Source organism: Miniopterus natalensis, chromosome 6 (assembly GCF_054644295.1).
Source record: "Miniopterus natalensis isolate mMinNat1 chromosome 6, mMinNat1.hap1, whole genome shotgun sequence".
Lineage (NCBI taxonomy): Eukaryota > Metazoa > Chordata > Mammalia > Chiroptera > Miniopteridae > Miniopterus > Miniopterus natalensis.
The window spans coordinates 71,927,245-71,992,212 of NC_142086.1; the positions used below are offsets into that span (position 1 = coordinate 71,927,245).

The 64,968-nt window shown below is 43.0% G+C and overlaps 2 protein-coding genes across 5 annotated transcripts; one reads left to right on the forward strand and one right to left on the reverse strand.

Annotated features, from left to right (window-relative positions):
• Positions 1-14,847: 14,847 nt before the first annotated feature.
• On the forward strand, positions 14,848-23,646 carry LOC107539276 (P2Y purinoceptor 6-like). The gene is given in 5 exon segments (XM_087817825.1): positions 14,848-14,904; positions 22,085-22,127; positions 22,580-23,220; positions 23,223-23,518; positions 23,520-23,646. Coding segments are annotated over 5 exon segments (1,164 nt in total).
• Positions 23,647-33,921: 10,275 nt separating this feature from the next.
• Positions 33,922-54,155, reverse strand: MFSD1 (major facilitator superfamily domain containing 1). Of its 4 annotated transcripts, XM_087818347.1 has the most exons (16): positions 53,996-54,155; positions 51,893-51,945; positions 50,790-50,902; positions 48,877-48,919; positions 48,524-48,591; positions 46,870-46,978; positions 43,426-43,528; positions 41,287-41,385; positions 40,755-40,866; positions 39,791-39,847; positions 39,290-39,446; positions 37,947-38,044; positions 37,250-37,362; positions 36,611-36,658; positions 35,665-35,722; positions 33,922-34,645 (listed from the first exon to the last, which is right to left on the reverse strand). In XM_087818347.1, exons 1-16 carry the CDS (start codon positions 54,153-54,155, stop codon positions 34,642-34,644), a joined length of 1,395 nt encoding a protein of 464 aa, XP_087674473.1. In that variant the 3' UTR covers positions 33,922-34,641. The 4 variants fall into 4 exon arrangements, with proteins under 4 accessions (XP_087674473.1, XP_087674475.1, XP_087674477.1 ...); XM_087818349.1 differs by lacking the exon at positions 33,922-34,645 and having other exon boundaries at positions 35,661-35,722; XM_087818351.1 differs by lacking the exons at positions 33,922-34,645; positions 50,790-50,902 and having other exon boundaries at positions 35,661-35,722; positions 51,893-51,941.
• Positions 54,156-64,968: the final 10,813 nt, after the last annotated feature.

Sequence of the window (64,968 nt, forward strand, 5' to 3'; positions counted from 1 at the left end):
AATGATGATATATGGTCTCCCCCTGGGGACTGAGATGTCTAAAACCAATCTGAACACTTGCTATGACACTGGTCAGAAGTACAGCAAAAAGAATGTTTGTGTTTCTGTACCAGCCTTTCCTTCCCCAGCATTCCTAGGACTTTATCTCTAGCAAAGAACAGCAGTGTCAACCCTTGGAACCATCCCAACTTCCCCCCCAGGTTTTTTGTGAGGAAATGCAATGACGTACACAAAGACACCCTGTAGCACAGTAAAATGTCATACACATGCTAGACATGTGTAGGATATTATTATTAATACAGTTTAGGAATAACAATAATATGCACTTAAACTCTCCATAAAACTCACCCTCCGCAGTCTATTAATCCAAGCCCTGTCTGCAGCCTGGGATTTATATGTGCAGTATATCCTCTGAGAGCCATTCTGAGCTGAGTGCACATATTTAAAAAATACAATCACTTCCAAATTACAAATTATGAGTGATTTTTCAGAAGACCACAGTGGCTATTATAATGGGTAAACATATTTAAATAACAGCATAAGCTTTTTAAAAACTGTATTAATAAATGTTATATAGCGATTGTTTTATTGGTCTTTCAAAAGCTGAGCTAATATATACAGCAGGTTGAGCTATCAGAGTCCTCTTCTCTCCAAGTAGCCCAGAGGGCACCTCCCAAGGTCTATTTTCCTGGAGCCTATAGGATGGCCTCACCTTCCCCTACTAAGATGAACCAGATGGATAATTCAATAAAGTCAGTGCCTGAAAAGACACCGGGATCCAAGCAATGTGAATTTCTAGCACATAACCATGATAATTCCTGTTGGTTTTAATGTTGTTTTCAGTATTCAGATATTTCCAAATAATTTCACAAAAATTTTCTCACTTTTTCTTCAGTACTTGAAAGCTATTTTTTTAATCACATTCTGTTTAAATTATTAACTAGCTTATGATGTGCATAAATTTGCTTAATTGAGTTCAAAAGGCTCAAAGTCTTAAGTGCATAAAATAAAATAAATGAATTAGTGTTGCAACTCTAATGTACATTTAAACTCAGTATTCAAGACATGAAGACTATTTTCCTACCATCTCTTAAGCCAATCAAGTTAACACCTTGGATGAGAGAATATAAATATTCATATGATGGTTCCTATTGTGACCCTTGAAGATGAAGGTTATCAACCAGGATGAACTTAGATTTCTCCACAAAGCAAGGTGAAGAATACAGGTTCTCAGTTTGGGGACAAGATCACTGTAAGGACATCAGTCATTAAATGTGCCCAGCACATCCCATGTCTGCCAAAGCACCAGCATTGCCCATCGCCACACAGAATCCTAGAGCAACCTGGCATTTTATGACAACTGCACAGATGTTACCAAGTCCCCCAGTGATTTTGTTCCATGCCTGTTGTATTATACATTATACATTTCTAGCACTGAGCCAGGAAAGCTCACTAGTGACACAAATATAAAGAACTACAATTTGCATCATTTTTCATCAGAGGCAGAGTTTCCCAAAGGGTGGCAAAGGTGCCATAATTTTAGGTAATTAGTAGTTATAGGCTTATTTTCACAGACATTCAAAAAAATATAACGAGTACATCAACCTTGTATTTTTATTATTTAAGATGTATTATATTCTTCAAATTTTTTAATTCAACTTAAATCGACACATTATGTCAATGTATCATATTCTTAAAATTGACACATTATGTCAATGTATCACATTCTCAAAATTGACACATTATGTCAATAATAAAAGGCTATTCAACAGCTGCCATTTTGCAAGCTCTGCTGTACCAACCCAGGAGGCGGGTGGAGAAAAAGCACATCACAATGAGGCCACTTTTAAGCCATTTTCTGTCATACAGAAAAAAAAAAAAGAGAAAAGATAGTTGGTCTGGAAACTGGAGCCAACAGCCCCCCTGCAGGGGTGCTGAGAGGCCTGACCCAAACGCGCGTTTCCACAACCCTGAGAGCCGCCTCCAGCGCCCGTCTGCGGATCTGCGCGGTCCCGCCACCTCCCGCCTGCAGGTCCCGGGATTTAGAAGCAGGATGGCAAACTGGCGGCCGCTGCACCCGCGGGGCTCTGCCAGCTGGCCCCTAACAGAGCACCGAGAGCTCCCCTGCCAGCCCGGCCCGCGCCCCGGCTTCGCGCTCCGGGTCCCGCCAAAGGCCAGCGCCGCGCACACGCAGCCACCGCCCGGTGTCCGCGCCGGCGGGCTGGCCGGGCGGCCGCGAGGCCTGCTCCGCACGCTCCTCCGCCACGCGGGGACTTCGGCCGACCGGGGCCGGGCCGCGCCCCCCGCATTCCCTCCGCACGTGACCCCGGCGCCACCTCTGCTCCGAGGGGCCCCACGTTTGTGAACAGAGACTCGACCTGCCTTCCATCCTGCCGCACGACCGCCATCGGAACAAGAGCAGGAGCGCGTCCCGGGCGGCGGACGTCCCGGGAGCCCAGGCCGAGGCGCGGCCCCGCCGGGCGGGCAGAGCGCGGGCCGCGGCCGCCCGCGGCTCCCACAATGCTCTGCGCCCGGAGCCTCCCGGCAGCTGCCGGCCCCCGCCGCGCAGGCGCGGTCCCCCGCGGACGAGCCGACGGGGCCTCCACCTGCCCCGCGTCGGGGGCTAGGCGGCGGGGAGAGGGGCCTCCGCGTGGGTCTGTCCCGAGGCGACGGCAGAGCTGATTGGGAAATCGTGGCATTCCACTGTGCATGTCGACGATCTAACCAATGAGACCCCGAGAGTGTCTTCCCGTCTGCAGAGGTCAGATGGGCCCCCGGAGCTGCAAATCCTGCTTAATCCAGGGTGGTGGTTTTTTGGCTTTTTTTGGAAAAACACATAAGGAGACATCAGATTCCCTTAGTTACATTTCAGCTAGTATTTGGTTCCTTCCTTACCGGTATGCTGAGGATTTCTTTAAGGATATTTTCTAGTTGAACAATTCCAGAAACACTTTCAATTCAACTTTTCGATTGGTATTTTTTACTAAATGCAAATTATCCTGTTTTTCATATTGCAGGCCTGGACTAGCTGTATTTAAAAATGTGCCTTTAACCCTGAATGTGGACTGGAAAGCCAATAGCACTGAAAGAAATATTAGAGCTCAATCTTCTTAACCTCTTTATAAATATTTTAAAAAGAAGAAGAAAAGAAAAAGAACAGATAGCCAACATTCACCTGGGGAACTTCGGAATCACAGGTGGATAGGCTTAAATGAAGGACATGTTAACTATTATCAGGAGAAACTTTTGAATAAAGAAGAATCTGCCCTGCTAGGTAACGTAGGTAAGATTACAAGGGCCTCATGAAGTAGGAATGACAATGAAATGTGGCCCCCGTGTGTGCTGGCCTCAGGAGCCTGACACATGCCGCTGTGGGATGCGCTACAAAAACCCAGCCAGCACAGGTATGTCAGCACCACCAGAGGAAGCTGGACAGCCATCTCCACTCAGTTGTCTAAAGACAAGGCCACGAAAGGGGAAGGGCCTATAGAAATTATCCTCAAGATCAGTCCTCCTTCATCAATGACTAAAAGCTGGTATCTGATAGCAACAGTTTCTTTTTCCAAAGACCACCATCTGGAGTGAAGTCTGACTCATCCCATCAGCGTCCAGGCCTTCATTCTTCTCAACAGGGCATTTTTTTAGTGTGTCTGAACTCCCAGAGACCAAGCAAGAAGTCTCTGTGTAAGCCCAACTGAGACACCAGAACAGTGCCTGCAGACACCCATGGTCAGCGGCACGAACTCCTGTGTGACTGTGCCCCAGCAACAGGATAGCCTGGAGGGAGGCAGGTGCAAGGACCTGAGCAGAGCTGAGAACGGCCAGTCAGAGTGAGCCCCACACACGGCACATGTGGTGCTTACAGCAGTCCCATCTGAGCAGCAACTTGGGAGCAAAGAGCAGCACATCATAAAGTTGGTGTTGCAATGCCCGTCCGGTAGTTACCAAGGAGGAGGTGGAGTGATCTTGCACACACAGCTTGCCTGCCCCCAGCCCTATACTCTGATCCGTTTGCCGCCACTCCACCGACCCCCCCCCCAAACAGCAGGAGAAAGAATTAATGTTGGCAAAGCTCAGGATTCAAGAAGCAAAGCTAAAGCAGGACTGACGCTGCATTGCTGTGGCCTTCCTTCTCAGACGTGGCCATAGAAACAGCAGCCTGGGGCGGGGGGGGGGGGGGGGGGGGGGGAGACACAGTGGCAAAGAAATGGCCAGGAGGCAAAGAAGAAAGAATGTTAAAGGGCCACATTCCTCCTGCCCCTCCCTTCCTCCTGAGCAGGAGCCTCACAAATAACTAGCCAGGCACTTCCCCCCGAACAGTTCAATTCCCTGAATGCTGCCCAGCGCCAGGTGGTAGGATACCAGGGGATAGTTGTTTCTGACCAAAGGGGGAGACTATTCAAGAGAGGTTTCGGAACAGAGGCAAAATTCAAGCTGGTGGTGATAATGATGAGGGTAACAGCTGAGCACAGTGTTCACACAGTTTAATTAACTGTATTAAGTGCTCGTGTGGATTATATAATATGATTATAAAATTAACTAGACAGACAGAAGATATGTAGAGAAAGCATTGCAGAAGGAACAGCATGAGTGAAGAGAAAGTGTTGTCATGTTCAGGAAAAGGTGACATGAAAGAAATAAGAGAAGAGCCAGGCTAGGATAGTATATTCTTCCAGGAAGGCTTTGCTCATGGCAGTCACCCGTCCTGATCACCGCTCTGCATATTGTCCCCTCCACACTTAAAACGCACACACTCTAGGACTCACCAGTGAGGATAATATTTGGCCGGAAGTATCAGACACTGAAAATAACAAACAGATATAGCAGTTTATTGCTCTTTCACATAGAAGCCCAGGGGTAAGGTGCTCGGGGTGGGATGGTGACTCCACAAATGCAGAGCCCCAGGCTCCTTCCAGACTCTACGTGGTCCAACACAGTCACAGGAGCTCCAGCAGTTACATCTGCATCCAGTGAGCAAGAAGATGAAAAGGGCCGAAGGGGGTGTAACTGATGTGTAAGGGAGGTTCTCAGAAGCCGCCGCAGAACAGTGCCTCTGACACAGCATCGTCCAGACGGCACTGGCCACACATAGCTGCAAGGGAGGCTGAGAGATGCATCTTCACCACGGCAGCCATGTGCCCAGCTGAAAACCAGGAATTCTTTTACTGAGGAAGAAGGGAATATAGATGTTGGGAGACAACTACCAGCCTTTGTCCATAATAATTTGTTTAATCTCGTTTCCACAACATTTTCTTTAACTCAATTAGATCACAGTTTCCTTAACAGTAAGGACTGTGTCCTGCTGTCTAATGCATTTCAGGACATCTGGCTCACATCGAGTGTCCGATAAAGGATGTAGGAAAAGAATCGATGAATAATAAAACAAGCAAGCGCGTAAAACCCTGGCTGGGTGTATGTAGTGCATATGTCTATTTCCACGGCTGTGCTACACACAAATAGTGTGACCATAAAATGATTTCTTTTTCCAGGATGTAGCATAAGAAGATAAAGACTTTTTAAAAGCCAGGATCATAACATTAGAAATCGACTTTTTTTTTTAAGCAAACAAATTAGTACCCAAAGGAGAGTCTTCACCCTCAACACAATCTTCACAGCCCGCTGCACATTCTCTGACATTTCTAAGGAACTGCCTGGTAAATGAGGCAATCCAAAAATTATCCTTACTTTACTAATTAAACAATTTGGTCTAAAACAGGCCTGCTTTAGCCCTGGCCTGTGTGGCTCAGTTGGTTGATGGTATTGAATCTTCCATCATTTGAGGATGTGTTTAGAATTTGGAAACATGGAAAAGTGACCCATAACCAAGTCTAATGAATAATATGCTGGATTACCCAGCTGTATTACGCCATTTCAGTTCTTTTTAGCTATAATGATAATGTAACCGGCCTAGATTTGTCATATGCTTTTAAAATGCCTGCAGGGGGGAAAAAAGAGGGGGGAGGAAAGAAGAGAAAAAAAATGCCTACAGGAATTTCAGGAGTGCAATTCCTAAAATGTTTTCAAGAATGGTGAATTAGTTAAATGCCATAATTAGTAGTTACTTACCATGTTTTATTATTTCGGTAGAATAATAATGTAGACATAGAGAAGTGTATTAGAATGTGTATGTGTTTATACATGTATACAACTGTGTGTATATGTACATATATTCACACGTTCATACACACATTTATATATGTATATTTGCATACACACTCATGCATGTGTGTGTCCCACTGTTATTTGATGAATAGTATTATCCAAAATGGATAAGCAAAATTTCTACCCATCCAGACCTTCTTAATGTAAAGCTTTCCTGGGCTCAACATTATCACATGTAGTTACTGGAAAGCAAATGAAAACAAACAAATAAAAAGAAAATATTCTGATAGGCAAATAAACATACAATAACGATATAATCAGTTTCAATCATGTAATAATATCTTAGCAGAGAAACTGAAGGCATTTTACAGACATCAGTTTTCCTGGGGAAACAGGCCACATCTCTTCTGCCAGCAATTCTTGGCTATTTCTGCAGTGCTGAGCCGTTATCTGATATGTGAAGAATTTTTTATTAACCACAAGGGAAAAAACGAATCAATAATGTTGCTTAGAATGGACACAGCACTTCTAATCTTCCTTGCACTTTACCAGCATTGATAAAATAAGCCTCCCACCGTCCCAGTGAGACTAAAACAGAGTCATGCTCTTTCGCTCAGGGAAGAAGGCAGAGATAGGAGGTCAAGTCAATGGCCCTCAGCTCTGTGGGGACCCGGGGGCCAGCACGGAGGTGAGGCGGCCGCGTGCGGAGAAATCAGCGCTAAGCCCCACACTCTCCAGCCCTCCGCCCACCTTCTCGTGCTGATTCAGAGAACAGTGGTCCTGAAGCCTGGGCGCCCCATTGTCTGAGGCAGCGTGGACAATGTGTCTTCAAGTCAAATATCTATCAATCAACACACATCGATTTTCTTTAATTATCTCCACAGAGCAGACTTGATTCTGAAGAGCTTATGTGATTTGAAAAATGTATCACCTATTTGTCAGACATGTATAATTTATGAAGTCCCTTTCACTCAAGGTCTGCAGTCCAAAGGCAGCAATTTGTGAGTTATTAACATGTGATTAGACATCCCCTATTAAGATTCGCAGACTTTCAGCCACTTACACAAAAGCAAGAGAGACACTACGTAAGTTTTCTCTTGCACTATTGAGCTCAGAGGATTCTGCTTCTAACACTACCCTGTGAATCCTTTCCAAGGAAATGCTTGATAAATGAAACAATCCAAAAATTATCCTTACTTTACTAATTAAACCATTTGGTTTAAAACAAGCCTACTTTAGCCCTGGCCGGTGTGGCTCAGTTGGTTGAGGGTCATCCCATGCACTGAGAGGTCACTGGTTCGATTCCCCAGTCAGGGCACATGCCCGAGGTTTCTGGTTCAGTCCCCAGTAGGGGTCATGCAGGAGGCAGCAATCAATGTTTCTCTCATCGATTTTTCTCTCTCTCTCACTGTCCCTTCCTCTCTCTCTAAAATCAATAAAAACACATTTAAAACAAAAAAACAACAAAAAACACAAGCCTACTTTAGATAGACTTCTACTTTCCTGGAATGTGTTTCAGTGACTTCCTTTCCATGCATAGCACTTGCCAATACTGATATTATTAAACTCAACAGACATGCTCAGGAATTTTTATTACCAAAATATGCTCCTGAATTGGAGGATAGATAATCTATTTTATAGGTAACTGACTTAAAAATAACTACTAATACTTAATTCATGATTCCCTTTATGTTAGGTGGCATTTACTAATACTAAGTAATATTAAATTTAGATATGTCCCCAGAACATGGTAGAAATTTCTATTAATCTGGTAAGATAACTGTATGGCTATTATTGTCTTATGTATAATAAAAAAGAAGCAAGATTAAGTAGGCATATCACCATTCAGAAAGAGGGGTAAGTGGGTGTTAGAGTGTGACCTGATTCATTTAATCTCTACAATTCTACTTTCAGGTTAGTGAGAGTTAACAATTATGTATTGATCATATGTCCTAGGAACTATGCCCAGCACTGGGGATCCAGCAGAGACGACACCAGCCCAGACCCCAGGCAAGGGGGTCGGGGAAGGTGTCCTTGAAGAGGCACCTGGAGCACAGAGCTGAAGAAACAGGAGGGTAACGGGAAGCCAGGCAGAACATCCGGCCTGTGAAGACGGGTGGGGGAGAACAGGGAATGTGGTGGGAGAAGAGAAAAGCCCAGCAGGCAGGGGAGAAGCCCGGGCCTGGCCGCAGGGGGCAGGCCGCCCGAGGCTGCTCATTCTGAGGACGACAGGAGGCCACGGAGGGCTCTGCGCATGGGGCTGGCGGAAGCAGGGGAAGGGCCTCGGGGCACCTGAAACAAATGATTATGAATGAAAAAGCCCTGAGAGTCTAGCTCTTTTTCAAAACCTATCTCAAATCCGAGTTTGAGGTAATGTTTTTAAATTAAAAAAAAAAAAAGAAGAGGTCACCTTCTCAAAACCACATGAAGTAATAAAGCCTGTCTGGGAGAGGCTGGTTTTCGCATTCGATGCTGCTACATCTCTCCAAGGTTTATGTGAGGTGAAGGGGGGGATGGAGAAGGGGAAGGACTGTTTTATTATTAAATATTTCCCATCTATCAAAAAGCACAAAGAAACAGTAACAAACACGCTCATGTCATCACCAAGATTTAGCCAAGGTTAACGTCTACAATATTTGGGTTTGGTTTTTGGTGTGTTGGGTTTTTTTACGATATAAAATATTACAGACATAAACTAATCCCCTTGGTATATTTCTTCCCCAGAGATAACCATTATTCCAAAATTCTTGTGTATTCTTCTTCTACATTTTATTTTTATTATAAATGTGTACATCTATATATATTATAGTCTTGTATGTTTTTAAACGTCAAGTAAATGGTTTCATACAATTCTACAACTTGCTTTTATTCAACATGTTTTTGATACATATTTATATTACATTACTGCTGCATAAATACTGTATGATTATAGTACAATGTATCAGTTCTTGTACTGGTAAATGTTTAGACATTCTTTTTCTTGTGATCACAAACAATATACTGCAGTGAACAGTCTTGCATTTATCTATCTCTCTATGCACATGTGTGAAAGCTTCCCTAAGGGACACCGTTTATGGGAAATGTTTTAACAAATTAGAGGAAAGTAGTCCACTGAGTTGAACTAATATTCTAATTGCTAGTAGGGATAATGATGACAGTGATATGTTTGATAGTTCAAAGTCACCACTTACAGGATTCAAAAATATATGAAATCACTTACATTGAGATGAAGAATGGGCATGTGGAAGTCAACCAGACCTTGGGCAAGTTTTTAATTCAGTGGCTGAAGCTCTGCAGGGTCTGATCTAAGCTGAAAATGTGTTTGAAAGAGCTGAGCATTTCTAATTTAAGATATATGCCAAGTAGACCTAAATAGCAAGGGGGGAAAATGGGAATAGATGTACCGAGAGAAAAAAAAACTTGACAGGTTCAGGTTAGCATCTCACTTTCCCAAACCCCTGAGGTTTATTTAACATGAAGAACTGTGCAGAATTAACTACAGACCAATGAGTTGTTCAAAGTCTGATTTTTGCACCTTAAGTTTCTCTTTCCAAAAACTAACAATTTAGGGCCAGGCTGGAGTCATGATTTCCACTCACATCCTGCTGCGGCTTTTCTCATCATCACTCATCGACAATACGCAGACAGCCACCTTGTCAGAACTTGCCCTTTGGCTAAGTGAACTGAGAATGAAAAATCCTGCTAAACTGAACAGCAGTCCCATGTGGGTGAGCGGCAAGGCTTCAGTGGGAAGAAAATTAGTAGAGATCCATCCTCTCTAATGCTGGTTAAGGGAGGAAGTCTTAGATCTCGCCTCCTGCCTACAAAGTACAGAGCAACACTTTCTAACGGCCCAAGAAGGCCCTGCAAATCGAACCCTCAACGCTGCCTGTCACTCAGACATCACCAGCATGTACTTGGAATCAAAGGAACATAGACGTTTTTCATTTATAATTAACTTGGAGGCCATTTAATTTAAACCCCTTGTTTTGCAGAAATGGGAGCCCACTGATTCTAAAGGTTTTGTCCAAGCTCATACAGTAAACTATTGGCATACAAAAACTCCAAATTCTCCATTTCATGCCCTTTGTCCTGCATCATGCAGCTTGTATATAATGCTAATGCATTATGACGATTACAAATATCCATTCATTTTATTTTATTTTATTTTATTTTTTTAAATATATCTTTATTGACTTCAGGGAGAGGAAAAGAGAGGGGGAGAGAGAGATAGAAACATCAATGATGAGAGAGTCATTGATCGGCTGCACCCGCAACCCGGGAATGTGCCCTGACCGGGAATCGAACCCTGACCGCCTGGATCCTAGGTCGATGCTCATCCGCTGAGCCACGCCCGGCTGGGCTCCATTCATTTTAAATTTTTCATTCATCAGAAGCTGTCAAAAATGTTCAGTAGCAGGACTTTTAGATCATCATTAGAAAGCTCCTGTGGACGATTATATTAATACTCACAACCATTTGCTCTGCCTCCCTGGATTAAACTGTCCCACTGGTGGCAGGCTTGACCATGTGACTTGCTTTGGCAGGTCACGTGAGTAGAAGTGAATCAAGCCATTCCTAAGCAGAAGCTTTAAAGGGAATCGCATGTTTTCTCTCTCTCACTTCCCCCCTCTGCTATAAGGCAAGCGCGACCTAAATAGGGGCCATTCCTTCAGCCTGGATCCCAGGATGCAGAAGAGGCACAGAAGAGCTGAACCTCACTCACACTGATACACTGTGAATAGAAACAACGCTTCCCTGTTTTAAATCATTAAGATTTTAGAGGTTTCTTCATTATTGCAGCACAACCTAGTAAAAACTGACTGATGCAGTTACTAACAAAAAGCAAAGACAACGAAAATGCTTGGTCAGTCATCACAAAACAACTCATGAAATTATAAGTAGAGATCAACCTAATATGCTATTTTTATAAGTCATAAGTCACTTCTTTCCCTTCACTTACTCACTTCCACATCGCACAGAACTTCCCTCCCAAGAGCAGTGTGAAGGGTTGGCTGTGGGGCCACTAACAGGTGCTTTTCACTTGTCCTCCTCAAGAACACACGTCTCACATCAGAGGAACTGAGACAGTGAGCACGAAAATGAAATGTCCTACCTCAGCACCAATGGTTCCTAGAAAGGAGGCTGAAGAGTAAGGGGCATAGGGAAGCCCAAGACACCAAGAGCCAAGGCTCAGGGGGCTGAAGGCCCAAGCTACTTGTTTCTATGCCTACCCATGCTCTAGTTCCCAACAACCATTGTGTCAAGAGGCCAGCCTGCTATGGTCTGTATGGATCCATTGATAAAGTCCATCAGAGCAAGACATTTGCCTCCAATCCCTCATTCAGCTGAGATCTGTTAAGTGCCTACTGTGTGCAAAGTACTGTTAGGCCCGGGATATATATATATTAAAAAAAGAATAAGACAAAGTTCCTCACCTCAATTAATTTATATTTGAATGGGAGGTAGACAAGAACCAAACAAAATAATAAATAAACACAGATTTTATGAAAAATATGGAAAGTAAATAAGGTGCTACAGTAAGGAATTACAGCACAAATTGCTTTAGATAGTCAAAACCCCTCTCAGAGCATGACATTTTAGCTAAGATCTGAAGGATGCAATGAACTCGGTGATGCAGAGAAAGAGCTGGGGAAATGCTTCAAGTAATGGTGGTGGGAATCTCAGAGATCCTGGGGCACGAATGGGCGTGAGACATGCTCAGGGAATAAACAGGCATTTAGGGAAATGCCTTTTTCTGAAAACTTTCAGGGCCTTGACTACACCTATCAGGACACCTGTGTGTGTGTGTGTGTGTGTGTGTGCGTGCGTGTGTGTGTGTGTTTTCTCCTGTTTCCAGCCCAGAACCTACCTGACACCACAGGAATGGGTGAGATGAGGTTGAATTACGAGGCAGGAACAAGACCACGCAGGACCCGTAGTCATGGGAAGACATTTGAGGAGTATTCTGAAGAATAGTAGGAAGGCAGTGGAAGGCTTAGAGGCGGTAGCTCCCTACACATCGCCCTGGCTGCTGTGATTAGAGGAGAAGGAGACGTGAAGGCTAGTGAGGGGTGCAGCTGAAGAGGGCGAGGCGAAAGGTTACAGTGGCAGCATTGAGTAGACAGAAGTGGACGTTTGACAGATATTTGATTGGACTTGGCGATGGACTATGTGGGAAAAGAGAAAAGAGAAAAATGGAGACTGGTTTCCAGGATCTTTGCTGGAGAGACTGGATACATAACAGTGCCATTTACTGAAATGATGAAGAATGTTGAACAGAGAGACAGGTTTGGTGGGGGAGACAGGAAATTAGAAGCTCACTCTTATCTGTAAAATATCCAGGTGGTGCTAAGTGGGCCGTCGGATATACGAGTCTGGAGCTCAGGGCCTAGATAGGGTAGGGCCGTGGATGTGCGTTAGGGAGTTATCAAGGCTTGAATGGTGTAAAGAAAACAAGCTTCACGTACTGTTAGAAATTACTCTTTTAGAATCACAGATTTATTTTTCTCAACTAAATCAATAACCACAAAACCAAGACGAAGGACCTTATTGTTTCTCACGAGAAATTGGGTTTATGAATTTATGTAGAAATGGAGTTATGGAATAAAGTTAGCAAGGTCATTAACAGTGCTGGTGTGCACATGGCAGCTTAGGTATATAAATCCAGTCTCCTCCCCAGACATATTCTAAATATAGTTTCTTACATAAGACATAGAGTAAATGCAATTCCCCACAACAAATATGTAAAACAAGTTTTGCAGTAACCATAGCCTCAAGGTTAAAGATTGTATTCCATACATGTTTACAATAAACCTCTGTAATAAAGGGGGAAATACCCCAGGAGATTTCTTTACGTTCCCAGCAACAAACCAGCCAGAAATTCAATTTCACAAGGAGAAAAGCAAGTATATCTAGATCTAACCTTAACGGGACTTTTAACCCACTTGGCTAATGCACTTTCTTCTTTGTGCCTATATGGTAACTATTTGTAAATATTCTTCAACCTTGTCCCTTGTCTTTGGAGCAAAAGATAAGAAAAAGCTCAGCACTTTGCCTTCTCATACACACTGGGCTCAACAATCTTCTTTCCTCTCAAGATTTTCCATTAAATACCATTTCTCATTTAATTCCATGGCCTCCGATGTCAACTACCATGTTAGCAGAGGTTGGCTCAAAGAGGTTTGGGCAATGTTAATCTCCTTTCACTACAGGCTGGAAGAAATCCCTTTGGGAGGAGGGACAGGCCTGGAAGGGAAGCCGGCCTGGAGCTGGAGTGGGCCCCGCCAACGCTGGAGAGCACGGGGAGGGAGAGCGGAAAAAGCGAAGCCGCACGCACTTTAGGAAAGCCTGGTGTCGCGACGTTGTTATGGGCCTTTGTCATTTTTCTGCCCTGTATTCAGTTCTTGTGGAAACAGGACCTTAAATATGCTTTAGGAGAACTGCCCTTTCCTCACTCTAATAGCAAGGAATTTGGGTAAAGTTAACTCTCCCTTAAGACCTAGGGACAGAGAATTTAATGAAGTCCTAGGCTAATCAACGCAGTACATTCCCTTGGTCACAGTGGTTGGTTCAGAGGTGAACACAGAGCTTGGTACAAGACCACAGGACCAATCTGTGCTAATCCCAGAGCTTCCTGGCGGAGGCATAATTTTTCCTACTGGATTTGCGCATAATTAAATGAAAGAGTGGAGTTTATGGGAGCCTCTCCACTATGAGGGAGGGTATGTATGAGAATAGAGCCCATCTGAAGGAAGTGGAGCCAGTAAATATATAAAGAGAAAGCAGTCTTAGTAGCATTATCTGAGCTCCTGCCTCAGACCATACCTATAGCCAGCCTCACCAAGACAATGATATGAGCCAACAAAGTATCGCTTTTCTTGGCCCGCTTTGGCATGCATTTCGCTGACCAGTAATGAAATCCTAACTAATGGAGAAAGCAAGAGAAGTGGCTACTTCAAGGAATGCTGGACATATCATGATTAGAGGTTTAAACTGATTCAAAGTTTCCATAGAATTTAGCAACACAGAGGCCATCAGGAATCTTGACAAGATCAGCTTCAGTGTACAGGTGGCTTGGAAACCCATTCAAGTGGTCATGTGGAATATCCTCCACGCACACGTCCTATCAGTCATGGATCCTAATCGACAAAACGGAGCAGAAAGAGTCAGAGAACCAGGAGATCTGGACTCCAGATCTAACCAGCTGGTAGACCTTGGACAAATTGCTCACTTAACCTCCTGAGGTTTCACAGTTTCCTCACCTATCAATTACCCCTGCCTTTTACCCCAGCAGCCCTGTAGCTCTAAAATTCTTAGTATTTTGTTATTTTCAACAAAGTATTCTGTTCTGGAACTTCGTGGAAGAAGTCATGCATTAGCATTCTCATTAGCATTCTCTCCTATGCTGCTAAATTAAATTCTCCTTGGCTTGATTCCATTTCATAGAATCATTTCACTGAAGGCCATATCACTGCTGTGGGCAGCTTGTGCAGAGCACTGGGGTGTGCCCATACTGACAATGTCCTCACATGTCCTCTCTGTTTGGGGGTCTCTATTCCACTTCTACTCACTGTTGCTCTCATCGTTTACCAAAGACACAAGATACGGGCTCTACAGTATCTGTCCAGGAGAGTTTCACAGCCTTTGGATCCTCTAAAAGACAGAGATGTTTGCTGATTAGCTTTCGTTCTTAGCAGAGTCTTTTCTGGAATGTTGACTAGGCACTGCTTTTTACATCACACCATGGGCCAGTCCAATGGCAAACTGGACTTTGGCCATGAAGCAAAACACGCACAAAAGGTCAGCAGCTGTTAAAATGCATCTCTCTTATTTATCTCAATCAGGAGCAGGAAAGGAGAGGTTAATTTTTCAACAGGGTAACATACCGTATATATCAGCACTAACAATGAGCTTTTATTTCCCTGAGTCAGCTTTAAAAATAATGTTGACTTTTATGGCCAATACATTATGGATCACCATATTTATGTCAGAACGTATTGGCATGAAAATAAATCAATGAAAATATTAATACACGAGCCTTGTGTTTAAGTGAAACCCCTTGCAACTCCACACCTTCCCCCTCGTATTTCACTGTAGCGCTTCCCACACCTCTTCTCTGACATGTTTTACTGAGCGTGGTATCAAGGCCTGTTTCATCCTCTGTAACCACTGTTTTTAATCTGCCTTGCACATAATGAGACTCAAAAATATCCACTTGGTTCTTTTGCCATAAACATACATAACCATTTCATCATTAATAGGACCGTCGATTTGAATTTATGGTTTAAGCATGAACAAAATATCTCCGAGTCAAAGCTCCGAGTGGTATACTATTGACATACCACACAGAGGCAACCGATCGATGTTTCTATCTCACATTGATGTTTCTCTCTCCCTCTCTCTCTCTCTCTCTCCTCTAAGCATGCCCTCTGGTGAGGGGGGAAAAAAAGTTATAATCATCATGTTTATCTGTTTCTTGCACACAAACACACAGACATTAAACCCTTTAGTAGGTCAAAGTCAATTAGATCTAAATGGGGAAGACTTTCATATATTAATACAGAACAATATCTTTATGACCTTGAGGTGCAGAAAGATTCTTAATCCAGACACAAAAGCATAAACCATAATGGAAAATTGATCATTTTGACTATGTTAAAATTAAGAATTTTCGTTCCTTAAAAAAAATGATATATGTGATTAAACCAGGGAAAGCCACAGAGTAGGAAAAAATATTTATAACATGAGTAACTAAAAAGATTTTTATCCAAAATATGTAAAGAACTCCTAAAAATCAATAACAAAAAGACAAAACTCAATAGAAAAATGAGCAAGAAGAAACTAGAAGAACCACTTTACACAAGAGAATTCAGGTCCAGGTGCAGCAGGAGCCCCACATCCCCCATGCCAAAGCAACGCAGAAGCTTGGGGGGGGGGGGGGGCTCACCTCGTAGGTCAAAAGGAAAACGGGGCCGGGTGAGAGAACGCGCTCTCGGTGCGGCTCCTGCCTCCGCCGCTCTCCCGCCTGCACAGGCCGCGCCACGCGCCCCGGGCCTGCCAGTGGGAGGCGCCTCCTCCTTTCCGAGGTGCGCCGGCCGGTCCCGGGGACAGCCGCTGGGACGCGCCGGCTGCCTTCTGCGGGCTCAGTACCGCACCCCCAGGAGTCACGCCGCCCCCCATTCAGCAGGCGGCGCCCGCCCCTCGCTCCTGCTCCCGGGCTGCACTCCCACTGCAGGGCCCACAGCGAGCCTGGGCTCTGCTTGGGGCGACGGGCGAGGGCAGCGCCGTCCCCCTTCCTTGCCCTCCTTGCCCGCCGAGGGTCCAGAGCGTCGCGGATGCCCCCCCACCCCCGCCCAGCAGCGCCCTAGCGACAGGAAAGGCTGGCGCGGCCTCACCGCCTCGGTGTTCCGCCGGAAAGGGCATTTAGGGGCAGGCTGTGCGGGGGACTCGCTGCAGGGGGCACAGAGGGAAGGGGGGTCCTGGGATACAGCCCCCCCGCCGGAACGCCTTGGGCCACTTGCCACTCAGCCTCGAGCCCCGGCTCCGCGCCTGATCTCCCCTCCTCTCCAAAGCCAGCCAGCTTTCCGCGTCTCTTCGCACAGCACACGGGGAGAGTCCTGCTGCCTTTAAAGGCCTTCATCTGATGCTAAGTGAAAGGCAAAGGAAAGTTTAATAACGATTCCCTTTCGGGGCGGCGAGCCCAGAGGCGACGATGGACTTCTACAACCACGAGACCATGCAGCTACGGTTCTTTTACTGCATCATTAATTCATGTTAAAATTCTGCTTTCAGAGTCTGTTTGAGGGATCACACATTCGTACAGATGGAGTAGAAGATTATTTTTTTAGCAACGAGTTTTCCAGACAGAGGAACATCAGCCACCTTCTCTGTTGTGACAATACAATGTCAGAGCAATGTTTCCCAATCACCCCGTGTTTACACCAATTTGAAACTGCCAATTATGTCAGATCCTTGTCAACAGAAAACAAAAATGTGCAAGCTGCTATTTAAATTAATTATTGAAATAAGCACTCACTGTCTCTAGACAGTCTTCTAAATTATTTAAAGGATCCAATTTGCTTTTCCTGTGAAAAAATTAAAGCCCATGGACTCCTGTGTTTGGGGACAATTCAGACATGGAAAATGCAGGTACACAGCAGGCGTAAGCCCGCACTGAAAATTTATAAGATTCATTCAAAAGCTATGTCAGTGCCTTGTGCCTCAAGACTCAAGGTATAGTTAAACCTGGGTAGAGGGTTGCTATGAAGGTCTCACTCCTGACAGTTGTTGTGTTTTTTTTTAATTCTATTTACTCTGTTACTTCTCTCCTTACCATTATCTTCAGATCATGCTTTCGAGCTAGGGTTCTGTCATCTATAACAAAGGCACCGCATCTAGGGACTTTTGGGGTGACATGCTCTTTTAGTTCCATGTCTTCTTTCTTTGTTGTATAATTGGGTAGAGGGGATGGGTGCATAGGTTAAAACAACAACTACAACAAAGTCCCTGGAAATCTGAGAATGTGGTGAGTCTCTACTTTGTAAAAGGAGGCCAGGCTTTCCCCAGATCATAGCAGACAGGACTTCCAGGGCACCTCTCTGAACCTCAGTTTGCTGGGCTGTAAAGTGAGAATGCCTGCCACGCTTACTTCACAAGATCCTTTGGAAAATCAATCGCAGTAACAGATTGCTTTCGCTGACTGTGATGCCATTTCATTGTGGGAACTGAACTGTAACTGTAGACAAAAGACCCACAGGCGGTGGTTTGTTGGTGGAATTTTCTCTATGTTCTCAACGAATTACACCCACAGCTGCTATTCCTGGACTTCAGCCCTACCCCAGTTCCTGCTTCCATCTGCGGGAGAAAATTGCAACCTGTCTTTCGGTCTTCACCGCCATCCAGTGGTCTGTTGGCCAAACGACATCAAGCTGTCCAATGGATTTGAAAGACTTGGGAAAGACAATTCAACATAATTCAGACTACTGAAATCTGCCACCTGATTAAATGTATCTGGGGGCCCCATTTAAACTTGCTGAAAAATCAAATAATTAAGTTGTGATGTGAATAATAAAGCCCTAATTTATCTTGTGAATTAAGAAATGCTTACATGAGCCCGGCTGGCATGGCTCAGTGATTGAGCATCAGCCTAGGATCCAGGAGATCATGGTTTGATTCCCAGTCAGGGCACATGCCCCGGCTGCAGGCTCGATTCTGTGTGGGGCTTTCAGGAGGAAGCCAGTCAATGACTCTCATCACTGATGTTTCTCTCTCTCCCCCTCTCCCTCTCTCTGAAATCAATAAAGATTTTTTTTTAATGCATACATGAATCAACATTTTTTCAGAATAAATTCTAAAAACAAACTTTTACTGTCCAAAGACATTTATGAGACTCCATTAAATAGCTTAATTGTTTAAGGAAGGTCTCCAGATGCAGGTAAAATATTTAATAATAAAGTCAATTCATATATTTAAACATTTTTATGATACAATAGTGGCATTTTAAAATGAAAATGAGCAGTGCCCACTCCTTTGTCCTAAAATTTTTGGCTGAACCACTCCTCTACCGTTGAAAGGCAGTAACATTTTCTTGTTGAATTTTATCCATAACTTTTCCTTTTTCTGAACTCTGGAAATATGTATCACAAATACTTGTTAAAGAGAGAATACTTCTTTCACCTTAGCTATGTCATTTCTCTGAGTAGTGGAAACTATTTCAGAATATTAGAACGACAAAGACCTCCCTGTCTGCTTTGGAAGAGGTCCACCGTGGTACTCAGAGGTCTGCTGCTCCCAGGATGACTTGCTGTTCAGCAGGGGCCAGAAACAGGCCAGGCTCTTGGAGACGCACTGTGGGAAGAACACTGGGGTCAAGGTCAGACGCCATGGTGCCCATTTAAACCACAAAATCAGTCTGGATTCTTGCTACATTCTTTTCTCAAGGCCCCCGCCCCACTGAGCTCACTTAAAAGAAATTCCAACCCTAATATGTGTCAGTCTTTTTTAAAGCTCCTGAAGAAACGGTGACAAAGAGGGGAGACTGCGTTATGCGATACACACTGACTTTCTAGAAGTGGACACACCTCTTCTCCTTAGAAGCCCATCCATCATGGCAACTGTCCCCCAGAGTCTCTTCTCTCTAACCCCCAGCCCGCCTCTTTCACTCCGGGTCTTTTCCTTGGTTCTATGAATAGCTACATAGCCCTTCAATTCTGCATCCCAATGAATGCCTCTGGGGAGGCAAGAGAAAAGTCGGGGAGAAAAGGGGCTTCAAGGAGGAGTTGCTCGACACTGGCACTGCCTTTGGCAAGTGAATTAACCTTCATGGCCTGAGTTTTTCTCCCTTTTCCTTTCTCCATAATAGCCTCAACAATGCACTAGTCTCTTATGCCCTAAGGATGGTCATCCTCTCACTTAAAAAGCTGTCTGTCGCCCAGCCGGGCATGGCTCAGTAGTTGAACATTGATCTAGGATCTAGGAGGTCACGGTTCGATTCCTAGTCAGGGCACATGCCCAGGTTGCAGGCTCGATCCCCAGCAAGGGGCGTGCAGGAGGCAGCCGATCGATGACGACTCTCTCATCATTGATGTTTCTCTCTCTCTCATCATTGATGTTTCTATCTCTCTCTCTCCCTCTCCCTTCCTCTCTCTGAAATCAATAAAGATATATTTAAAAAATAAATAAAAATAAAGGCTGTCTGCCACATTGGGTAGGCCTGGAAGTGTGTGGAAGGTATCTTAGCCTGCAAGCTGCTGTAACAAAATGCCACAGGCTGGGTGGTTTAAACAACAGATATGTACTCTCACAGTCCTGGAGGCGGGGAAATCCAAGATCAAGACAGTAGGGTTTAGCTCCTGATGAGAACGCTTCCTGGCTGGCAGGCCACCTTCTCGCTGTGTCCTCACGTGAGAGAGAGAGCAAGCTCTCTGATGTCCTTTATTATAATGATACTAATTCTATCGGATTAGGGCCCCACTCTTATGACCTCATTTAATCTTAATTACTTCCATACCCCAAATGCACACTGGGGGCTGGGGGTTCAACTTCTGAATTTGTAGGGGACACAATTCAGACCAGAGCAGAAGCTATAGCCAGGAAGAAAAGTGACCTTATCCAGCTTTCCAATATAAAAGCCACACTCGACCTCCCATCCTCCCACATAAACCAAAGAGCGCTGGTTTGCTGGGCACCACAGTCTCTAGGACAAGGAGGAGGAGGGGTGGGGACGGGGCGAGAGCTAAATTGTGAGGGGTTTCTCCCTTGTGTCAGGCCTGTGGCGCCTGAGCCTCCCTGATTCTCACAGCAACCTCACCAGAGACTGCCCATCCTACAGCTGAGGAGCCCTGGCTGAGAGGCAAGGTGATGTCTTCAGACTGTCCTAGCGGCCCTGGCAGAGGCAGATCTAGTGCTTTTGACCACCTCCCAGCACACCCGAGGCGTGGACACACGATGCCGGCAGGAGCGAGCCCGCTGGAGCAGAGGGCGCAGCAAGCCTACGGGAGTGTCTTCTCTGGCCCGCCTCGGTGACACTGGGTAACAGCGCCTCACCCACAGGGCGTTCTGAGGATTCCACAGGATCACAGGTGTGGGCCTGCTGGCGAGCCAGGGCTCCCCCGGGCTGGATCCCCCGCTGGCTTCCCTGAGAGCCCACGCTGCGCTGGGAAGGCAGCTTCACGGGAAATAACTAAGCATCTGCCGGCCTTCCACATGAAAGATTACAGGGGACAAATGAATGGAAACTGCATTCCTTTACTCACCCGGCCAAAAAGCTCTGCTCTTCCAGCCGGGTGGATTTTAGAGCCACTCAGCGAGGTGTCAAGCCCTTGGCAGGCTGCGGCACAGAGAGCCACTGTCCCCAAACCTCAGAGCACCAGTCCCAGCCTCCAAGCGTCCAGCTTCAGCTCAGGCGCTGGCCTCGCCGCCCACCCAGCCTCAGGGGCACCCTCGACACCTCCGGCGGCTCATGCCCCACGTCCGGTCAGCCCTGTCCCTCCTGCCTCAGAGGGTCTCTGGGGTCAGGTCCCTTCTCTCCGTCTCCCCCGCAGGGCCTCGCTTGGGGCCCTGAGCCCACTCCCCTGCGCACGGCCACAGCCCCCATGGTCCGACTGCTCCTGGCCGGCCCCACGCTGCTGCAGGTCATCCTCAAGCACAGCTCGTCCCATCGCCGACCTGCTTAAGGATCCCCACCCTCCTTTACGGTGGCGTCCTCGATCTCCACCCCACGCTGGCTCTCCCGCCACCCCAGGGCACAGGGCGCCTTCCCGCCAGCCTCCCGCACGTGCTGCCCCACCAGGCACGCCCCTCGCCCGTCCGCTCCGCGCTCCTCTGTCCCCCCCTGGCCTAGGCGGCCTTCACCCACCCCTCAGCGGAGCTCAGCGGAGCTCGGCTGGTTCCCACGGCCTGTCGAGCGTTTTCACCTCCTATTACCGCTAGCTGCACCGGCGTCCGTCTGCGCCGCCAGGCTGCGAGGTCCTGGAGCGCAAGGGCTACGGTGTATTCATCTCTGCAGCCCCAGCCTCTGGCCCAATAGATGCTCAATAACCCTTTGTTGACTGAGTGAAGTCTCTGTTCCTTTTGTTGTAAATAAAGTTCTATACAAGTTTACAATCAGCATCCTATGTATCTGAAAACTATCCATCTTAAATTCTTCTCTCTTGCCCAATATTAACTCATCTTTCTGAATGTTAAGCCCTAGAAATAAACATCTTTCCACCCTGTAGGCTCCCTGCGGTCGGCTGGCCGACCCACTGACTTCCCGAGGCCCACGCACAGCTCCCTCGGCTGCGTGGAGCCGCCCGGTGGGCCCGCCTCGTCGGCAGGGATGGGGCCGAGGAAGCAGCTGCACCTGGCCCGCGGCTCAGCTGTGTTTTCTCGGCTGTCCGGGGCGCTGAGATGGTTAACAGGCAAAGCAGCCTCAGTATTCAAACACGCAGTTAATCAATCCTGAAAGATACAAATCCAAATCCTCCCGCTGAGCCTGTAGGCAAAACCCGTGCTTTCCCTAACCCTCCCAGCCCGAGGATCACTTTCTTTGCCACCACGGTAAGTGGGGTTAGGGCCAGATTGCGGGCACTATCGCTGGAGAACGTGGGGCCGGGACACCTCCCCTTGGGAGTTCCTGACTATGCAAAAGGTTCCAGCCAGGGGAGGAGTCGCGGCGCTGGAGGCTGTGCCTGTTTAAATGACAGCAGCACCCACGGGCCACCACGTGCGCCCGAGCTCCCAGCACAGCCCCGCCTGGAGCAGAGCGCACACGTCCGCGAAGGGCCAGCCCTTTGGCCCTGGTAAGTCTGGAAGCCTTGTGCTGAAGACACCAGTTTAATTGTTTTCCTGGAGCTGGCCTTGCTCGCACAAGGACCCTGACCAGACTGTGGGGAGAGCTGAACCCCACACGTCGTACAGAGCTGACTGCCGACCCAGGCAGAGGCTAAGACCCGGCGGAGGGGGGTGCTCTGCTGTCCGGGTCGGTTCCTCCCAGGGGCAGCAGCAGCAGGAGCGGCCGTGCTCCCCGAGGGAGCCTCCCAGGAGACGGCGAAGCTGGATATGAACTCCTCAAAGGCACAGGGGCTCTGCAAGCTCTCGGAGGACTACAAGCAAATCTACCTCCCCCTGACCTACAGCATCATCTTTGTGCTAGGGCTGCCCCTGAACGGCACCGTCTTGTGGCTCTCCTGGCGCCAAACCAAGCGCTGGAGCTGTGCCACCATCTACCTGGTGAACCTGATGGTGGCCGACCTGCTTTACATGCTGACCCTGCCCTTCCTCATCATCACCTACTCCCTGGGCGACAGGTGGCCCTTTGGGGAGCTGCTCTGCAGGCTGGTACGCTTCCTGTTCTACACCAACCTCTACGGCAGCATCCTGCTGCTGACCTGCATCTCCGTGCACCGCTTCCTGGGCGTGTGCCACCCCCTGAGGTCGCTGCCCTACCGGACCCGCCGGCACGCCCTGCTGGGCACCGCTGCCACCTGGGCCCTGGTGGTCCTCCAGCTGCTGCCCACACTGGGCTTCTCCCACACAGACTACATCGACGGCCAGGTGGTCTGCTACGACATGACCAATCCCACGAGTTTCAATCAGTTTTTTGCCTACGGTATGGTCCTGACGCTGTCCGGCTTTGTCTTGCCCTCCTTGGTCATCTTGGTGTGCTACTCACAGATGGTCAGGAGCCTGACCAAGCCAGAGATCCTCGTGAGGCCGGGCAACGCGGCCCGGGCCAAGTCCATCCGGACCATCCTGCTGGTGTGCAGCCTCTTCGCCCTCTGCTTCGTGCCCTTCCACGTCACACGCTCCTTCTACCTCATGCTCCGCTTCCTGACTTCCCAGGACTGCCAGCTCTTGATGGTGGCCAGTGTGGCCTACAAGGTATGGAGGCCTCTGGTGAGCATGAGCAGCTGCCTCAACCCAGTCCTGTACTTCTTGTCGGTTGGGAGCAACAGAGTCAGGCTCTTCGAAAAACTGAGGCATCATAAGGTGGGCGAGCACCCAGCTGCAGCCAAACGAGAGAGACCTGGGGGTGGGCAGATCTGGGTGCTGTCAAGGTGAAGTTTGGGGGAAACGAGCTCCAAGATGTTGACAGTGACTTGCTTGAACACTGTCATGTGCTGGTGGGAGAGGGACTCAAGATCCCTATGGTGTCCTGTGGGAAAGGACTTTATGTTGATGTTAAGAGACTTTAAAATAAGAATATGCAGAGTCACCAACACAAAGGAAAACTTTATTTTAATGAGAGCTGACATCTGTTTCATCATTCAGGTCTCTCAGCTCAAATGTCACCTCATCAGAAGCCACTCCAGTCCAACAGCTAATGTTGAGCTCTCTCCACATACGCAGTCACTAAGTTTCCCTACCTATTATCTTGTTAACACTTATTAGTAACTGGACTTAATTAGTTTACTTATTTTTTTTTTTTAAATATATCTTTATTGATTTCAGAGAGAGGAAGGGAGATGGAGAGACAGAGATAGAAACATCAATGATGAGAGAGTCATTGATCAAGCCCGCTACCAGGCATGTGCCCTGACTGGGAATCGAACCCCGATCGCCTGGATCCTAGGTCAACGTTCAACCGCTGAGCCACGCCCAGCCGGGCCTAGTTTACTTATGATCTATCTCTGGCCCCTAATAGGCTCCTATGACAGGGACTTTGATTGCTGTACCTCTAATGCCAGTCTCCACAGCAGGGCCCAAAACATGGTGAGGGCACTGTAGAATGGGGTTGAGTGAATAAGTGAAGGAATAAATGGATGGGTGAGTGAATTACTGTGAATTACTATGTAAGAGCACTTTACATGGAGTAGTTCACTGAATCCTCACAACAGCCCTTGGAGATGGGAGCTGTTAGCCCCATTTACAAACAAGGGGATCAAAGCACAGAGCTTCAGTTACTTGTCATAGATCACCTGGCTGGAGAAGGCCCAGGTCATGGTGCTGCGTGGAAGCTCTGAACCCAGGTACCGACCTCTGAAGTACACGCTCCTAAAACTGGAGCACGTGGCCCAGTCTTAGGAGCATTCTAAAAGTACAGTTTACTGCTTTCAAGGGCACATAATAATTAGAGCTAGACTAAGTGTTACCAGCAGATTTCCTTCGGATAATGGTGCACTAGGCCCCATCCAGAGGCTGGTCAGAGCCAGTCATGTTCTCCTTCACAGAATAGGCTGGTTTTAGGTCAGCTCACTGTTTTACGTAATTGCTGTTATCTGAAGACCACTAGGTATATGGTATGAGCTCTTCTGCTCCACTCTTAGCCAGTTAAGGTTAAAAGAAGCTCTGCAGGGTAAAGTAGGAGATGTGGGGTAAAGTGACTACATGAAGGATGGTTTTTATTGGAACATGATGTCTCAGTTTATGACAGGAAAGTTTTACCATTGTCTTAAATTGCAATATGATGTTCATTCTCTTAAAAAAAAAAATTATTTAAGAGCAAGGTAACCCAAAAAGATGACCTTAAAAAGACCTCTCATATTTAAACAATAATGATCTCCAAAGAGTTCTCAGATCTAAACATACATTATTTAAGAATTCATTATAATCTATGAAGAGGTGGGTAAAACTTTTTAATAAAAACCGAAGTGTAACCTGTCATTACTACCCCACTCTAATTACAGAAAATGTCTGAGTAAACCATACATATGTCTAGATTATAAAATTTTATTCTAAAAGTGCAGTTTATTGCTTTCAAGGGCACATAATAATTAGAGCTAGACTAAGTGTTGCCAGCAGATTTCCTTAGGATAATTAGCTTAATGAATAGGGAAGGACGTTTTCTAATTAGCAGGTCAGCTGTTCCCTCATAAGTGTGTGCATCTACAGTAGCTGACAGAGCATAAAACTGTTTGCTCTTTTGAATACTCTTTTAGCTCTCTTGCTTATCTTATTAATTTTTGTCCATCTTTGCATAATACAAACCCAGAGTCCCACTTATCTGTCACCCTTATAAATTAATAAAATTTAATATTACTGGACAACTGGTGCACTAGGCTCCCCCCGAAAAGCTTAAGGCCATCCCTTATCTCACTTAGCCATGACCTCTCATGCCCACCAGCCTGCCAACCCTGGAGGTGGGAAGAAAACTAACCTAGAATCCTCAGAATGCATTGCCTTTACCTAAAAAAAAAAAAAAAAAAAAAAAAGTGCTTTATCCCCTGCCAGTTTCCCATCCTTTAGCCTCTGCTACCCTATGCTTTCAAGTACGTCTCTGATCCATATAATGCTAATTTTGTTTCTGCAGCCTTTTGACCTTCTTAACGTTAAAGTATGAGTATCCATTTCTAACTTATTTCTGGATAGTTGGGATCAAAAAGTTTTAACTTAGTTGACATTGTATCCTGGTTTTCAGGGACAGTCACCTCAAGACACAAGAAACAAATTAGACTATTTCCTTTAGGGAAAGGGCCCCTTTGTAGAAGGAGCTGGGAACCCACTGTCCAACATAAGGCAAGAAACTGTATCTTTCTCTCCTGTGGTCACTGGAAACCCATCCATAGAAGGGGACAGGAGACCAGAAGAAACCAAAGTTCTTCCTGAATCTACCCATGCAACACCCACCACCCTGTGAGACCCGGGGTCCCCAAATGTGTTATTCCCCTGGGTCCCAAATATTCTCTGTTCAAAATACCATGAATGGGGAGCAGTACTGGATGCAAATATAATGGCTGTAGCCACCTACAAAAATATCAAACACATTGCCAGCCCTTAAGGAGATTAATATGCAACTAATTAACAACTTCCGAAGCTACAGAAGAAATCATGTCAGTTACTAATCCAGATGAACAACAGAGGGTAAGAATTAGGGAAGTTTCGGGGAGGGTGGTGAGAGCACTTTCAGCTGAGCAAGCCAAGAAAGGTATTATGAGTCTGCTGAAGGCTGCATCAAATTTCAATTATTAGAATTCCCCAAGCAGAGGAGAAAATGGAAACGTTTTGTGAGAGCCAATGGTTGGTTCCTGAAGGGAGACAATGCTGGAAGGGTGGGTGCCCCGAGCCAGGGAAAGAGCCACTCCTCAAGGGCATTTGAGGAGAGTGATATGATCAAAGCTGTGACTTAGAAACTAAATCTGGCAGCAGACTTCTTTGAGGTCTCCTCATTGGTCTTCCTTCCCTTCAAAGGCATCCTACATAATACCTCCAGATTGTCTTTAAAATGGCATTTTTTCATACATCACAGCCTCCCCAATTTTGTCAGTTTCTTCCCTATGCCATTGCTTCGATACCACAAAGTTCCGATTTCTCCTGCTGGCACACTAAGCCCATCACTGTCTACTAGTGAACTTTTTACCTCACAGGTCTCCTCCCATACCATGTAATCATATACCCCTCACATGTTTACCATTGGACCACCATCTGCCACTCAACACCCACCCCCCCCAAAAAAACCAATAACCCCCTCCCTCTGCAGGACCCAAGTACTCATCTTCCCAGACCATGATTTCACTTCCTCCAGCTACCTCCAATCTCACTCCGCTCTGCTGACTTAGCACCTTGACCCACTGCGCTTAACACCTTGGAGCTGGCGATGGGCCCCTTCACCCTTCCATTCTGGTTTATCTCCCCCCACTATCCAACTTCTCGTTCTACAGAACATGGCACCCTCGCAACATTCTGAACAGAGTAGACAGTTAGCAAAGGTGATGCTGATGGAGGAGGAAGGCGGTCACCATCTAAAAGACCACTGCAGTGACCCACGCACACAGGTAGTGGGCAAGAGTAGAACTAAAAAGATTTTCAAACACAGTGGAAAGAATGAAGAGAAATAAAATGATTAGACACGAGGGGTAAAGGAGACAAAAATCACTCAGAGATTCTAAGCCTGAATAACCAAAAGAAAACTAGCACATAGTAGGTACTCAATAGTCACTGGGGGAAGAAAAGGAAAAGGAGGAAGAGGAGGGAGGGAGAGAGGGAGGGAGGGAGGGAGGGAGGGGAGAAGAGAGGGAGGGGAAGGGGAGGGGGGGGAGGCTGTGCATTGTGGAGACAGATGAGACGCGGACAAGTGCATGAGAGCCGCTAGTGAGACGAGTTGGACATGTAGGATGAGGGTCAGAGGCAGCTTGGGCTCAAGTTCTGGATTTAGAGTCACCTGTCCAGGCAAATACAACTGTAGATGGAAATAACATCTCTGAGGAAGAAGGGAAAAGAAAGAACAGAGAACCCAGGAGCTACAGGAACCATAGGCCCTCTGATAGGGAATACAGGGATGGGAGGTGGCGGTAGGCAATGGAGCACTGGGAAATCAAATGAGGGAGCAGGTTCAAGAAAGAGGGTAGTCCAGGGTGTCACATGAAACAGACCAGTCAAAAAAGAATGAACAGCCTGGCCGGGCGTGGCTCAGCGGTTGGGCATTGACCTCGGATCCAGGAGATCAGTTCGATTCCCGATCAGGGCACATGCCAGGGTTGTGGGCTCGATCCCCAGTCAGGGGTGTGCAGGAGGCAGCCGATCAATGACTCTCTCACCATTGGTGTTTCTATCTCTCTCTCCCCCTCTCTGAAATCAATATAGATTTTTTTTAAAAATGAACAGTTGTCTCTAAGCAAACAACTCAAATGCCACCTCTTCTAAGAAGTCTCCCCTGATCGCCCATCAGAAGGCCCTACTCCTTCTCTGACCCATCATCCATCCCTCTGAAGGGACATCTCCCCTTCTACCAGGTCTGAGCAGCAGCACTGAGATCCTCCTCTCCCCCCGCGTACAGGATCTAGCAGAGGCTTGAACACACAGGTACTCACTAAATCTTTGTGGAATAAATGCACACATGGCAACAGTTCTCCTGTGTGTGCTTTTCTGGAATTACTGCCTAAACCCAATTTATAAATGTGTGCCCGTAAAACTAAATCACAAGTTGTTTGGGATTTATTTATTCTGACACCAACTCCAATTCAACACAATTCCAGGACACACAACACCTACAAGCATTCTCACTTTCTAGCCCACATTTCAAAGACAATAAAGAGGGGGACTTTTTCACAGTCATTTTCAATTCAGCATAACCTAAGCTTACAACATTATGTGTTCTCATTATCTTTTACTTTCTTGTAAACGAGCCAAATCTCTTTAGTATTTCCATTTCTTAACTTCTTGTTGAGGGGTGGATTTTTTTAAATGTATCAAACAACTTCAAAGGTAATGGCCTCAAGAAGGATTCCATGGTAAGAGCAGAACTTACGTTCTTGCAGCAAGCTATAACTGGGCATTTTTATGGTGGTTAAATTATGAAGAAAAAGCAAAAAGTGCCACTCCAGGAAAATGAATGAATCACAGAGCCTGAGAATGTTCCACTCCTAAGTAGAAAAACAAAAACACATTAACAACCAGACCTTTATAAAGCATTAACCCAACAATCAAAGAAACAGCCAGTCAAGACTCCTTCTGTTCTCTCTTCTTTTATAGCCTAGTTTCTCGCAAGGGTAGGCTACACTTCCTTTTTGCAATTTCTACCTTCAACTTATATTCCAAGTCATTACAAGCCGGCTGCTGCCCATCCCACTGCAATTGCTCTCAACAACGTACCAAACTTGCCAGTTAAAAACTGAATGGACACCGAGACCCTACCCTGCTTGAGCCTCAGGGCATTTGCCACTGTCCCCACTCCCTTCCTAAACTCCCCTTTGTTTCCACTGAATGCCCTCCCCTGCTTCTCTCTGCACCTCATCCTGCGCCCACCCTGTACGCGTGGGTGGGTGTGCCCCAGGACTCTGTCCTTGACACTCCTCATTCCCACTCTCTCCCTGTACAATCTCACTGACTCCCTGATGGCCTCAGTGATGGCCCGGAAATCCTGTCATATTTCAAACCTACGCTTTCATTCATACAACAGACCCTCAGGCACTGCAAGCTTCACAAAGCCAAACTGAAATCATTTTCCTCCCAAACCTGCTCTTCCTGGTTAAATGGCACACCATCCATCCAAGCCAGAAATCTGGGATTCATCCTTAATTCCGGCCTCTCCCCCACGTGTCACGATCGCATTGTCAGTTCAACCTCCCAAGCACCACGAGAAGTTGATCTCGCCTTTCCTGCCACTGCCTTAGTTCAAATTCCCATCATCTCTCCCGGGCTTCACTGCCCCAACCTACTAACCATTCTCCTGACCTCAGACTTGTTCCCCTCAATCTCCAATTCATTCCCTTCCTTCTTCTCGAGTAATCTTCCTAAAGGTAAATCCTATCTTAATCCCCAACATAAACATTTTCCAAAAGCTCCCATTTGCCTTCAGGATTAAGATCAAATGAATGTGGAATGAAAGGCCTCGGCAATGTGCCTCATGTGAACGTTTTCAACCTACTCTCCATGCGCTCCCTTCGCTCCACTGTCATTAACCAGCAGGCTCTCTCAGGAGCAGCTCTGGAACCTCCTGTCCTCCCGTCTCACCCGGGCCTCCCGCTCCTCCTTTACGATACAGCTCAGAGACCATCTCTGAGCACCATGAGCCACTGCTCTATGCAGTGCTCCTCACACTGTACGGATCACAGCCCCTGTCCTTTGTCCATTCCCCCAGTAACAGACGAGACCCTTAAGGAAGGCGGTCTACGTGTTCCACACCTGTGAATCGCCACCGCTACTGAAGAGGCTGGGCGCAATGACGCCAGCAACAAATGATAACACGGAAATCTGCCTACCTTACACCACCAAGCACTACTATAGCATCATGCCTGGCTTTCCCCACTACTACATTCCTTTGAATTGTGAGATGATGTCAAAGACAAGATATATCCCAATTTCATAGACATTAAAAGGTGAAATACTGTAGTCTAAAAAAGATGGCATATTAAGTAAAATAATTATAAAAACTTACATACTGTCATCAGATTAGAAAAGCATTTTAAAAGTCCAAGTGCTAGAAAACGATGCTTAAATGAAGGCAGCTTATATATATTCTCTCAAAATACTACAATAATTCTCCTTTGAAACGTCCATAAGAAAGTGTTCTATATCCTGGTTGTGGTAACCAAAACACAAATCTATTACTAAAATTCATAGAACTAGAAAATACAGTCATGAGAAATATTTTAAATGTCTATTAAATACGTCCACCCTCTTAGGCCCATTCGAATCCCTGCTCCCCCACCCTCCAGGCCTGGACTCCCTCTTCACAGACCCCACAGGAACCCAAAGAGGACACGTATGTCTCCTCTGACACTCAGTCCATTTCATGAGCAATGACTTAAAACCTGAGATGACCTGTCTCCAGGCCCATCTCCTGACTACTTTCATGTTCCAGCCCAGGCTTCCTGCTGCTAATATAGTGCCCTGTTCTCCTTCCAGCCGTCTTCAGCTCTCCCAGCTCCATTGCTGCCAGCTCAACTCCAGCCTCTCCCCGCTCATCTGCCTCCCACCTCACTCCACTGACAGTGTGTCCATCCCCTGTCCACTGTACCCTCTGAAACCTGAACTCTACTGGGCAGGGGGCAGGGGAAAGAGCTTCACCTGTTATCCTGACACTTATTTACCTCTTCCCCAGGGCACATAGGGTCTGCTTTGAAAGGTTAAAACTACCCAAACATGGTAAACATAGAGCCCATCATCATCAGATTGTCCTTGGAAAACTGAGCAAGCCTTAATATTTGGGGTAAGGGGGACAACAGGATAAGCTTCACCAGAAGCTTCAGAGTGTCACCTGCCCACACTTCTAGCTGTTTTGAAAACAAGCCACCATTATCCCAGAAATATCTGAGCCTGTTTCACTTGCTTGCCAGAGAGCCCAAAGGAATCTGAAAGCAATCATAGGAAGGTCCATACTGTCCGACCCATGAACTAATCCACTAAATGCAAGGAACGGATAGGCATTTCTCTAGACAATGTTTTAGGTCGTGCATCAATGAATATACATCTAACATATGGTAACTAACTGTACCTGTATGTTTTATAAATTAAGAATGTGAATGCTAAAAGTGATATTCTATTTGCTAATCAGGAAATGGAAGCACAGAGAGCTACTACCTAGTAAACTTAGGAGACAAGCATGAGAGGTGATCCATTCCAAAAAGACCAACTCCTACAAAATACATGCTAATCCCAAACAAAATGATTTTCATTACACAACTGATCTGAAGTAAAACCTCTGGGGGGAAAGTGAGTTTAGGGAGTACTGTAAATTAGGCAGAACAGCTGCCAAGATGTGAGACTAATAAAGACCCACCAAGGAGAGGACATGTCACCTGAGTACATGACCACATACAGAAACACCTCAGAGGAATTAGTGGTAATAAGTGTGTCATAAGTTGGCTGTCTGGCCTGCCTGCATGACCTGAACTCTACTGGGCCAGAGGTAGGGGAAAGAGCTTCACCTGTTATCCTGACACTTACTTACCTCTTCCCCAGGGCAAATAGGGTCTGCTTTGAAAGGTTAAAACTACCCAAACATGGTAAACATAGAGCCCCAACATCATCAGATTATCCTTGGAAAACTGAGCAAGCCTTAATATTTGGGGTAAGGAAGACAACAGGATATTTTCAGTATTTCTTACAAAACATCAAGTTCTCCCCACCAACTTCTAAGCAGCAAATTCCTGCTCAGAGCTCACCAACCTCCCCACTCCTCCCCCAGGGAGGCACTCCAAGAACACAAAAAAGGAAGCCACCAAGGGATATGAAGCTAAGGTGGAGACATTGCAGAAATCATGGGCAGCTTGCAGACCACTTAAAGCTATTCTTTGCTATCACTGGGATCAAAACATAAGTGCATTATTTCTTTTAGCACATACCCCATTCTCTATTGCTTTGTCCCTATAGCTCCTATCACATGCAATTTTCTTCCTGTTGATGCAAATTCTATTTCCAACTCAGGGCTCTGTTTAACTCCGGCCTGCAATCTCCAGGTTCTTTGGAAAACACTACCTGTTACCTTCCTCCCTTCTGAACACTAATACCACTTTCTTCAAACTCAAAGACATTTATGTACATATGCTTCAGACACATCTGTGTTTGTTTTTACAAAAAGCAGCACTGAGTCCTCCGCATAATAAAGCCATCATCCCCTATGTCAGGATGCTCTGCAATGAAACCATTTAATGACTGCTTAATTTCACTTTAGGCACATGATATGATGTACTTCACTAATCTTCTATTCTTATAATTACAGTGGTTTCCTATTTTAGGCTATTATAAGCAATCATGCAAAGAAGATACTTTCTTAAAATATATTTATGTATATATCCGTCTGATGGTATCCTTAGGATAAACTATTAGGAAAGGAATTGCTAAGCCAAAAGTCACACAGCCCACCACTACAGCTCTTTTAGGTCTTCTTATTCACATTGCCAATTTATCCTTCAAAAGAGTTACTCCAATTTACTTTTCTTTTTATTTATGCATCATTCAAAAAATATTTATTTTGTATTAGGCATTATCAACACAATCATTATTAACGTAACAGACGTGGTTCTTGCCCTCAAGGAGCTTACACTCTAAGGAAGAGACAGAAACCCACACCATCGCAAATCCTTCATTGCAGGCTGAGGTAAACTAGGAAGCAAAAGTACAGGGTTTTTCCAAGACCACCGGAATTAGTTCCCACAGGAATAATGGCTCTGAGCTGGGGCTAAGATTTCCTCTTGGAAATCAGGTAAAACCAGGTCAGAGAATCCTGGACAAAATATTCTAAGCAAAGGGAGTGTAAACAAAGCCTCTGAGAAGGGACAGAATTTGATTTATTTGAAAAAAATGTAAGCAGCTCACTGCGGCTGGGGCACTGAGGTAGTGGAGAGATTAGGCAACAGACCACAGAGCCTCCAGCAGCAGCAGCTGACTTCCTGCACTGCCCCAGCTGGTGAGGCCAACATTCACCAGCCATGGGCTAGAACAGTCACAGGGCAGTCAAAGCCTCAAGATCTAACAACTGAGTAATGACACAATAACTGTAAATCAGAGGAATGGGGGTAAGTACACTTACCCTGCAAAGGGATGCACTTTCAATCTGTTTCACAAACTTTAGGCAGACAGTGTCATGCCATGTACTTGAAACAAGATAATCAGCTAAATTCCTTAGTTAAATAGTTGTTGTTTAAAATATCTGTGTGCCCATAGATAGCAAAACACACAGAAAATTCCTTGACTTTAATATGCTACGACTAAGTAGATTAAAGTGCTTAAATCTGTCAGAGAAATTTCATATTCACATTTTATTTAATGTGAAAAACATAACTGTCACTTTAAGGTCCCACTCTGGTGGAAAAGCTAAACCCCATAATCTTCCAATAACTGTAATTAGTCAAGTTTTCTTTATTCCAACACAGATTTTCTTATATTTTCCACATAAATAAAGGGTGAAAATCAGTGTTCTGAGATTTTTTAAAAAATCAAGTTAGAAGACATCATGTATTCCTTTTACAGTGTTTTTATTCATGCAGATTTGCAATTATTTTAAAGAGCATTTTTAGTAATTAATTAGACTATAAAAAATGTACAGAAAGTTTGTACCACGAAATTATGTCCCTAAGTAATAAAGGTGCTCAGTAATGGAGAGAGAAAGAAGCTCAAAAGGGTCACCGCTCAGCAACCTCTCATAACTAAAGAGCAGAACACAATCTGTTATCTGTGAAAATGAAGAGACGTCATAAAGTGCCTTTCAAATATTCCCTATTACAAAAGAGAATGCCTATTAAAATGCCATAGTTTATTCTATATAAAACATCCCTTCTATCCACTCAAAAACTTAAAAATTTTTTTTGCTTTAAGATAAAAAAAAGGCCATATCCCCAAGATAATAGTTTGTGCAAATGATCTCAGTACAAGATCCAATGATCTCCATTATTTACTGTTCTTACTGAAATCCACCTGCATGTCCCAGAGCAATTTACTAAACTTCACTGTTGATTAGCCTATTCTGTAGTAAAATTCGTCAGCAACACACAAAAGACAGAGAGCAAAACAGTCCTCACAAATATACTTTGAAATAGGTGTACTTGAAATACAAATATAACTTTCCAGGCCATTATTTTTCCTAATGACTAAACTCTATATATAAAAAAAATTTTTAATGGAGGTTTTCAGATCAGTGATGTGTGCAGCCCATTCTCATGACATGGTCATTTAAACTTCTCATCTGCAAAACATAATGCAATAAATTATCAAAAAGGGGAGGAAAAACCCAGAAAGCCTCATCATGTTTACAAAACAAAAACCATAAGCATTACAAAACAGATGGTGCGAAATAGTAGAAGTCTACATTTTGCTGGATAATCTTTTAACTCCTCTTGATCGTAAAAGTTAACACAGGATGAATTTAGAAAATATAGAAGAGCAAAGGAAAAAATAAACTGCTATAACCCTACCATTCAAATAAACTTAATATTTGGGGACTTTTTTTTCACTTCTTTCTATTTTCATATTTTTTCTACTATATAAAAATAACAGGTATAAGAAATACATGCGCCTGCATACTTTAAAAAAAAAAATTAGGATATTATATTTGCATTTTTATTTTTTGCTTACTTAATATGTAGCATGTTAAATATATCTCTGACTTTAAAAATCCTTCTAAAACATGATTTTAAAAACATACTATTTCACCATTTCCCTACTTTGGGACATTCGGGATATTTCCAATTTTTTGACATCATAAACAAGACTATAATAAAAGTATTAAAAACTCACAACACTTCTGATTATTTTCTTAAAATGTATTTCTAGAAATAGAATTACTATGTTAAAAGGGAATTTGAGATAGCCAAGAATCACCCCCGGAACTAAACAGTCTTGTTCTATTAGATAGTAACCTATTCAAAATTCGCAAAACTTACAATTACATGGTATATATTTAAAAATAAAATTTAAAAGTAAAAATATATTCAATGTCTAAAAAATTAGAAAGAATAGGAAATAGAATCACTATTATGTTGTAGTAAATACTCTTGGAAAAAATTAATTTAACTTTTAAATATCCACCTTTTAAAATTTTCTGATACAAACAAGAATTTTGTTATATTTCCAGAGATAATCATTGGTTCTTGAAATGCAAGAAAAAGGCTAATTTCTTAGAAGTTCAATCCTAATACCTTGAAATAAAAAGGTAATGTTTAAGATTTTCAAAATAAAAACAACTTTTCTCTTTCCAATACTTACTCAGTATGGGAAAGTTTCATTTCTTCCCTTTGTCTTGCAGAATAATTTAGGTTCCCACCTAAAAAAAAAAAAAATAAGCATAGAATCTTTTCAATATAGTTGTTATAAGTAAAATTCAAACATGCACACAAGCACACGCACATACACACACACACTTTCACTGATACACCTTAAAGTAACAGAAAATGCTATGGAAGATAAGAAAAAAAGAGTTTATCTCCTGGAACCTTCCCAAGGGAAAAAAAGTTTTTTAAGGAATTCTTATATGATAAAAATAGTCAGTCCTTAATTTTAGCTTTTTTTTTTTTAAAGTTTGGACTTATATATTACCTCAGGTTTTCTTACTTGGGACATTGTATTAATATTCAGTAATACTGAAAATTTAGAGAAATTAAAGGAAATGACCTAAAATTATTTAAACAGCATGCGTAATAATCCTTCTAAATACATAACAACCTTTAAGGCTAAGGCCAGTTAGAAAAATTGATAAAGGTAACATCAAAATCTTATAACGGAAAAGGAAAAATGCAGGTAGTACACGATTATCCACAAAAGAAAAAAATCTGCAATTTCCCATTCTGTATCAAATACCTTCAACCTGAAAATGAGGTTGAAATAAATTTATTTATTTATTTTTAATATAAAACAACACTGGAAGGGCTTTAGGTTCTAAAGATACTTCTTTGTGCTAATATAAAACCAACATCTAAAATTTCATAAAACTTACATTGAACTGGCCAGAAAGAACATGACAATTTTAATGAATGTGAAGGTCCAGAATCATAATTATGTTATATAATGGAATGTTTCCATAACTTTGGACAGAATGTCATTATTACTTGAGTTAAAGCATTAACTGGCCCCTAAAATGACATGCAGACAATCTAGTGAACCCACACGACTATCCATCATGGTGTAAGAATACAATACCTGAACTTCTACTTACCTTGGGCACGATTCACCAAATAGAGTAAAACCACAGCTAAAAGTGACACTGGAAGTGAAAAAACATAGGGCCCTTAAAAACACGTACTTCTTCCCAATGACTCCGACATAACCACAATCACAAGGTAAATCTTAGACACATCAAATACATCTTTAGTAACTGGCATTTCAAAATAAAAACACTACTTACATTATTTTTAAGTGAAAAATCTTCAGAGAACTACAAAGTCACCAGCTGGGAAGCTCTGATACACAGGCCAAGAATTAGGCAAATCTGAGACATACATCTCAGAGATTTGTTTTGAAAGAAGGGAAAACAGCCTGGCGAGTGTGGTTCTGCAGCTGAGTGTCGACCTAGGATCCAGGAGATCGCGGTTCAATTCTAGGTCAGGGCACATGCTCAGGTTGCGGGCCCGATCCCCAGTAGGGGATATGCAGGAGGAGGCTGATCAATGACTCTCTCATCACTGATGTTTCTCTCTCTCTCTCCCTTCTCTCCCTTCCTCTCTCTGAAATAAAAATATATTTAAAAAAAAATAAAAGGGAAAACTGAATAGCAATAAAACCTAAAACCATAAATATGAACATTCTGCTACATATTAAAAGAAATTAAATAAATGTTGCCACATGGCACACTTACAAGACACACAGGCAATGAAGAAAACTTCTAAAAACAAATATCCCCGAGCATCCAGTATCATGCCAGCAAGGATGGAAATGATCGCCAAGCCAAGGTTCTGAATGGACTGCATGCTATAATTTAAGAAATAAAAACACATTTCTATTTCAAAAGTCTCCATACAGAGTAATAATTCACTATAAATATTAGTATCTATAAACCACACAGTATTCATGTTCAGAGACATTTTCAACCAGGGATGACCTGATTAGGTTTTTCTTATCCCATGACTGTTTCCTCTACCAGAGTGATGCTCAAAGGTAAGGAAGCTTTCCTTATTAAGTACACTATGAACTCAAAACCTTCCTGCTGAACGAAGAAAGGGCTAAGTGAATACCAACCCCCTTTGCCTTTCGGGTCAGAGACCAGAGCTCAGCTTCTCACTGAGAAGCCCTCAGGTAAACAGGCAGTGGGGTGATAATGGCAGCAATCACGTCTGATGGGTTAGCTTAACTCCAGCTCTCTTGCTGGAGGCTGGCAGCATTTTCCTTGCCACCACAGTATCATAAACAGATCAGCTGACACTTCTAGTTAGTTCTAGTTTCAGAGCTATCCCAGAGCCTAAAGATGACTAGACTGAGGAGACCTGGAGTTTCATGTGGTAATTAAGTCGTACAATGAAGAGAGACATTATATGATCCACGGTGCAAACACTTACAAGCCATATGCAGTTCCCAGTTGATGTTCAGGAACTACAAATGCTACCATTGGCCACAATGCACAGGCAAGCAATGAATAGGACAGTCCCAGGAGACACTGTGGAAAGCAATACAGAAAAGTGTAAAAGTCTTATAATAACCAAAGTGACTTTCCTTTGATGCAGATTAGCAATGGCGACACGATAGTTAATATGTGAATATTTATGCAAATTTTATTGTAATCAGGTTAAAACTCATATTCAATACAAAAAGAGTCCTGGACCTCCCTAACAGTATCCCTCTAGTGACAAAATACATGCACACTGTCTTAACAACTTTATATATATATATAAAACTGCTTGGGCCCAGGGTACAGTTAAGAACCAAGAAAGAAAACAAAGCTAATTTGCAAAAAATTATTACCACTGTTTTAGGCAAGTTACTTTTCCAGTTTTTATTAGGAATTACAAATTAAGCAACTAAGGCAACATCACATCAATAGCTCATTATCTTACCTCTTGGTCATCAACACCCAACTGGAGTGCAGGGCAAAGAACCAACAACCACTGCTTGTTAAACATTACCTAATGCTGACTTTTTCCTCAATTAAAAAAGGAACCTTACCACTTCAGTTCAAATAAGATTTAGACCTATCATGTGGGCAAAACTTAAAATAATGCCAATGTCCAACAATGGCAAGAATACTAGAAACAGATTCTTATATTACTGATAAAGCTCTAAGTGAGTAGAAAGTTACTGAATATCTATCAAGATGTCAATTGCGCAAAGCCTCTACTAGAGCATTTCTACCTCCAGGAAACCCGTCCTACAGAATTCTCACCTATATGATCAAGATATTCTTTTATTAACAGGAAAGGAAAAGAGCACTTCAGCCTGTAGTCTTAAAAATGACAATCTGAAGAACAATAACAAAAAGCTGATGAGTTCCTTATCACTTTTTGACCTACTAATAGTCAAAGACAAGAGGATGTGAAATCATGTATATTGGGCTGATAGATTTTTTTTTGTCACCTATGATGGAATGACCACTTTTCACGAAGTACAGAAAGATGAATGGAACTAATAAGAATTTGGGCCTTTATAAGACTATTTTATTTCAAATTCTATTTCAGCATTGAGGTTACTCTATTGAATAAACCAAATAAAATTAAAAATATCTGATGTATTAATAATCAACACTTATATATTTTAAAATAGTTATTTTGTGGAAATCAAAATCAAGTCATTGTTTCCCCACTGTCCCAAAGCACTGCTATTGGACGAGCTGAGTGTGGCTCCTGACATGAAATTTACACAGTCCTCCCTGGACCCCGAGCCCCCCAGGTGTTAACAGCAACATTACCATAGCAATCCAGGGGTTCCACAGTGTAAAGGCCAGCAGCATGTGGGAAGCAAGAGTGGTCACCACTGCACACAGAACCCAGATGATGTTCTTCCCTATTTTATCCACCAGGAGCCCAAATACTGGGGACATGGGAGCTGATATGATATATACAACACTGCCCAGAGAACATAAAAGATATTATTTAATGAAATGTATCACAGCCAACAACAAAAAAATATCCAAGAAGTTCCTAAAACCATCAGGCAAAGCAAATCCTAGCTCATTTAGTTTAACAATCTTCTAAAATGGTCACTGGTAAATATAAATATAAAGATTTAAAGAGTGGTGCAAGATTTCTCTGGTTTTCCATTAATGCAAAGATGGCTACTCAGGATCAAGTCCCAATATAATATTGGCATCACAATGTGGATGTTACACCACATATATCTTAGAGCATTTGGTTACAATTAAAGACTCACACTAGGCACACAACAAGCACTTATAGAATTAATGAAGTACCTGTTAATAGCACTTGCTGCCTGGGATGAAAATCCAAATTTCTCTGTAAAGAAAACTCTAAAATAGAGAGAGAAATAAGCACTTTAGAGAGAACTACTCTGTTTTTTTAAAAAAAAATAAAGACAAAATAAAACTGAATACAAATAATTCTTAGTCAACTTTTCCTTCTTGATACTGTTATCCCACCTTATTTGATATTATTCATCTTCAAGTAACTAGCTAAAGCTTTAGTGTTTATTATATAAATATTTCACTAACTAAATAAAGTATACTGATGCCTGTTCTTCCCCCTTGTTAACATATACCATAAACAGTACACACAGGTTTTCAGAAAACCAAAGCATTACTACAGGGAATCAAGAAAGCTGCTTTTCCTTAACAGCAGTACTGAACAGGTTCTGCTATATAATGCATAGGGTTTTTGTCTCAATTACTTAGAGTGACAGCCTGAATTTAAAGGTTATAATTACAAGCACACACCCCCCACCAAACACATTCACACTCACACACTGTTCTGTTTAAGCAGCTGTCAAAGAAAAAAGGGAGAGGTAGAAGATAAAGCAAAGAAAAATTTGACTTGAATCCTGAATTTAAATGTGGAGGAATTATAGTCCTAAGAAATAAAAATATGCCCAATCACTATGAGCCAATACACTGTCTCCATTCTCAGTGACCAACCAAGGGATAAAGAGCTAATTTTTAAAAATACTAATCTAAAATAAAGCATTAAAATAAACCAATATTTTGAATCAAAAACTGTTATTAGGCATTTCTTCAAAAAAACAAAAAAAGTATTAAACCTGAAGCTAAGAAAATCAGTTATATCCCAGGAAATGAAAGAATTCCTGTGTATATATAAACTATAACGAGAGAAACAAGATTTACAGCTAAAAAAATTACACTTATGTGATTGAAATCTCATTATAATTTAGCCAACAGAAGTGAAACACTAGAGATTACTCACTTCCCCAGTCCAATAAAAGGGAATATGGCCACGTAATAGCAGACACAGATGATAAAGATGAGCCACAGGGCCAAGGAGAAGTCCTTCACATCGGTCAGCTTAATAACATCACCTGGGGGAGGAATGGGAGGAGATATATCGGTATAATTCTGCATAGCTAAGCCAAGAGTATTTTTCATTTATCATGGGATTAACCTTTGCATTTCAGTTAAAAAATACACTTCTCAGTAATTATTGGGACATAGTTTCTGGAATAACTTACAAAGATGTTAAAAAAGCAAAACGTAAGGTCAGTATCTACCTACCTAATGATAAGGACACTCATCATTTTGCAAATATACACAGAACATATAAGGAGGGAAATGTCCCCCCAAATTTAGACAAGTGGAAATAGATTTGGAAATAAAAGATCAAAAAGCATGTATTAAGCCTCACTGGGTTTCCAACACTGCATTAGGAACCTGCACAATTGTACATTATTTCAAAGAGGCCATAACTCCCAAAGTCCCACTTTCCTCACAACTAGATTTACCTGTTTTTCCTTGTTCTTTATGAAGAATTCTTTCTGCTCTCTGATCCAAGTAAGCAAGGGCCAAGGCACAAATCAGTGAAAGAATACAGGTTATACCCCCTATAATTTAAAAAGAGACATTTTAAAAAGAGAGCCGGACTGAAGGTTCCTTAAAGCACAGCACATCACAGTAATAGCAGAAAACTCAGCAACCAAAGGGGATAATATTTAGACACACATAAGAAAAGCCCACAATTACTAAGTGAGGACAGGAGGAAGGGAAGAGCATATGGTAAGAACTCAACAAACAATAGTTGCTATTACTATTTATTTCCCAGTAGAAGGGTGGAGATTAAATGGAAAAAACTAGAAGCTAGTCTAGCCCTCTAATGTGGAATACAAACTGAAGAGAGCTGATGACTAGCAAATTAGTCTTCTTTCCTTAATTCAGTCTAAGCAGCAATTAATTACTACTGGATGCTGGGGGGGGATTATAAAAGCAAAGTCTGATTCTGTGATCACTTCATCTTCCTTCTGATGCCTTCCCAAAGTCTGTCACCCTTGCCCCTACCCTCTGGCAGTCCGAGGGCCCCACCTTCCCAGAGCACACGTCGCTCGGACTCTCTTTCCTTGGTGTATTCAACACTGCTCACTAATGCTGACCTCATATCATTACTGTAAACCAGATAAAAAGTGAATAAAGTTTACACTTGTCAAGAATTTTAAAAAGAAGCTGAGTAGCCCTAGCCGGGTGGCTCAGACAGTGGGAGTGCCATCCCATACACCAAAAAGGTTGCAGGTTCAATACCCAGTCAGGGAGCATACAGGAGGCGGCAACAGATCGAGGTTTCTCTTTCACATCAATATCTCTCCCTCCCTCTCCCTCCCTCTCTCTCAAATCAATAAATATATCCTTGGGTGAGGATAAATAAAAGCAAAGCCTAGTAAAATAAATGCATCTTTCACTGGCTGACATAACACAGTCCACTTGAAAACTGCTGAAATGACAGACAGTAGACATTAGTTCTGGTTCTGCCACTAACAAGTTGAATGACCTTAGACACAGAACTTGACCTCTCTGGGCTTAAATTTCCCCATCTGTAAAATAAGACACTTTGATTCATAATGGCACAGGTTTTCTCTGGCTCTAAAATTCTTTGAAATTCTCACTCTCCATCACATAGGGAACTAGAAGGAACACTGAAGAGCACTTGAGAGTACAAAAGGTTTTAAGCAAGGCAAAGGATTTGAGCGGGAGAGAGAAGGAGTCTCTAGGTACAAGTCGCCCGTTTCGGGTTGCCACTCGATTGTCCTCTTTTTACCAGGCTATATCAAGGAATTATAAGGAATAAAAGATGGCACAGGACATTCGCCCCATCTCACAGGTCTCTCTAGGCCTCTACACATCATGGGGCTCAGTTAGACAAATTCAGTGCTCAGAGCAAAAGCACGGGTAGTGAATCCAGAGGGCCTCATACATTTCTCAGCAACCCACCCAGAAACCAGCACAGTGGAGCCTTAGCTAAGAGAACTTAGGGCCAGGAGGGACCTGTATACCTTTGGTCAAACACCCACAATTTTACAGAAAAGAAAACTGAGATGCAGAGATTAAATACTCAGAAACCTAAGCATATACGTTCTTTTTTACAGGCAAAAGGAAAGAAACCATTATTTGTACAGTTGATCCTGGAAAATATACGGCATTTGTATGATGCTGTCTTTTAAATGCCGTCTTTTAAAGGTTAACTTCTTTGTCCAGGATGACAAAACTGTTAGAGCCAGGACTAGAACCCAGACTCCTAACCCCCAACTTGGTGGATTTCCCATCACATCATATCATCTCTACAAAATCTAAGCTCTACACGTATAAATTCCTGATTGTTTTCAAAGTTCTCACATACATACTTTCAGTCATCAGGACAATGCTGAAGTAAACAAGAGTGGGACAAGATCCTCCTTTTTAAGAAAGTGGAATTGAAAACACAAACAGCGTGAATGCCTTGCTATTTCTAATTAGGTCAAAGAACTCGTGAACTGTGTAGGCAAAATTATAACCGACATGGTCTAACCCCAATTCCAGTGTTCTTTCCTCTCTGCCATGACACTGCCTATGACACGCTTTCAGAAGAGACAAAATGTTGGACATCAGGATTCACTAACCAATCATAAGCGTGACTCCAAGGGTTGTGTGACCAGCAGAACCCAACGAGGCTTCAACCTTGGAATACAGCCATCCCATGAGGTTCATGTTCACTGTACTTCCCTGAAAGGGAAGGAAAAGAAAAAAAATTAACCTTTCATTTACAGTCCTGCCTTGTTCAAAAAATAGGACGTAAGGTGGCTTAGAGAATAGATATATAGCACTCAGATTAATCAGAGATAAAAATTTTTAAAACACTACAGAGGAAAGAACTAACAAACTAAGATAAAGCCACAGATAAGATTACTACACACACACAAAAATGTAAATTTATAGAAAATGCTAGTATTCAAACAGCACAGTACATCTATAACTTCTTAGTAGCCAAAACAAAAATGAAACATGAATTACAAAATTCACAGGGTACCTATGACAAAATAAACCTTAGCTGAGAAAAAGCTCAGCTCTTCCTGGTATTAACATCTGGAAAAAAAATTCGTCCTCTGTCCACAAGATGATGGTAAAAGTTACAGATAATATCCTAATTCATTTATCCATTCATGTAGCAGTCATTGAGCCCTGATTATTCGCCAGTCACTGTTCTAGGGGTTGGATATATAATAAAGAACAGATGAAAAAAATTTCTAGCTCTCACAGGGGTAGAAGAGGTAAAATATGTAGTACATTAAATAGCACTTAAAAGTGCTTGAAAAAATAAAGAGAAAATATAAAGCAGGGAAGGAGAATATACAGGGGCAGAGGCCTCACGGGGAATGTGACTTTGGACTAAAAACCTGAAGGAAGTTAGCTGTGAGGACATCTGGGGGAACAGCAGTCCAGGCATAAGGAACAGCCAACGCACAGACCCCAGAGGGAGGCTGCCCGGTGTGCTCACGGAATGGCAAGGAGGCAGAGGCTGGAACAGTGTAAAGGAAGAGAGATGAGATAACATCTCAGAGAGGAACTGGCAGGGGCAGGAGTGAAGGGGAGATGTTATGGGTCATAAGGATTTTGGCTTTTACTCTGTGTAAGCGAGCCAGCCATTAGAGTTTTGAAAGAGAAGTGAACAAGCCATGTATGTTTTAAAAGACCCACTCTGGCTGCCTTATCCAAAAAGACTGCAGGTGGGCATGAAGGCAGAAGCAAGGACGTCATCAGGTGGTTACTGCAACAACCCAGAACAGAGACGTGGGCTTGGACTAGGGTGGCAAAAATGGGCAAGTGAGAAGTGGCGGGAATATGGATATATTTTGATGATCAAGCTAATAGGACTTGCTAAAGAAAAATACATGGAGTGTCGGGGGAAAAACAAAAAAGGAGTTTCAGATGACACTACAGTGTTTGAGCAACAGGAAGAAAAGTGTTGCCAGTAACTGAGGAGAGAACCAGCGCATGAGCTGGTTTGAGAGATGGCAGGCAGAATATCAGAGCTGGGTTTTGGCCATATCAGGTTTCATATGCCTACTAGACATCCAAATGGGAATGTCAAGTAGGAAGTTACATACACCTGTACAGAACTCAAGGAAAGGCCTGGACAAGTGATGAATATTCAGGAGCAAAGACATGCTATCTAAAACTTTGAAAGTAAGTAAGATCACCAAGGAAATGAGCATGAAAAGAAAAGCGAAGATGATGAATGACCAAGCTCTGGGGCACTCCCACATTTACAGATTGAGAAGACTAAGGTGGAACTAGCAAAAGAGACAGAGAAGCAGCCGGCAAGAGGAAAACTGAGACTGTAAGGTTCTGGAACCCAAGAGAAGAAATCAAGGAAGGGGGAATGTCAACTGTGCTAAATGCTATTGACAGGTCAAACACTAAGAAATGAGGTGGCTGTCTGAGATATCCAGCTCCTCCTCAGGTCTTCCCGCCATTCTAAGAATCCCCACTGTGCATCCTAGAAGCTCCTGAGATTCCTTTCCAGAAACTTAGCGCTCCTCCATACATGGCTGAATAGATTATAACAAGTCTGTGGCCGCACAGAAAAGAATATGAAAATCACTAGTAGCGTCACTGAAAATGAGTCTCACTCAACTGGTCCTACTTCCTCCTTTGAGAAGTTATTACACAATGAGATCCACAAATTGCCACACGTGTGTCTTGACTTACACAAGATATATAATGAAGTACTCCAAATATCCTTGCAGATAAAATTTAGAAAACATGGGAAACCATGCTAATTATCAGAGAATTATAAATTAAAATAATATCTATGTTTCCTATCAAACCGGTAAGACTTTTTAAAGTAGTAATAGCCTGTATTATCAAAGCTATAACAAAAACGATCCTCCCGTATTCCACAGATGGGGATGTAAATATCTGTGAGGATATTGTGAAAGTATGTCTCAACAGTCCTAGAATCCCTAGCGAACCCTCTGACTCAATAATAAGTCCATTTCTAGCAACCTAGCCTAAGGAAACAGAGATGCAGACATGTTTTAGAGAGTGTCACACAACAGCACTGTTTACAACAGTGGAAAATTAGACCCTACGTGTACAAAACATGCTATATACTTCATATGATAAACTATCACATTAAAAGCTTTTTATGCAGGACTTCTTCAGCCCTAAGGATGTATTACAAGCATTTTCATGCCATTTATTAGTCTAAATCTTGATTTTTAATGGTAAATTAAAAAACAAAAATTCTATTCATAGGAGTTAATGAGGAAAAAAACTAATGAAGTTTGAGACTGCCAACACCTGATGGGTACATTAATAAAAGCATAATGTTGTTCCCTTGTGTACCCTCTATCAGACCAAGCCTGAAACACCATGATCAATTTGCAGTTTCAGATTTGAGGAGTACTGACTGGCTACCTGCGCTGAGTCCAGAAATGTGTGAACACCATGGTCCGAGAGCTGAAATCCATGTAGTGTGGCTTAGAAAAGCACAGCAAATGAGCATGTCTGACCAAGAACTTAAGAGCTGTCTTCATCAGCAAAGCGCTGGCACATAGCAAGGAGCTAAAAATTAACTACAGAGGGCAAAAGTCGGAGCAATCGGTAAAAGCTACTTGTGTAGGCAGATTTCATCTCTATGTGAAGTGGAGCTTCATAAAGTTAACTGAGGTAGATGGGCTGCCTCATCACACAGTGAACTTCTGATCACTGAAAATACTCAAGCAGAGCTAGGAGATGATCGTATGTGAAGATTCCATAGCAGAGATGCTAAAATGGGTATGAAACTAGACAATGAAACTTACTACGATCCATTCCAAAGCTCAGATTCTTTGAACTAATGAATGTTCATTTAACCATTTTAGCCAGTTTCCTAAATGAAATAAGGTTAGAAATCCCTTAATTAAAGTAAGGTAAATGCTATACTATGGGCCAGAGAAATATATTAAAAAATCAAGACCTAATACACCCACACAAACATCTCATCCTGAAATTTCTAAGCGATAACTGTGAGATTCAATCTTTTGCTTCCTATCTGGCTTCATTAGGTTTGTGATACTTACAATTCTCGCCATGCTAAGTTGAAGTCCAAACACCAGGTTTAATTCTTTGCCTTTAAACCAACTCACAGCATATGTGTTCTGGGCAACTGCTAAGGACTCCCCACCAATCCTAAAAATGAGAAAAGTCAAGCTTTTAAAGAAAGACCAAAGTTAGAATGCAGTAGATTTAAAACTCTGACAACCCTCCTATCAAAAGGTAGAGTCGCTATCTCCTCCTCTGAATCCAGGTGGGCTGACTGCTTCCACCATACAATATAGTAAACGTTGCACCGTGTGATCCCAAGACTGGTTCATAAAAGATGACATCTGCTTTTTCACTTAAACACTCCCACTTGGAGCCCTGAGCAACCTTGTAGAAGTCCAACTTCCCTGAGTACACCACGCAGTGAGAAAGCTGAGCCACGCAGAGAGGCCACACTTAGGCGTCACGCCAACAGTGCAGTCTTCAAGCTATCCAACTAAGTGCCAGAGGTGAATCAACGAGGTTTCAGATGACTCCAGTCCACGTAACTTTCCAGCTGAGGCTCGAAACAGCAGGTACACAGACAAGCCGTCCATGCTGTATCCCGTCCAAATTTCTGACCCACCAAGTCCACTGCAGAGTTTTGGGGAATTTGATATGCCGCAATAATAACCATGGCAGGCAATAAAAGGACTCTGGGTTACCACATCACCATCTATGCTACATACAATGTCCATGTGAAGAGTGAGCCATGCTTTGTGAAAACACAAACATTCGCTTTTCAGGCCCATACCTTCCCTGTTCAACATTCTTCTACTTCCTGGCTTTTAATTTTCCTTCTGGGAGTTCTACATATTGACCGCCCTCCCACTCCCAAGCCTTCAGTGAAGAGCTGCTCCTCCATATCCAAACACTGAGCCTTGTTTACCCTGTCCTAGTTCAAGAATAGTTCCGCTCTCTTCTGCTCATCCAAATCCTACACTGATGCCAAGGCCCACTTTGTCCATGAAGCCAATTCTGACCACAGTTCCATCTGAATCCCTTTCTATTTTTATATACATTTTGTTTCCTTCTCCCTCACTTAGAACATTTTTCGGAGTACGTCACATGTCTATATGTCCCCGGTATCAGTGCAAAGACTGAGTAAGTTATACTTTTAAGTTAAAGAATGAATATGTTCTATCATCTGTGTCCCCTCAGATCAGGAAGCCCAAGGCTGGACTCAGAATGGGCTTACTGAACAACTCTGAAATTCATAAAGGTCAGCCGATTGATATTGTGCTCATTCAAGCCTTTTCAACAGGGTTCAAAAGGACCTGTACATTACCCACTAAGAAACAGCAAAATGTCCATGAATCACCAACCTAGAAAATGACTGTCTGCACTATAATACTATAAATGAGGTTTAAGTCATAGTTTCAATACAACAGAAAAACAAAACACCTAGGAAAAATGTCATTTCTGGATGACTAATATTCAAACCCCACACAGAGTTAACTATGGCCACCCAAAATTGTTTCTTACTTTAAAGGAAAATTAAGACAAATAATAAACAGTCTTATATGTGGCTACAATTCAAGAACTTGAAGTAATTCTCCATAAGATACAATATATTTTTTGTAAATCCTTAATAAACTGATAGCTGAACACTAAAACAATATATTAGGGCAAATGAAATTATGCGTAACTTACCCAAACACAAACCTTCCAAACTCCATGAGCCAGAAAGCATTAAATATTCCACCCAGAGCAAAAATAACCTATAATGTAGAACCAATGAAAGAGTAAATTCAAGGTATTCAAGAGAAATAAGTAACTTTTGATGCATCACAACTTGTACAATAATTTTAATATTCCTTGTTAGTAAATCTGTAAAATTAAAACATTCAAGTTCATTGTCTCAGCCTTAAAATGGATTATGCCTTCTAGTATATGGGCATTTGGGAACCCAGCTTAATTAAGTTAGGTATTCATTAAACACATCTTTGCCGAAATTAGAAAAAATTCAAGTCACTATCACTTAATAACTGTTTTTTCTTCCTTACCTGTCCAATGCAAACGAAGCAGCTAAAAATAATGGTGCCCCATCTGTTGGGAGGGGGAGAGAGAGAGAATATGAATTAAGAATATGTCAGTCACCATGTCCTTCAGTAATGTTCTCTTTGACCTCCCTGCATTCCCACCAAGGAAAGAAAAATGAAGCCTGGTCTGCCTCTGAGGTCAGCAGCTTTTTTAGGATGAAAGCGAATTTGCAGAAGTCTTGACTTCTGAGGGGATTCCAGGCGTTAGTAATGGCATGTGTTTGTTTAAAGCACTACCATCTCTTAAACAAAGCTTGTTAAATAATCTTCATGAGGTACCCAGGGCTCCCATTTAAAAATGGATATTCTTTATAAAATTCCTATTAATACCTGAAGATTAATTTCAAGGAATGCCAGATTAAGTAATTTTAAGTGGTTATAATTCTTGATACCTAAAAACTCTTTTTCAAAGAAGAAATATCAACCATATTAATACAATTACAAATCTGTTTACTCAAACATTCCACACTTTGAATATTTGATTAGTGTTTCCCCAGAGTAGTAAAATGCCAGTGTTAGAAGTCCTTAGGAATAAAGGTACTTCCAAAATGCAAATCCCTCTCACCACCCTTATGAAATGGCTACACCACTTTCAGCAATGGAAACCCACGATGGTCCCCATCTGCAACATAGTAAGTGGAATCTGTCCCCCTGAAGTTTCCAGCCAATTCTATCCCTTTAGATCAAGCAAAAGAAATTTGATTCTTTCTTAATACCCTAACTCTTCAAAATTTTTTAGTTTCCAAGTCTAAACACTCAGTTTCTTTAATTCTTTTCCACCAGACATGGTTGGAAGGCCCGTCATCATTTTGCCCTCTGCCTTCTGAAAATATTCCCATTCTACATCTCTTAAAGCCTCCACTGCCAACACACACACACACATAAGGGTGAAAAGTGACAAAGCTTATAGTGTTCTTCCTTCTCTAACAGATGTGGTCACAAAAGTTCAATGCCCAAAGAAAGGCAGAAAAAGGAAGTCTCGCTAGAGAGAGGCAAATACTACATATGTGCCAATTACTGTACATCCATCTTTCATTCGTCGCAACCACCCTGCAAGGCAGAAATTATTATCCATATTCTACCAATGAGGAAACTGAAGCTCAGGAAGCCAAGAACAGCTCGGAAGATCTGGGAAGTTGAGCAAGTGGCAGCAGTGGAATTCAGACTGTGGCCTACCTGATCCCAAGTGAGGGCATAACTACGTTACCTTATTTCATGAGTCCCAACCTTAATTGAAGCACCAACCTAGTTTCAAAAATCAATTCCAGAGAGATAAAAGTATCTTTTTGAAAAAAACTAATGCATGCCTGGCAGGGTGTGGCTCAGTGATTGCTCAACAACCTATAAACCAGGAGGTCTCAGTTCCATTCCTGGTCAGGGCACATGCCCAGGTTGGGGGCTCAATCCCCAGTCAGGGGCATGCAGGAGGCAGCTGATCAATGACAACTCTCTCATCATTTATGTTTCTCTCTCTCCCTCTCTCTTCCTCTCTCTGAAATAAAGAAAGATATATTTTTAAAAAACATGCAGCCCAGGCTGGTTTGCTCAGTGGTTAGTGTTGGCCTGAAAGGGCCCAGGTTCAATCCTGCCAAGGGCATGTACCTCGGCTACAGGCTCACCCTTGTCCAGGCGTGCGGGAGGCAACCAATCACTGTGTCTCTCTCACATCGATGTTTCTCTCTCCCTCTCTCCCTCCCTTTCGCTTTCTCCGAAAAGAAATGGAAAAATGTCCTCGGGTGAGGATAAAAACTTAAAATTTAAAATTTAAAAAAAAAACCTACTACAGATTATTACAGCAATACAGAATTTTATTCAGTTCTTTGTAGAAATTTAATTTAGTTCTGTTTCCCTAATAATCAGATTTTACCCAAGCTTACCGTATTCCAAATACTCGGTCTATCAAAAAGCCACCAAGGAAACACAAAACTACATTGGGCCAAGAGTACCAGGCATAGAGCAGCATGAACTTCGTGGTATTCACCTGCATATCCTACATGGGAAGAAAATAAAACTATCTTTTCCAAACAGTTAAGCTTAGTAACTAACCAAAACATTTTTCTTCTGTGTAGGGCAGCAGTTTCTTAACCATTTGTAGACACTTGATTGCTTTGGGATTCTCAGGGCAGCTATGGCCGCTGCCTCAGAAAAGGGTCACACGCGGGGGTTTTTGAGTCCAAATGCGAGGCTTCATGGAGTCCAGAATGAATCAGGTCGCCCACTATGGAGACCACCTCTGTCGGCATCTGCCTATCTAGTCTATATTCTTATTCCCCCTACACTACCTGCACTGGGGCTCCCCACCACACGGAAAAAATAATCTTAGCCTCCCCCAACTAACTCATACCTTCTTTCCCTTTCATTCTAGAATGTGAAGAGCCAATCTATGCATTTCTCCCTGTCCAAAGACAAAGAAAAGAGACTATCTAAATGCACAAGAAATTGTAACTATCAAATTCATTTTTACAAAATCAGACTAAAAACACTGACATGGACAATCCTCTACAATCAGTATCTGCATTTAAAAAACAAAATAACAACAAAACATATTTAAACACCTTGCTGACTGGCTATTTCAAACCAGAACTCGCCCATGCGGCTGGCTACTTTGGTCAGTAAGGTGTTTAAAATTACTTAAATTAATGTGAGTGCAGACATGAGTTATCTTGTGACCAGTCAGCAAGGTGTTTAAGAAGGCAAAAAGCTCTGCTACCAAATCATTTGTCATTCAGATGGTCACTCAAAGGGAGAATAATGAGTTATCTAAATTGTGAAACAATATCAAGTTACAAACAAGTGCTACAAATGCATTTTGTGGCCATTCATTCCAACTCAAGAACACTCCTGGCCACACACAGATTTGGTGACTACAGATATTAAAATGGATTCACTGGACACTGTTGCAGGCAAGGTAACCTGAGAGCTGAGGAAGCCTCAACAGCTACACCTTCCCTGAAGCAAACAACGGTGAAAATCAACTTACCCGTTTGACCTGAGTCTGAAGGGCGGCAGGATTATCATAGCAAAAATAGCTGCCTGAAAAAAGGAAGAACAAATATTTTCTAAGTAATAATACTATCCATATGAGAGTTTCAAGTTGCAATTACTACTCAAATGGTGATTTTAAATGTTTATATTTGGGGTTCAAGGACTGACACTATGGAAACTTCTTCTGTCTACCATTATTTTCTAAGCTGTAGCTGAATAACCATTAGAACATGTGCCTGATCATTTACAAACTACTAGTGTGCATATAAAGCAAATATGGGGAACCTAGGCCAAGAAGTTAACCAATAACTAATTGTTCTTGCATTTTACTTTCATGATGCTTCATGTCTAATATTTTCTTAGCATCTTCACAAAGCACCATATTTCCCTTACTTAAAGTTACCAAGACACAGACACACTAAAAATTTCACATCCTCAGCAGTTTCCTAGTAATGTTACCTGAGGTCACCACTTATCTTGAGAGCAGAGGAATGGAGTTTAACTACTTTGACTAATTAATTTAAACAAGAGTTCTAATTATACAAACAGAATGCCCCAAATCAAATAATTTAGCAAACAAATTGCCAGGAGTGAAGAAAAATACAATAGAGTTCCAAAGGATTAAGTAAAAATACAAAAATGTCTGCTGCTGAGTAACAGAGAAGTGGAGCAAGGTTTGACATTCACTCACTGAGATTTATTTCTAAAATACTGTAATTCACAGATATGTGATAGGCTTCAAGATAATACTGCCTCCATTTTCCCACTAACTCTCTAAAAGTATAATTAGAAGCTACGATTCAAAAGAAAAAAATTGTCATTAGAAGAGTATGAATCTGGTTTCTGAAACCCAGGCAAGTAAGTTACGCACCATAAGTTACCAAAAATGATCTGTCTGCTTGAATGGGGTCAATTTTAAGTGCTTTGTGTTGTTCTCTTTTGTTCCTAAACCAGCAAATTGTAGTTCCTGCTTTAATCACTGTTGTAAGGGGTGCAACGATCATGATTTAAAGCTAATGGATGGGCATCCTCTTTCAGAAAAAGGACTGGGAGCCCTGGCCGGGTAGCTCAGTTGGTTAAAGCGTCCTCCAGATGCACCAAGGCTTCAGGTTCAATGTCTGGTCAGGGCACAGGCAAGAAGCAACCACTGAATGCGTGGATAAGTAGAACAACAAATCAATGTCTCCCTCTCTACTTCCCTCCGTTCCTCCCCCCCTCTCCCTCTCTCCCCCTCTCTGTTATATCAATTTTTTAAAAAGGGATTGGGGTGGGGTGGAGGCTTAAAAAGATCGGCAAAGAAACTAAAGCCCAAAGCATCCTCCATGCCTACTAATGGATTCCAGCAGTAGCATAGTTACCCACCATAATAATCTTCCTAACTAAACTTGTTGACTACACCAGTTCCTGTGATCCCCCTGAAAAACGCTTTATTACTTTCATACCAAACTAATACTGACTATAGAATTTTGCTGAATAAGTTAGTTGCTGGAACACTGAAAGAAATTTCAAAAATTATCTCAAGAATCTGCCTTCAAAGCCATCCGATTTCCTGCGTGACACCGACCAGGGCCAAGGGGCCCGCAAGCCGGGCCCAGGGAGGCTGCGGCGCGGAGGCGAGCGGGAGGGCGGGGACCGGCGCGTTCACTCTCTCGAGCGACCGGCAGGACGCACTCGTTCACTTTCCGAAACACGGTGAGGAACTTACAGGACGACCAACGAAATGACGGATGATTTTTTTTTAGTCTTTCTCAGGCGGAGCGGGGAGAAGAGGAGGGAAGGGAGGGAGTTCAAACTTTCTGAATTCCTTCCGAGCCGAGCGCCCGGCGAGGAAACTAGCCGGCCTAGAGGTTCCGTGGGCCCACGGCCCCGGGAAGCGAGCTGCTGGCCTCCGGGGCTTCTCGGGGCGAAGGGGCGGGGAGGGGAACGCCCAGCTCCGTGCGCCGACCCCCTTTCGGGATGCCCGGCTTGAATGGGGCGCGGAGCTGACCCAGCAGCCGCGCTGAGGCCCGGGGGCCGGTGTGAGCTGATCCCAGGGCCCCGATAGGGACGGTCACGGGTTTTCTCATTGCCCGCCCCGCCCGCCCCGCGGACAGCTCACCGAAGCCCAGGAAGCACATCAGCAGCAGCACCAAGAGCCGGTGCGCCAGGCGGCTGGGGTCGCACAGGGCCCGCAGCGCCCCGGGGGCGGGGGCATCTCCGCCGGCCTCGGCGGGGCCGCCGGACAGAAGCCCGCGCGCTTCCTCCTCCTCCTCCTCCATGGGGCCGGCGGGAGGCCGGGAAGCAGGGGCGGCGGCGGGAGCGGCGAAGGCACCGGCACCAGGGAAGAGCCCGCCGGCCAGAGCCCCGCCGAGGCGGAGGCCACATGACCGCGGCCGCTCACGTGACGCGCGCAGGTCACGCAGGGCCACGCTCACGTGATCACGCGGTGGCGGGGCTCCCGGGGAAGGCCCGGAAGTGGGGCTTTGCGGCGGTCTCCCCCGGCAGGCTGTGTGGGGCTGCGCGGCCCGGCCGTCCGGCGCCCCTGGCGTGTCCCGTGGTTCCCGGGCCCGCTTCCAAATGCACCGAACGCGCCCCCGGCGCCTCTGCCGCGGAGAAAGTGCGGGCCGCGCACCCGCGCGACGCTGGTTCCCGCGCTAAGGACGCCGACGCGCGCACCCGCTTCCCGCGACTTGGCTCCCGCAGCCTCCCCCGCGGCTCTTGACTCTCCCGGACTCGATGGACTGCCTTCTGCGCTCGTCTCAGAGCTCAGAGTTCACAGTTTACCTAGAGAGGTCAACAGAAACTGACACTTTAAAAAAGAAGACACATGAAGAATGAATGAATGCGGTGAGAATAACGACAGAAATAAGCACCGCATTCTATAACAACGCCTGGGGACGATATTTGGGAAAGAAAACAGGTGAAGAGTTGAGCCAACCTTGGAAGAAAGTGGCAGCAGAGAGGGTGGGGCGCTGAGGCCTGGAAGTGGGCGTGGAAGCCGGAGGTAGCGAGGGCGAGCTCACGGGCCCTGCCGAGGGGCTGTGGTGGAGCCGGTTCTCGGGGTAATAAAGGCGCCGACGTGCAGCAGAACCGGACGTGCAGGCTCCTGTTGACCTGCAGGGGAGCGAAGGAACCCGGGAGGAGAAAACACAGCCTGGCCCATGAGAAGCCTCGCAAGGATTTCGAGCAGAGCAGCAAAAATGAAGCGTGTGTTTTAAAAAATTCCATCTGGCAACGCAACCCGACCCCCACTTTCTGGTTGTCCCCTGGCTTTGCCAACAGAATTTTGAGGGTGACAAGGCCAGAGGATTGTTAAGTATTGGAGAGACTGGAGGTAGCGAGGGCCTAGACCAGTGAAGAGGTGTGAAGAAAGGAGATAGAATAAGTATTTAGGAGGTGACATGGGGATGACTTTATAAGTAATAGCACATGAGATCTGAAAGAAAGGAAGAATTTGCGAATTTCTCCCAGATTTCTAGTGTGGACCCCCAATAGAGATCAGAATATAGGAAAAAACTGGGGGAGTGTCAGGAGATAGCTCAGTTTGGAAGTGTTGCCTTTGAGATGTCTGTACATGGTTCTCCACTTCCCACCTCCCATTCTCTCTTCAGCTGCAAAGGAGGTGCCCCCAGTCTAGTGAAGCTGCCATGTCAAGATGACTAACAATTCCATCCTCCCAATTACAGTGCTCACTTCTCTGTCCTCATTTATTTCTCAGCATCGGTGGAAGCAGTTGGCAGCTCCCTCTTTCTTGGCCCCCTCAACACTACATTTCTGTTGTTTGTGTCCTAGTTTACTGGGGTCTCTCATCTACTATCTCATTTGTCACCTCCTCCTCTTCTACCTCAAATCTAAATGTTCAAGAGCTCCAAAGCCCAGGCCTGCGATCTCTTCCATTCATCCAGTCCCATAGCTTTAAATATCATTGTTACCTCTGCTGTCCAATAGGTAGCCATCACCGAGTGTGGCTGTTGAGCCCTTGAAACATAGCTAGTCCTAATTGAGATCTGCTGTAAGTGCGAAATACATACCAGGTTTCAAAGACTTAGTACACACACACAAAATGTAAAATATCTTGTTAATTTGTATACTGATTACATGTTAAAATGATAATATTTACATATATTGGGCCAAATAGGATATATTAAAATTAATTTCACCTGCTTTTACTTTTATTTTTCTGTTGGTTGAGCATCATCCTGTGCACTGAAAGGCTGCAGTTTCAATTCCCAGTCAGGACACATACCTGGGTCGTGGGTTCAATCCCCAGTTGGGGCAACTGATCGATGTTTCTCTCTCTCTTCCCTGCCCTTCCTCTCTCTAAGCATGTCCTCAGATGAGAATTAAAAAAAAAAAAAAAAAATTCAAAGAAAAATTTTAATTACATATGTGGCTAACATTGTATTTCTATTAGTGTTTATTTATATGCTGATACCTCCAAAATACCTCAATTCCAGACTGCTTTCATGAATGATAAGACTCCTATTCCAACTGCCTACTTGGCTTCTCCACATGGATGACTAATAGGCATCTCAAATATAACATATCCAAAACAGGATCCAGTTCTCTCACACATGCTGTACCTGTTCCTCGGTAGGTGCTCCCCAGTAAAATAACTGGCACATCTCTCCACCAGTTACTAGCCACGAGCCTCACGGTCATTCTTGATGGCTTACTTACTTCGTCTCCTAAGTCTACTCCATCTTTGGAGTTGCCATGTCAACTTTTCTCCAAAAATATATCCTGAGTGTGCGCATGCTCTCCATCACTACTATTCTTAACAGACTCCTATCACCTGTACACCTGCAACAGGTTCTTTAAATTTTTTATTTTGCTTATTTTTAATGAGAAATACATATACCTGGGATGACATTCAAACAGTACCAAAGAGACTAGAGTTCAAAGCAAGTCTTTTCTGATTCCCTGTCCTTAATATTCTTAATATCCTTAATATTCTTGGGAAGTAATCATCATTACTAGATTATTTTGTATCCTTTCAGAGATTTCCACACAGGTTTTTTCTTTCAACCCAACAACATAGCCTAGAGGTTGTCTTCAATTACTTTAACAGATGCAAAGGATTCTGTTGTATGGATGTATTATACTTTATTTAGCAAGTTCCCTATTGATGAACATTTGTTCCCAAACTACTATATATACTATTATTAATAATAGATACTATTTTCCAAACTACTGTATATACAAACTACTATGGCACGATGTTAAGCTTAGTCAGTAGATGGCGCAGGAGAAACATCTCAGGCAGAAAGGGTTTCCTCCAGTTCTGGGCTCACTCCAGGGTTTTGGCCACAGCATGCACAGCATTTCTAGCGCCCACTTCCTGTAGCTTAATAGAAGAAATAAATCTATAAAGCAAGTACTATAACAGAATTATAGTACTTATAATAAAGGTACCTCTAAAATGTAAAGTGAAAAAAGCAAAGAGAAAAGAACGAAGAAAGAATAAACTAAAGTAGCCAGCCTGTTGGAAGAGCAAAAGCAAAAAGGGAAACAGGAGCAAATCCCTATAGAAGTCGGGCAGATTTTAAGATTTGGGAAGTAGTAAGGTCTTCCCTACTCTCACCCTGAAATTTAAATCAACACATCCCACGTCAAACAGATTAGTGTAAAATCTCGGAATGAAAACTCACTAGACTCTGGTCCATCTGCTGTCATCTATTGAAGCGTGATTTGTTCATGGACACTACAGCATGGCCAAGGCAATGTGTGGTCAGGTCATACACCTAAACCCAGACCACATTTTTATTATCTGATCAGTCATCTATGTGTCTATCTACCAATCTATCCTATCTGCTCCAAATATATTGCAATAGTGAGGATGTCAGGAGGGCTGGCCAGTGGAAGGCAGAGACAGCTATCATACCTAGCCTGAAATGCCCCCTTCACCCATCTCTACCATCCCTGATTCACCACAAATCTCCAAAAGTTTAAATAATCACCTGAATTGGGTAGAAAACAGCATTGAAAAAAGTTTTCTCCCTGCCTAATGATACATCCTGAAAAGCGCTTCATATCAGTTCATAGAGACCTTACTCATTCCTGCATAGCACTGTATTGTATGAATGTACTATAGTTTATTCAACCACTCTCCTATATTAACTGAACATTAAGTTTTTAGTATTTTTCAATTATAAATCATGTTGCAATAAATAATATTGTGCATGTATATTTTTATATTGCTGGGTCAAAGGATAAATGTATATATGTGGGGGGGGTTTAGATATTGACAAATTTCCCTTTAGAGGGGTTGTAAATTTCACATCAAGAAAATGCCTGTTTTCCCACAATGTCACCAAGAGAATATATTGTCAAGCTTTTGAATGTTTGTCAGTCAGGACTGGCATACGTGGCATAGATTTACAAAAATAACATGAGGAAATGTATTTAATAGTGGATATAAGTTTTTAAAGGTAGACATCATTTGCTTTGGGATAGATGTATTCCGCTGTTTAGAGCATCTATCGCTGAAGATTTTCTTTCTCTGTCACTCATCAGGGGTAAGCCTTCTCTCACAGAGCCACCAAGGCTGTCTGGCCAGTGGATGTCACTCCAATGCTATTTTAAGAGACAGTTTCCAGCATAACCCTCTTGGTTCATATATTTCAGGGCAACAACTCTCTTTTAAAATCTTCTCCATGTGTTTATGACATAAGCTAGTCAAGAGTTTTCAAGGGATAAATCTTTTTGGAAAAGCCCAAGACTAATATGCTTAACAGGAGGGAGCTTCATAAAGGGCTAAAGAAAACCAATTCAGCACTTTCTGATTTAAACAGTGTGTGGGAATTTTGATCTGATAACTAAAATTAGTTAAATAAAGAACAAAATTCATGCCCAGCCGGGTGTGGCTCAGCGGTTGAGCGTCGACCTAGGATCCAGGAGATCGCAGTTCGATTCCCAGTCAGGGCCCATGCCCGGGTTGTGGGCTCGATCCCCAGTTGGGGGCGTGCAGGAGGCAGCCGATCAGTGACTCTCTATCATTGATGTTTCTCTCTCTCTCTCTCTCTCTCCCTTCCTCTCTCTGAAATCAATAAAGATATATATTTTTTAAAAAGAACAAAATTCATGAGCAGTGGGAACTAAACCATGATCATGTGGCTCCTTGATATATGTAAATACCAACAGAGTGGCATTTTTGTCCTGATGGAAGGGGTCTCACACAGGTCCAGAGAACTGGACTTCAGCAGACCCCTCTACAGCTGAGGGCAATGGCTTTGTCACCTACAACCGTCTCCAAACGTAAATGCAAACATCGTAGTTTAGCTCTTGCAGTTGCTTTCCTAACACTGCCTTCGTAAAACTAATCTTTAAATGAATCTCAAAGCATTTATACATTAAGAAAAATCAGAGCCCGGCCGGGTGTGGCTCAGCGGTTGAGCATCAGCATAGGAACCAGGGGATCGGGGTTTGATTCCCGGTCAGGGCACATGCCCGGGTTGCGGGCTCAGTCCCCAGTCGGGAGCTTGCAGGAGGCAGCAGATCAATGACTCTCTCATCATTAATGTTTCTATCTCTCTCCCTCTCCCTCCCTCTCTCTGAAATCAATAAAGATATATTTAAAAAAAAAAAAAAATCAGAGACAGATACCCAAATAGCTGAATACCTCTACCCCAAAGCAAATGATTTCTACCTTTAAAGATTATTCAGGTGGAAATAGAAGGCTGACAAATTTATACCATTATGTGACCACCACCCCAATCAAGACATAAAATAGGCATTACCCCAAAAGTTCCTTCATGACCCATTGCAGTCCATTGCTTTCCTCTATCCGTGGCCCTAGATGTCCACTGGTCTGGTTTCCTTAATTAGAGCCTGCCTTTTCTAGATGTTTATATACATGGAATCATAGAGTACGTGGCCTTTTTTCTGTCTTTCATTGGCAAAGTCACTTGAGATTCACCCACATTGTTGTGAGCACCTGCAGTTGATTCCCTTCTACTGCAAACAGTATTCCATTGCACAGACATAAGAGTCTGTTTATCAGTTCATCTGCTGAGGAGCCTGAGTCCTATCTGGTTCGGGCTACTATGAGTAAAGCTGCTGAGGACATTCATGTACAAGTGTTTGTAAGGACATTTGTTTTTATTTTTCTGGAGTGAATACCTCTGAGTAGGATTGCTGAGTTGTGTGGTAAGTATATACAGGGTGGGGCAAAAGTAAGTTTACAGTTGGTTGTATGGAAAATAATACAATAATTAATAAATAATAATACAAGAATGAACTCTGTGTTTCCCAGACTCACAACTATAAGCCTACTTTTGTCCCACCCTGTATTTAACTTTTTAAGAAACTTATATTCCACGTACATTTTAGAATCAGCTCATTAAATTATACAAAGGAAGTCTATAATATAAGGATACCAATAAATTAAAACTAAAATCATAGATAAGAAATACATAAAATCATTAACCTGACATCAAAACTTTCCCCTTTTTTGCAAGGTTCTGTGAAAATACTAACACTGAAGAACCATGGAAGTGTTGTTGTATAATGGGAGGAAAAATCTGAAGCCCTTGTTTGGAACTCAATACTGCTACATATCATTTAACATCTGAGTCTTGATTTCTCCTGCTAGAAAATAGAATTAATAATTTTATCTGTTCTTTTCTGGTTATAGAAACTACCCCAAATTTAGTGGTTTAAGCAATAGCCAATTGATACTATGTAGAAGAAAATGCTTTGTAACCGGGAAAACCTTGTAAAAACATAAGAGATTATTGCTGCTGATGCTCCAGACTAATTTAAGTTCTGTGCAACTCCAGCTGACTCACTTGGAAGAGTAAAATAATGTAAAATAATGCACCAACAGCACAGTGCTGAGCAATTATAGTCCCAGACAATGTCTAACAGGCAATGTCCCACGTACACTCCAAGGTGAAATCACCTGCCAGAGAAGAAACGGCATGAATCTCCCTCCCCTCTGTCCAGGTGAGGCTAGTTATGGCAGCCCAGTGTCCCTAGAAAAGAAGAATATGAAAAAGAAGATGTCAAGGCAGGATGGCACAGGGGAAACAGAGACAAGAAGAAACGTAGTCCATTCATTCCTTCCCCCAAAAGAAATGTGTCTCCCAAGGCACCCAGATCCTGTCAAACACCCTCGCCTGGCTCAGTGATGACCTGGGCTCCAGCCTGGCCTTACCACTTTCTGTGTCACCTTGGACAAGTCATCTTTGCTCTCCCCCAAGCTTAACTGTGGCATGATTAGCAAATAAAAACCTTATATATTTAAAGTATACAACATGATGTTTTAATATGTGTATACACTGTGAAATGATAATGATGAAAGCTAATTAATATATTCATTACCTTGTAGTTACCATGTTTTGTTTGTGTGGTGAGAACACTTGAGATCTACTCTTTAAGCAAATTTCAAGTAAACTATACATTATTATTAATGATAGTCACCATGCTATATATTAGGTCTTGTTATATTAGAACTTATTCATCTTATCACTTGAAGGTTGAACCCTTTGGTCAATACCGCCCATTTTTTCCCACCCCCACCCCAGCCTCTGGCAACCACCTTTGTATTCTGTTACTATGAGTTCCACTTTTTAAAAAAATTCCACATATAAGTAGGATCATGTGATATTTGTCTTTCTGTGTCTGGCGTATTTCACTTAGCACAATGTCCTCCAGGCTCATCCATGTTGTTGCAAATGGCAGTGTTTTTTTCTCTTTTAAAGACTGAATATATATACATATTCACATTTTCTTATCCATTCATCTGTCAACAGACACTTAGGAGGTTTCCATATCTTGACTACTGTGAATAATGTTGCAATAGAAAATGAGGAAATTTAACTAGGTCCATATGATTTCTTCTAGTTTTACATTTTTATGACCCAAAGGAAGTAGTTGCAAAACCCCTATTAGTAAAACAGTTTGAGCACACAACCCAAATATTTGCATGTTTATTTAGTTTCAAAAGTTACACATGTAACACAGCACTTATACCTTATAGCAATGAACAAACACACACACACAAGAAAGTTTTAAAGGATGAGATTTTAAAATGAAATAAACAGTGTTTTAAATGTGTTTTTTTTTTTCTAATGGGAAGACCACAGACTATAGCAAAGAGAGGCCCTTCTGCATGCGGTGCCTACACTTACTCAGGGCTCAAGACACAAAGCTCTGCGCCACGGGAGCCCACAGTGTCTGGTGTAGCATCATAGCTGCCAGCACTTTGCACCGAACTCCTAGACAAACGGCACATCTTGTAACCCAGGAAACAACCTTGCTCTCTCTGTTCCACCTCCCCTCCTCCAGGCTCCTGTATTTTCACATCTTCCCCAGCTTGCAGAGCCTGCCGGGATGGCAGTTGGATCCTGACTGATGCCTGTTAGATGTCTGGTTAATTGGGATGCTCCCAATTATCAACAGGTCAAGCTACAACATAAACTTTGTCCATAAAGACAGTGAATGTAAGTTAATCTCGAAGTTTTGTGTGTTGGTTTTGTTGTGTGTGTGTATGTGTGTGTGTTTATTCTCACGCTAGGAGAAAGAAGCATCTCTGTCTAGCCACTTTCTTATTCATTTGTACCTGCTATATTATTTACTTTTTGTTGTTGTTGATTTTAGACAGGACACGGGAGAGAGAGATTTGTTATTCCGTCCATTCGTGCACTCACTGTCTGACTCCTGCATGTGCCCCAACTGGGGATCGAACCCACAACCCCAGTGCATCGAGGGGCAGTCCAACCAACTGAGCTACCGGGCCAGGGCTGTATCTGCCATGTTATGTAGCCGAGAGTTAAGCAGAAACACTTGTCTCTTATCCACCTGGGCCCTAAGACACAGTAGTAATCAGAGTGATGGAGATCAAACTGATAGCTAGTACACTAATGGGCCTGCGTGCAGGAAAAAAGTTAACATAGCAGGTCTACTCTGCTGTCCTTGAAAGCACCAGCTTGAAGGTTGGTCCCGGGCTGGTATCTGGAAACAGATTTCAGGAGGGTTCCCACCCATTAACTGACAAATGAGGCGCACTGTGCCAAACTGTACAGATGATGTGGTTTATACTGAACATCTGCTTTCCTTCTGGAGCCTGGGATTGGTGTATATTCTTGATAAAGAGTGCTATGCGATCAGCCCCCAAGGAGAACTCTGGGCACTGATTCTCTAATGGGCTTCCCTGGTTGGCAACATTTCACATGCTCTGTCACAACGCAATGCTGGGGGGAACTCAGTGTCCTGTGTGACTCTACTGGGAGAGGGCTCACTCTTAGAAGCCTGTGCCTGGTTTCATCCAGACTTCACCCAGTGCACCTTATCCCTTTGCTGAGTTTGCTTTGTTTCCTTTCTCTGTAATAAATTATAACCATGACTGTGATTATATGCTGAGTTCTGTGGGTCCTTTAAGAGAATCATTGAACCCAAGGGTGGTCTTGCAGTCCTCGTGACATAGCCTGCTAGTGCTCCCTGAAATAAATTCACCCCAAACTGCAGACTGCAGACTGTCCTTTGTTGGGGTATTTGAAAAGGAAGAGCCTTGGTCAAACTTTTAATTTATTTATAAAAATAAGCCCACACTCAATTTCTTAAGAATAATATCAAGAAACACACCTGCTAGTCAAAGGAAGGCAATGCAAATCTGTGTGTTTGGCCCATGCAAATTGTGTTTTCTCATGACTTTTGGGCTTACTGTGTACTCACATGATGAACTCAATAAATTCTTACATATTTAAAAATATACATTCTGCAATGAAAAAATGAAAACAGAATCTTTTCCAAATTTGGGGGGGGGGTTCCCAAATGTTTAACTAAAAATCTCTCAAATTAGCATTAGGGAAATTGGGGATTTTTTTTAATTATGCTGCCAACTACCTCTTAGATGAAGTAGATTCATTTTTGTCAAAAATTGCTCTAACACTGTCTAAAAATAAACATTTCTCACTCATGGAATGGACTCAATTATAAATAATGTTCCCCTGTCATGAAATTACTTTGAATTTAGACTCTCTTACTTTGGTTTGTATTGAAGCAATTCTTGAATTAATTGAATTATGCCACCCTAGTTGTAACCACATTGGCAAAATTAGCATGAGATAATCTACATAAAACTAAACAGACTTCAAGGGAATTAGGTCAAATGAAAAAAAGCCAATCTCAAAAGGTCACAAACTGTATGATTCCACCTATACATCTATATCTTTTTCTTTTTAACTTTTTCAGCTTAAATTTATAGTTTGTGCAGATATAATGAGTTTTCTGTAAAACAGATAACTTTGAAAGAGTTGGAAACAAATGCTGTGGATCTCAAAGAAAGATGGTTGCCTTTGAAATCGGTCCTATCATACATAATTCTTGAAATAATAAAATTATAGAGATGAAGACAAGATTAGTGATTGCCAGAGTTGGGGACCCGGGGAAGGAGGTGAATGAAAAAAATAAACAGAATATGATTATTAATCGGGACTGTAGAAAGATGAAATCCTATATATCATTTATTTGAAAAATATTTATCATTACACATTTGATCTTTTTCATTTCCAACCATCTACAGTTTTCACCTTGGCGATGACCTTGCTGAGTGGGAGACATAATATCTTTAATACATGAGTTAAATCTAAGCTGATGGTCAAATGGAGTGCAGGTAACTGTTTATGTCAATAATAAATACAGTAGATTACTTTTAAAACCCATACTTTGGACTTTTTATTACAGATGCAATTGCTGACTTACCATAAATCAATGTGCTTAAAGTGCCATATGATATCAAATGTTTAGCTTAACAGCATAAAATTGAGCAGAAACTGTAAAACATGTTTTATAGGTGCTATAAAACCCTGGGGCTGCAGGTCCCGCTTTTTTGCATTACTCTGATCCATCAAATCCACTGAAAATTCCAGATAGCCAATACCCTGGGGAGCTGAAAATTGGCTTTCAGAGATTTACTCATTTCGGTTATTATAACCTCCAGGGAGGGCTCTGTCTCCTACTATGAGGAGAGAAGCACAGGCCCACAGAAAGTTAAAACGTTGTATTATTTATAATGTCCTTCTGTACTAATCCATCCTGCTCTATCTGCCCCGCCCCCACCACAACCCTAGGGGGACTCTTTAGCATCTG

What these genes read in the sequence shown, in the direction of transcription:
- MFSD1 (XM_087818347.1), bottom strand. Translation starts at nt 54,155, where the DNA reads ATGGAGGAGGAGGAGGAGGAAGCGCGCGGGCTTCTGTCCGGCGGCCCC. An exon ending in GATGTGCTTCCTGGGCTTCG is followed by an intron (nt 51,946 to 53,995) that starts GTGAGCTGTCCG and finishes TCCTTTTTTCAG; the next exon opens with GCAGCTATTTTTGCTATGAT. An exon ending in TGGAGTCACGCTTATGATTG is followed by an intron (nt 41,386 to 43,425) that starts GTTAGTGAATCC and finishes TTTAAATTATAG; the next exon opens with GGGGTATAACCTGTATTCTT.